We start from the raw sequence: 71674 nt of genomic DNA on the forward strand, positions 1-71674 counted from the left end.
TGAGATATTTTTCTTAAGAAAATTAAATAAGAGAGACAGAGAGTGAGGAAAATTGTAAAATTAATTAGAGTGGTTTGAGAAAAAAATTGAGTGAGTGAAATGAAGATGACAGAGTCCTATAAAAATCAATGCAAATCCTTCAGCTAGGTGTTATTACCCTCGGTCTTAATTATAAAACCTCGTTTATAAACTATAAATAGAGTCTTATAATTAGAATCAGAAGTAGTATTAGAATTGGAATGGTGAACATCAGCTGTATGAGTATTGATAAATTATAAACAATAAAACGCAGATGGAGCTTCATGCAAATGTCAATAGATATCAAATGGGGAGAGAAAAAACCCAAACTCACTTTTAATGGATGGGAATGATTCCATGAATCAAATGCTGATGCCAATCAAATTTGGTCAACCAAACAAAATAGTTTATAATATATACAGATGGATGGTTACTGAGTTTTAATGGTTGATATGCAGTTTAAGGTATCTGATCTTAAATATAAGAGTTAATTTACTAATTTATATAGATTAAAAAAATTAAATAAGTTCTTTATTCATAGAAAATATGTGGGTTTCTTCTAATCTACTCTCATTTAAATAATTTATATTGAAGCATTATAACATAGTTTATATAATCACAAGAATTTAACTATAAGATAGTTTGGAGAAAATAATTTAAAAAAAAAGAGATGAAGAAGATTAAGATCTTATTTTTAGGACTAATATAAACTTCCACACTAACTCTTGCATTTAGGGAAGGAGCATTGAGTATTTATTTAACAATTTTTCCATATTTATTATCCTATAATGTTAGGATAAGGGAAAAAAAATATAGTCTGTTTGGTTTCATTTATTTTATCCTAAGTATAAAATTTCAATCTATTTTGTTTATCATATTTATATATTTTTTTAAAAGTAATTCTTGTAATAGTTGCATATATTAAAAGTTCTATCAAATATTAGTTAAGAGTATCTTAAAAAAGACAATATCTATTTATTAGAAACAACTAACTTAACAAATTTTTTTAATCTACTAAAATTAGTCAACTAGTTTTTATATTAAAGATCATAAGTAGTAGTAATTTTTTTAATAATGCTCAGATAAAATAACCTGGTCCTCTATTTGGGGAAAAAAAATCAACAAACATAAAATTAGTAATAATTTTTGACTGATGGTCAGATAAAATAACCTGTTCCTCTAATTTTTTTTTTTTTGGGGGGGGGGCGCACGAAACGAAAACATAAAATTCTCAAAACTATTACTATCAGAAATATACAGAGTCTTGTCAAGTCACCAGGTCACTGAATTTTACTGAAAGGCCTTCTACAAATATCACTATAGAGAAGCCAGCAGAGATTAAAGACTGCAGCCCTGCTTTGCTGTACCAAAGTTCCACTTGAATAATTACACCATGCTTAAACTTACGTGGTGCTTAACACGGTCTAACTAAACATTGCATCCCTATTCTTCTCTAACAAGCTCAACAGGACTCCATTACACATTTCTTACGCTATATATATACACAACTAAAACCTGCAGAAATAAACTCACATTTACATTGGCTTGTGCGTCTCTATATATATATATATAGTTGTATTCACTCTTTGTGGTTAGAGGAGCGATCCTTTCTGGGTCCACCAAGAATACGAGAAATCTGTAAACCTCTACTGAATGCCTGGTTGAAGAGCATCCTTGTTTGGAACTCTGAAACAAAAGGAAACCATGCAAGGAAAGCCACCGGCGTAAACAGAAGCAGCCCCATTATTATCTCGTACCCGCGAGCAAGTTCCCTAACCGATCCCCAGATCTGAGTCTTTACAATCAGAGGCTTCAAGGCTTGTGCAATCTTTTGGAACAACAAAGCAAACAACATTAGGAGCTATAATTCAAGTCAAAACGTAAGTCTGAGGTAAAAAAAAAAAAAAAGCAGCACGGAATGCTCGAGATATTTAGGTGGGTTGGTTTTTCCACTACAACAACTAGTTTTTGGAGCAGGGTTTCCTATCCTACTTAGATACCCATCAGTCTCTTCATTAAGTCTATCAAATTCCACATGTTGGACAACTTGATGAAAGATTCAACTAATAGGATCGTGTCACCTATTTTTAATTCTAAAACACACGTGTCATTTTTCATTCAATATACCAAACAACCCCAGTATTATACTTAGAAACGAACGTTGACTTACCAGTAGCAACCCCCAGCCAGTAGGTGAGAGCGCGAGAATGCAGACCAGAATGTCCTTGAGTGTCATATGAGCAAGTGCTAATAATGTGATGAAAATGGCAAGGAATGTAATGAAAATAGAGGCCTCAATCAGTCTAAATAAAAGCTGGAAGTCTGCGCTAAGGCGTCGCCTGCCAACTGACACAGTCTGCGAGTAAAAGGCAACATAATCTTTAGAAAACAAAGCTTTCTCTATCTCTCTATTTTGTTTTCACTTGCAACCTTAACAGTAGTTCATAAATTTGGGTTTGCAAGAAAACTGAAATTATCATGAGAAGTTCATCTTTGATACTTCTTTCATGCAAGATTCAAATACACCAAATATAAGAAACATGAGACAATGCATATGCAGGTTGTAAAATGCAGGGACAACAGAAATCTCCTACATGCTGAAATCTGGTTTCTGATGTATTATTTATTGCTCATTTACTCTTTTTGGTAAGCACCTAGTGGAAAAATTCGATGCTTAAAATTCATTGAGCCAAGAGCTCCAACAATATTCATAATATGAAATAAAAAGTACAATGGAATTAATGCATGGAATTAATGCTTACCTTCATTAAGCCCAATATTAGAAAGATAACAATCCAGGAAACACCATAAACCTGAAAGCCAAAGGCAGTTAAATTCAATTGCTACCAAGTAACACACACCGTTAGTAAAATGAATTCTCCCAAGGACAACTATATGAAGGACACATTTACCAGAAAATTTTGATTCGCCTTATCAGTGAATGAGAGGCGATATACAAGGCCATATTGATATACGAAGAAGCGAAGAGCCATTATTATCTCCACTGCAAGACCGCGCCTTCCAGAGTCGCGAAGATGCTCTTGCTCTTTTTCCCACCAGGATTCCCAACTTTTTTCAGGAGGTACGCCTATACCTCCACGGTTGTGTATCCATTTGTTCCAATCTGTCCAGTCATCAAGGATCTTTTGCCACTCAAAGCCTGATGGATTGAAAAGGAAGGGAGCAAAAAGCCATGTTCCTACCATGAACCATATTGACATGGTAATCAAAACATAGACAACCACATTCGTATATGAATGGCCATATATGTGGTAGACTATAAGCAGAATCATCAATTCAATTCCTTTAACAAAATGGCTGCGCGAATAGAGCCTATAGTTATCAGCAAACTTGGCATGGAACACCACAAAACCACGACCTGTGCCTCTGTACTGTGCACCCCCATGAAGCAATGTCCTTCCATAATAGTGGGTCTTTGTTCCAAGAGAGAATGTGAAAAATACAGGAGCCAGCTGAAGTTGCATTAACACAAATTCACTGAATGCCTCACGAAAGCCTTTCTCTAAACCAATTTCCATAATCATAGGCAAAGCCAACAGAAGTCCAATTTGCACCACAGACTGAGAAGCAAGGGCAATTTGAAGAGGCTTGTTGTCTCGAATAGCACGTTGTTTGTTCAGACTTTCTTCAAGCCCACTGAGGACAAGATAGAGACGGCCATAAAGGAATCCATAAACTGTGAGGACAGTCAGCTGTCAAGAGCTGAATCAGTACTTGTAGTGGATCACATATAACATAACAAAAAATAAATTAGGTTTCAAGCATACCAAGGTACTGAAATAGAAGCCAATGGTGGTGTAATAACATGATAACATTCGGAAGAAATCAAAGCGGTGCCCCAGTCTATATATGTCCCTGCTCATCGTCTGCTCACCATTCCCATTAGCGATCTTTGCCTCAAACATTGAGATTTGATTAAGACCCACATCTCTTCCTTTACCAACTTGTATGTATTCATGATGAGTGACATTTCCATCACGTAATGTAGAATTAAAACCTGGAAACCGAAGAGATGCATAAGCATAAATAGTGGAGACAAGCCATCCTACTGATGTCACTAAAAGGAAGAAAGACTATCTGAAAGAAATCGACATTAGTTATCCTAATGGGCAACATTATTCACAACGTTCATACCTGCAAAAATATCCTCACTTAAGTTGATGATTTTAGAAGCCTTGCTTACTCCCCCTCTTGTCAGGTGGAACAGTCTGTCAAATACATCTGGATGGCCATAATGGAACCGCACTCTGAATGAAAAGCAAAAAAATACTCAAGCAATAAGAACAATGCCAATTGAGAATACAGATTAATAGAAACATTAACAAAAAAGAAACATATAAACCATGGCATAGACTATTCACTAACCTTAGATAATGAGAGAAATAAAATATGAAAAATAAAGGCAGACACTGGTCCATTATCAATTTGAAATATTTTAATCATGATTATGATTAATGGGCATAGAATTTCTAGCGCTTAAAAAAGGAGTTACGTTTCTCAAGTCTCAGTTTTTGTATGATCAGAATACTAAAAATATTGAGAAAATGCTTGAAGGAATTATGGGCCTTTTTCCCTTTTGACTGAAAGGTCTGCAGATGCCTAAATTTGAGCAATGTGTTCCAAACAATATCTTGTTTTCCTCTTACCAGACATTATATAACAAATCATCAATAAAAATCTCCGCATTTGTTCTTATTACAAGCTGAGGCAGATGATGACAAAAACTTGCCAGAAATAGTTTTCACTGAGAAATTGATTACTGTAAGAGTTCAAGTGCAAATCCTATTCTAAGAGTTCAGATAAACATTCTGCAGTGAAAGCTGAAAAAGCTGATAGCTCCATTTCCATTTGGTTTCATAAAGAACAATCTGCCCACATTTAATGGGAAAGAAAAATTATAAATTTCACCTCAAGGGGTCCGCCAACACTCTTTGTCCAATTGTCACAAAACTAGTCTCCTGATTTGACATAAACCATGCAAGGGATGAAACACTGCAACAGACATGTGACACAAAAGGTTAAATGATAAGCAACTATGAATTTTAGTATATCAAAATAATTTTATCAAAACTCCGGAGAAATTGATGGCACCAGTTAATACCTGCCAGTAAATATGTGCTCCCTGACTCCAAGTATTGAAGGATATCTTACACCATCATGTTTTTTGAGAAATTCTTGCAGCAAATTCCTCATTTTGAAAGCTTCCTCCATATAATTATCCTGTAATATAAATACTTGAGATATTTGAAATTTTAAATGCATCTCTTCTCTTTATTATAAAACAATGATGTGAGACCTGATTCATATCGATTGTTTGTAAGCCTTCACCACGTGTAAAAATGATGGCATGATTTTGATTTTCTGGCTTACCCTCACCCAGTATTGGAGGTCCTGGAAGCTTTATCCTGTAAATTACCTACAACAAAAAAATTAAACAGTAAGTTTGAAAAAATTGTGACTACTGTAAAGATACATCATGGTACCTGGAGATTCCATCTTTATGCGGTGTCACAGAACATACAAAACAAAAATTTGTTCACCTAATCTTTTTCACTACTTGTGTAGCATCTTATTTCAGAACAAGAAGAAAGACAATTTTACTCTTCCAATTCTCCAGAGAGCTGCCTATATTATCCAACGTGGAATTAGCCACACCATAATATCTTGGCCTCCACTAGTTTGTTATTCAGTTTGAGTTTCAATAACAAAATTAAGAATTTAGTATATAATCTTGGGCAGAATAAATATCAAGGTCACTTATTGATGAAGTTATCATAAACCCAAGATGGTCAAAGAATAGTACCTGGTCTAAATTAGGAGCAGTTTCATTTGAATCGATTGATTTTCCTGGTAAGGCAGCCTTTGCAAGGGCAGAATAATAAACCTTTTCAGTTGTTTTTCTGTTTTTGTCTTTGCTAGTCTCTTCAACCTCATCAACATAAGCTACTCGAAGAGAGGGGTATCTGCAATAAGACCATCAGGAAGTGTAACAGAAGAATGCTTGCAGAAGCTGTAACAACCCAAAAGCTTAATTTGAGAGGCATACTTGGTCATGAGCCTTAGAATGTCTTTGGCCCTAGCATCACCAGATCGCTTGTGAATGCCATATTTCTGACATGAAACAACATATGTGAACTTCAAATCAGCTACTGCTTGACATTGTGTCCACAATGACCGCTCACTCTTTGGATTTTTCATGCTTTCCATTTCAGCAGCCCTGTAACCTTTGTTTAGTTCTGTTCAAGGAATTGAAATTACAAGGTTAAGTAGTATCGTAGAATATAAAAGAAAGTGACTCGTTTTTCTCCTTTTATTTTCGTGCTATGAATTCTTCCAAAGTACCTTCATCCTTTGCCATATCAAGAAAAGCTTGCAGTTCCAGTGCTTGTCGGTAATACATCATTCCTCGTACTTCACTCAATATGAGAGGATTAGAAATAAGCAAAGGACAGCCATAATTATGTAAGCGCAAGATAGAATGTTAAATCACATATCTAACAAAAACACACGCTTACAGACACCTATATTGGGAAAGGAGGGAAGAGAAGCAATTTGTACCAGTTCTGGTCAATGTCTGGCCTCTGTATGATGCCCATAAACGGAGTTCTTCTTCCAATTTTTCATCTCCTCTGAGTCTTTCTTCACTGGGATAATTAACTCGTTGAAGAAAGTTTTTCCAGTCATCTGTTGAGAAATGTAACTCGATGTGAGAGAGTATCACTCCACTGAGTAGTATGAAGGGAGAAGAAAACAGTATGTCATTTGAGTAATAAAATTCTCTGACCCTGGGTCTAGAATTCAATCTATGCCACCATCAAATTCACTTATAATTTAGCTTTAAGGTAGTTTATGATAGGATCCCGAATATGTTAAGAGAAATAAAGAAGAAAAAAGGTCTATATTAAAATATGAAGTCAGAATCAAACAACATAAATCAATAAAAGGGTGGAGGAAAAATCTCCATTAGAATATGAGCTAGAATCTCTAACTCATATCACTAATAAAACCAAACTCTAATAAGGAAAAGAGAGCAAGTATCTCGCTCAACCCTTCTTTACTAGCCAAATATTTTAGGAGAATCTCCAAAGGTCCAAAAGAAATAACTAATATATTATTCATTCCCTGACTAGCTTTAAAGAGGCTAGCCTATTTATAAACAGAGGTTACATCAAAATAAAACAATAAAATCCAGAAACAATCCCTAAAATCTATTGGAACCTATCAACAACAATATGTATCCTTATTTGACTCCTAAAATCTCTCATCAAATAGTTAAAATAAACTATTTAAATGAAGTTGATACTAACCAACATTGACTCAATAAACAAATCCTAAGTGAGATATTTACAAATAATATATCTTTGTTATTTGTAACATAAAATAAACTAAAAAGTATTAAAATATGCTAACAAACTGATCCATTAACTTCATCCACAATTCCGTGATATCTGGTACTCTATCAGTTTATTATCTCAATTCAATTCTAGTGAACTTTCACACAAGGGGAAACACTAGAGTAGCAATCATTCTGGTGTCTAGCTTAATATTGCATCATAGGAAACATTCGGGATACAATTGTCCAAGATAATTTTAGGCGGGATCTCACACCAGTCAATTACTACATGTACCTCGCATCTCACCCTTTATAGCCTCACTGATTTTCACAAAACACCACTTGCGTGTTTCTATGATAAGCTACAACTGTCACACCAAACATGGGCCTTCTACTTTGGTAGCATATATTTTGGCATCCAAAGGATCAGAGGATATGTGATAAAAGTGTACCAAACCCATCCTTAAGCTTTTTGTTCTAGAAATTCTTTGACGTTGATATTTAGATGAGAAAGGATTGACCTGGAAATATCTTTTGCAAGTAAAAAAGGATAGAAACTCCATCTTCATTCTCCTCTTCAAGATGGTCTCCAGAGAAAAGAACAGGTTCTTCATAGTATGGTGTCAGGACCCTACAGAACAAAGTTGTATATTTTGTCAAATGACATATAACGGACTGATTATACTCAGTACTTTTATGTCTTATTTGCTACTTCTACTAAACGCTGCTTATTACAATTCACTATCATAAATACCTCTCACCCCTCTAAATTTAAGAGTTCATAAGTCATAACATATTTCTGCAATATGTGAAGCAAGTTCAAGATGAATTGAGCTTACGAAAAGGAAAGCATATTTCGAACTTTGGGAGCAGCTGGCATATCCATAAACAATGAATTGGAGAAGAAAGATATGCGCCTTCTAGCATCCAAGTTGGAAGGCACGTCCATAGCAGACTCCTTGACTGTAAGCAATAAATGAAGTCTCTTTATCTGCACACAACAACATAGCAATCAAATAAAATAATATGTTGGAGCAGCAGATAAGAAGATGGTAATAAACTAATAATAGAGCGACACTTAAGACAAGAGCAGGCTAGGGCTAGTCCATTGAACAGAGAGAATCGATTTTCAAGCAAATTGATTGGTACGGAAAACTCATTATTTGACATACCAACAAACAATAGCTTAAAACTTACTTTCTCCTTCCAAGCTTCAGTATCTGTTGTGACAGGGAAGTTAAGTGAACCAAAAAACTGATGTTGTTGATCAAGGGGAGTTAACCTCTCATCTTTTCCATAAGAACCACCATGGCTTGACTCTTGTAAGCTATATGTGAAAGATAATGAATCCACAATAATCACAACTAGGCAAATTATTTAGGTATATGGATGATCTGAAATTACTTACTTCTCAGCCTCTCCTTCCATTATGTCTCTGGTCACAACCTCTAGCATGTCAAGCAAGAGAATTACAATCTGGTCCTTGTCCTCTTTTTCATTTTTCATCTGTAGATATAAAATCAAATATGGTTAAATATTACATTCGAAACAGTAGAAAAAGAGAAAAGTAAAATCTTCAAAACAGTTACCAGATATTCAATTAGCTTAACAAATTGATTATATAAACTAGGGAGGGCACTCATATTAAGTTCAGACAGCATTTCTCCCTTTTCTATGTGGCCGTCAACTTTTGCAAAAAGACCATTGATGTACCTGCAGTAGTAAATCATCGAGTACCAATGTCATGAGATGAAATTATGCAATATTTTCTTTTAAATGTAAATTTCAGACATCACGTGCTTACCTTTTCTCATGCTCTCCCAAAACCAAGAAGTTAATAATATTTCTAAACGAAGCATAGCATTCGAGAACAGCAGAACGCATATAGTCGTCCTTAGACAACCTCTTTTCCAGCTCAAGGCCTTTTCCAATACTGTCTTTGGCCATAGACACAGCTATAGGAATCTGTTAACAGGTACTAAGTTACAAGTAAATTAAAGAAGGATAATGACTATGAAACCTAAAAGAATTGAACAAAGGCGTGTATGGACCTTGCTAGCAAGCAAAAAAGGAGGCCACTGGATAAGGTTCAAGTCGGGGTCAGCCCCATATGGTACAAGCAAGAGATCCATTTCCCTATAAAATTGATTATTGTCAGCAATGTTAGTGAGATCACACAAAAACATTAATACTTAATTTTCACCATGGACAAGGAGTTAAGTTTAACAGTGCAGTTATTTAATTACCTGTTATCAATCACGTCCTCCTCCCTCAAACTAGTGATTATTTTGTTCCATAGCTGTGAAAACCTCGCAGCCTCCTTCTCTTTATTACTAGGGACCTAAAACATTCAGATTTGTCAGGTTTATGTTCTAATGATCCATACATACTAATTGATTTTCAGAATGAGTCACGATTAACAACGGTATCAGTTGGAAAGACCTTATCAAATTTCCGTGAAAAAGTGGCTTTCAGTCCCTTCTTCTTAGTTGTCTCAGCCTTATCCAATGGAATCAAGCGAGCATTAAAAGCACCCGGAAGTGAATCAAATCGAGACCTCAGTAATTCCAGGGTACGAATCTGAAATTATAACGAAACAGTAATTAAGTATGAGGATCCATATGTTCTCAATCAATGCAGCTTGAAGGGGAAGGGTTGATGACCAGAGTGTGGTGTTAAGGGGAGAAATTAAACTATTGAGAGGGGATAGAGGTCAGTAAACAAGTATTGCCTCCATTCCTTTCTTCATTTCACGTGTGTTTCTAGGTTAAGTTTTGACGGGTGATTAACACATGCCTCTTATACAAAGTACACATTACTTGGCAAAAGTACAAAAACAAAATAGGAGAATAACAAATGACCATTTAAAAGTAAATAATGAGAGACAAACCTCTCCCAACCGACGAAAGGCACCATATATACCCCCTACAAGTGTGTAGTAGATAGCATACCAAATCTGTGTATCCATAAAGTAAACCTGCAAAGGACAAACCCTATTGATTATTAATAGCGTAGAATAGACGTTTGAAAAAAAATGTATCACATTATACGGCTAGATAGACATACAAGAATGACAGGAGCCCATAGAACGATGACTACACCAATATTGTTTTTCGCTGCATCAAAAAAGAGGATGAGATTACAAGCAGTCCTGGTAGGAACTAATCAGTTAATTTCATTTAATCATGCAATTACCTTGAGGGAAAAATTCATGCCACCTATAAACTGATACATGAACACGCATGATGGCTTTTGTTGGGCCTACCAGAGGCTTAATCTGCAACGCGAAGTGATAAGATATAGAGTTGAGAGAAAAATTGAATTGCTTTCATTCATATAATTATGCCTATTTATATACATTGTAAGCCTCTAGCATTAACTACGGGATAATACTGCCATTATGACTAATTTCTAGAATCAACAAACTTCGAACATTCTCTAACATTTCCCCTCAAGTTAGAGCATAAATGTTACTTATGCCCAACTTGTAACTAATATAATCAGCTCAAAGCCCACGCAATGCTTCATTCAAAATTTCCCCTGGTTGATCTCCAGTCTTGGCATATCCAATGGAGATGATTTTTTCTTGAATTTTTCCCCAAACAAAATGACAATCAATTTCAATATGCTTGCTTATTCATGGAACAGGGATTGGAGGCAATGTGAAGAGAAGCTTGGATGGCACACCATAACTTTGCAAGCAGTGAGGTTTTAGGACGAACCTCACTTAACAACTGATATATCCGCATAACCTTGCAAACTAAATGTGCCTAAGCTCTATATTTTAATCCTACGCTTAATTAGGACACTACATTCTGCTTCCTAGTTTTAAATAATACAAGGTTCCATCCCGCAAAAACACAATATCCCAAAGTAGACCTCCTGTCAACCTTGGATCCTGCCCAATTTGCATCAGAAAAGCATTCAATATTAGTGTGCCCATGGTTTCCATGCATCGAAGATCCTCTTAGATAACAAAGGATTTGTTCCAAGCTGACCAGTGAGTGACTGTTGGAGAAGGCATGAATTAACTAGCCTCACTAACGAAGCATGCAATTTCAAACGAGTTATAGTATGATATTTTAGTTTCCCTCCTAGTCGTCTATACTGCTCAGGATCTTCAAATGGTTCGCAACATCCTTGGTAAATTGTAAATTAGGAGTCATTTGGGACCAACACGGTTTAGCCCCCAACTTTCCTATTTTTGTCAGTAAGTCAATAACATATTTTCTCTGAGTTATAAAAATACCTTTCTTACTCCTTGCAACCTCGACTCCCAAAATGAATTTCAATGGCCCCAAATCTTTTATTTGAAACTGAGAATGAAGAAAGCTTTAAAGATATGAAATTTCAAACGTGTCGCTTGCACTAATCACTATATGATCAACATACATGACAAGTAGAATTATGTTCGTAGCTGTTCGTTTCTAGAACACTAACTTATCACACTAGGCCTAGGGTAGGCACTTTCAGCCACTGATAACCTCGTATTGATGACCTAACTCCACCAATTAAACCACAGAGTAACGGGTAGAAAAATGGACAGAAAAAGTGGGAGGAAAATTGAACTTTTTTCACTCACATAAATATGCCTATTTATATACATTGGGGGTCCTCTAGCATTAACTACAGTATAATTCTATCATTATAACCAATTCCTAAAATCAAGCTAATGCCACATACAAGATATTTAAATTAAATTAAACATAGAATATTCTCAGGCATAAAGAAATAAACCAGATTAATTAAATCAAGACGAGAACGGAGGATGCCATGGCAAAATGATTTGGCACCTTTGCAGATGCTGAACTATAATTACAATAATTCATAGATCATTTAGAGATTCATAGATATGGGAATGGATCAATATTTCTTATACATGGAAGAAAGGGAAAAATATGAAATTAATGAAATAATATGCATATATCTTGGCAGTAGACAGTCAATTAAAATCTTCCTCTGCATGAGTGAATTATGGACCCAAACTACAACAACACACTCCTCTATCTCATAAACTAGGATCTGGAACAGCCAATTAAACTATCATAAGCATTAGAAAATAACATACGTTATTTGAAATCATTCTAAGTGCCAGTATAAAAAAAATGACATCGTTCTGAAGTATTGTGACCTTACCTCCACATAGTAACTGAATGCTAATTTTGAGAGCATTAAGAGAACCCAGAATACAGTGTACCTAGAAATTAAAAACAGTCGCAATCAGATCAGCCAGAGCTGTGAAGCAGTTCGTCACAACTCAATAAAAGAAACCCATTATCTTACTTTAAAAGTGAAATTGCGCTCTCATGCATTCCTCTTCCAACAAAGAGTCGAGGCTGAGAAAAATATTTTAACAAAATTAAAGAAGGAAAAATAGAAATGATACTGACAAAAGAAGCCAAACATATAGCATTTTCCAGCAAGGTTATGGAAAGAACATATTCCAAAATGCACAAATAAGAGACACACATAACAGATGCATCTGCATACCTGGGACCACCACATCATGAGCTTCGCAATGCTAGTGTTAGAGCTTTCAAGAATCCGCCGTATGAAAGGGAACAGAAATAACAGTGCAGACAGCATATTTGGAGCTAAGTAGATGAAAATAGCCAAAATGAACATAGAAGGCGAACTTGCACTATTGCCAAACCAATTCTTGATGGTTTGTGCCAAACCAGATGGATTCTGCCAGCTATATGCATAAGTGATGGGTAAAATTATGACCCATGCTGCAGCCGAAAGGGCTTTGAATATGTATCGCAGCTTGACATGAATTGACATGCACCTCCTTGCCTTCCAGCTGAGGATTATATCTAGGATGGCTGGAAAATAAAAATAAGACATCAATTAGCCAACAGCTTCATAAACAAGAACAATTTAGTTTCATAATTCAATGAAGGTTCATGTACACAGTCACTAGTCTTTTTTTTTTCCCACCAACACATTCAGTAGTCACTAAAAAAAATATCATAATGAACATTTTGGACAAAATGCTGGTCATCACAATCAACAGTAAGCCATACTTTGTCATGTCAGGATAGACATTTAGGTGGATATATTTTGATTGGATTCCGACAATATGGTTAGCAGTTAAATTTGCTATCACTTTCTGGATATGTGCAATTCAGATATCTTCAAAACACTGACTTCCAGATCGTTCATGATTTTTTGTTAAAAAAACACACAGGATGCATCACCATGTCATGTTATTCAAATGAAATATTCAACATAAAAAATTTCAATAAACAGTTTTTCAGAAAATCTTCTTAATCTAACATATGGTGGGTTATTGATTATATGTGGAGATCAACATAAAATTGGAATGTCTATCTGTCACCATGGCTTCAGTTTCAACATGTGGTCTAGCTTTTGCATGATCACTGAACTGTCCTAAACAGGAGGTTACATATTACAGCTAAAAATATTTATTTTAAAAAAATGTAAAACAACACTGTGAAATCTGTATTGACATCCCAAAAGGTCAGTGTTGTTTTCCCTGTACTTTTGTTTTATAATTTTGAGAAAGAATAAACCGCTGTAAATAGGATATTAGCTCTGGAAAATTAGAAAATGATTGTGACTAGAAATACATGTGAAAGAATAAGGAAATTATATTTTGCCTCTACCTTGTGCCAGCTTCAATATTGCAGCAGTTATAAAGATGCTCAAAACTTTCTTGAAAACATCACCATCAAATATGGAGCTTAGATGGCCTGAACCGTTCCAAGCTACGATGATCATTGCCTTAAGCAGACAGATCAATCAGCATATTACGTAAGAATGAATGGAGCTAGAGTCAAATGAGTAAAGTAAATGCCATATCTGACATATTTACCTGTAAACATAGTATATAGAAGCTCCACATTCTATCAAAACTTCTAAATACATGCCAAAATGTTCGTATCTCAACAAAATTAACTTTTCCCATCCATGGAGCTCTCTTTCCCTGTTTTCAAAAATGAACAACACCAATTGAGAACAAAACTAGAGAGAATGACATTTTTGCCAATATAGAATGGCATCATTGGGTTGTTCAAAATTCAAAATAAATTCAGGGAGAAATAATTTGAAATATAATGATGAAATTAGAAGTTTTTGCCAGCTCTTTCAATATAGATTAATAGTGGGCTGGATCTCTGACCCAATTTGTCTACCAAAAAATAATTAATAAATCTAGGATAATATCCCAAAATACATAGAAAGTACATCTTTCTGCTGTCCAGGTCCTAAAAACAAGTGGTTTCATTGGAGATTTATATGCTGAATCCTTTTCTCTTTTCAAGATTAAGCTTCTAAATTATGGCAATACCAGGTTACACTGGCGGCTTCCTGCAAGTAAGGAAATCAACAATGGAAACAGATTTTGACATCTAAGTCAGATACTGGTTTTGTCATGAACCACTCTTCCTAGAAGCTCAACTGCTAGGAGAAGGTCTATGAATCCTTTTGACTTAAATGTCTAACATGTCCTTCATAATAAAAGCCTCTAATGCCATGTCACTAATCAAATAATCCAAAAGCTTAAGCCACTAAGAAAAGGGCCAAGAATTGTTTTTCAATGAAATTCATTTATACCAGAACCTACAAGAATTAGATCTATGAACTTTGTGCAATGTTGAAGATAGATTGACGGAAACTACTCTAGAATTCTTATTGATTCAATATTAATCTCACTAAAGTCTTAGGGGGTGTTTGGTTTCAGGTTTTAAAGGCCAAAAGTCCATTTTCAAGACCAGCTTTTGCTAAAAGTTTGTGTTGGTTTTACAAGCTTGTCCCAAAAGTCCATTTCCTCAACCGGTGAAAGTTAGTTTGCTAAAAGTTACTTGGCCTTCCTTTTGGCTTTTGGCTTATGAAAAATCTCTAACTAACATTTTTCCCATTTTACTCATTCTTCTACATGAAAAATGTATCCAAATAAATTTTAGTTTATTGAACTGACTTCTCCAAAACTGTATCCAAACATCAATTCTACAAAAACTAACTTTTACCAAACTTTCAATTTGACAAATGAACTTTTGTAAATGGATTTTTGGAAAACTAAAAACCAAACACGCACTTAGTCAAATGATAGAGAAGCTGCAGTTATGGAAATTGAAAGGAAACACACAAACTCATCGGTTTCTATGCTATTCAGAAGGTATAAACTCTCCCTAACAAAAGCAGAAACACACAAATTCATTGGTTTCTATGCTACTCAAGAGGTACTCCTTAGCAAACGCAGAATCTTCTTTACCTTCTATCTGACTCTCTCTGACATTGACTATTTAGGCAAACACTCTCTCACCCCTAATAGCCAGAGGTGCTGAATTCCCTTATATCTGGTTTACTATGCTTTGGGGTTCTTTCCTGAATACGTAAGCAAAGGCCCATGGTTTGCTCCCTTACTCTTCCTCTTGTACACTAACACCAGAGGCCCCATGTCTATCATAAATATAAAAATATCCTTTTAAATAAGCGAAAGGACAAAATTGCAAGTACATAAGATTTACTACAGCATTATTTAACTAATACCACTACAGATCATGCCAGCTTGACATGCGGAAGGCAGCACTGCAAATTATGCATAATTATACACACAAATAAGAAGCATGACCTGGAGCAAAACACACTCACAAGCTCCAAAATCAGACCATTCAGTCTAGAAAGGTGATCTTAAATCCCCCACAAACAATAACAATGTAATGAACAGCACCCCTTTTCATTTAATCTTCTTTTGAAGAAATAAGTAAATAATACTACATTTTCAACCCAATTGGTGATTTATAAGGGGAATAAATAACACATGAAATATTTGGCACCTCATCGTTATTATTTGGAGACTGTTCACGAGGCACCGAGAAGAACTCACAAATGTTACGCATAGGCCAGCCCAGGTGGAAACAATCAACTGACCTACAATTTGAGAATGGTAATCCCTTATAACATAACTCATCATACTAAAGAATTTCATTAAAAGAGAAGCATGATACCAAAAATATTCATTTAAATCATCATAGTTTCTCCACTGAGAATGCTTTGATTTTCCATTCTTACTCCTCTTGGCTTCCTGTAATGCAGAAAAAGCAATATTAAGTGATACAGGGTAATCAATATAGCAAGTGACCAAAAGAAGTTCTTTAGCACGGGAAAAAAAAAAAAAAAGGAGAAGCAAACCTTGGCTATGGTGTCATAAATTGGTTTTACTACTTTAGTCAAAAAAACCTCATTATCGCCTCCATAAGCTGGCTTTACAGGCTCACCTGTCAGTGGACTAACATTGCCGGCCAACATCCCATACAACTCAAATGCCATCTAAGCAGATCAACAAGGTAAAATGATCAAAATTGTCAATGAAGTTTTATTGGCAACTACTCCATATTCAAATTACATACTTTCTAGGAAAATAATAATATATTTCTACCCTTTCTCTAAGTAATCATAAAACTTAAAATGAAGTAGAACCCAAAACCAACAAGCATATGGCAACTTAACTTTTCTGGACTGCTAATTTTCCCATTACTCTCACTTTCTCCATAATAAAGATGTCAATGAACCAATCAAACAATAAACACTTATTTCAAAGCTTAAATTGTTATGTCACGAGCAAGCTCATGAACGTTTACACTTATATCTTGAGATTCTAGCACCACAATGACGTCTGGACCAACCGGAATATAAACTTCTTTCCTTTTTTTGGGGTCTGAAAATAGGATTGTGCATTTGCTTAAACAAGTGATGCATGGCGGGAACCAAATCCAGAAATTCCAAACCAACCATCATATCTCATCAATCTCGCATTATAAAAACAACAGTTATTATAATGTTTATTTATTAGAAAAGATATGAATTATTGAAAAAAGTTTCATATTAAGAAATTTATTGTTTTAAATTAATGTCAACATATCCAAACTAGAAGACACTAAATTCGTCTTTCTCCATATAATGCAAACAGAAAATTCCAAAAATATGAGGTTGGAAATAATTTTCTTTCTTCTTATCAGGAATGTCCATAAAGCTCACGAGGATTCCTTCAAGAACTTCTAGCCATTTGTTAACTAATGAAAGGCAACAGGAGATCTTTAACATACACACTGAGGTTAGTAAGGCAAATCAATCCCCTGGTTACGTGGGGGCACTGTGGATTCTCCTATATGGAAAAGGAATAAGAAAAAAATAGATGCAGCACTCCATTAGTAAGTGTTCGATAGATTTACAAGGGAATCATTCCACCAGAAAGGCAATGAAAATTTCAGTTCCTTTCCATTATCAAAAAAAGATTTCGAAATCTTCTATCCTGAATTATACTTACATGGTGATATATATAACAAAGACATTCTGGCATGAATCTTAAATTCGCAGCTTCTCCCCATATAAGAAGATATAGACCCATGTACAATAACTTGCGCTGTTGAACTTCCTGCTGGATAGTTGGCAACCTGACAATCAATAAGGTCAAGATACTTAAAAATAGTACAAATCAATACCAGACCTAAAACAAGTGGTTTGAAGATCAGTGATGAGTACAGTGTAATAGGTTTTCAGCTAACTCCCATTGTACCAAAAATAGAATAAAAATCTTAACAGGAATTTTACCCAGATAATGTTGTACAGTATCGTCAGACTACACAAGAGAGAAGCATGAAGGTACCAACAAATAAGGTTGTACTTCAGCTAAGCCAAAACCAAGCCAATCCCATCCTTCGCAGGCTTCTGGAATAACTTTGTAGGCACACACATAACTATAGTTTTTGCTATAAATCAAAATCTAAAATTATTTTTTTACTCTAATATTACTTTATTCCTCTAAACAGACATATGTATGCATATAACTATGCCAAGACAAAATTAACTCGCTCTACAGCTGTTCAGTTCGTAGAGGCCAACAGTTTAGCCAAGCTGACTTACAGTGAGTTTTCTAATGGTCTAACTTTAGCCATGACTAGGTACATATAAGACCAAATTAAACTTGCTAATTAACATCCCATGACGTTTGAAATAATTACTAGCTTAAGATTTGGGAAACTCACCAAAGGCTACTTTTGCGACCCAAATACTTGCACCACCTTTTGTAGTTTTTAAAGAGCTTCTTCATCACTGCTGTTAGAGCTTGATCATCCAACTAAATAAAAAGAAAAAATCATAGCATGGTAAGAAGAAAAATAAAGTCTAAATAAAGCATAAGCCAGAACATATACGATAATTAAGAAGAAACCTTGGCGTGCTGATCAAGCTTTGAATTTTGTCGTATATGCACATTCGCAAGCAAAAGAATCAGGTGTTCCCTTTGATTTTCCACGTTGTCCTTCTGCACAATAATATAAGAAGCATAACCTGTGTATTAAATACGAAAAACCAGATAATGAACACCAATCCATTAGACCACTACCTGGAAACCAAACATGATATGAAGCCAATCCAGAATGTCAATGTTTACTTTCTTTTGGTAACCATTTGGCCAGGGCAGCCCCCTGATATTACGAAGAGCAGAGGCAGCAGCTTGAATCTGTAAGTAGCAAATAAGTTCATCACTGCTTCTAAGAAGATTCTAAGAAAAGAAATTTCTCAGATAAAGGAACATTGCTTCGAGGAGCAAGTTCTTGGATGTGCAAAAGGGATTAGAAAATTGTTAACCATCTAAGGCATTATTTTCCTGTTAATGCTGCCTTGCAGCACCTTAGCTTTTGGATATTTGGCGATAACAAGTTATGGATATTAAGAAATAATGCATGGGAACAAACCTCAGGATATCTCATTATAGCCTCCTTCCCACTCTCTGGGTCAAGGGGCAGAATATTATAAGGGGCATATAGTTGCTTCTTTTCCTCAACCTGTTTTTGAGTTTCCAAGATCTACAATTAAAACAAAAGAAAAAGATAATTAGTAAAAAAATTAAACAGTGAGGTTACTTTACTCTCTTGCAGATTTAAAGTCAATGACCAAGAAACTAATACAACCCAGAAAATCTCAGGCAAGAAAACAATAATTTTACCTCATCGGAGACCTCAACACCCTGTGTTTGATTAACTGCTTTCAAAACCTCAAACAAAACAGCAGCAGTATGATATGCTTTTGTGAGCTGGGCACTGGAAAAAGATATGAAGTTAATTTCAACATTGTTTTTTAATGGAAGGAAGAATGTTGTATTTAGAGAGTTGAGGAGAATTTTTGCTATCTATCAAATGTAAGGCAGCTAAAATCAAGTTGATGATCAAATGATTGAATTTTACAATGTAAACGTACCGGTCTTTATCAGCAGCATTATGCAGCGCATGTATATATTTTTGGTAGTAATGCCGATAAAAACTTTGTATTTCACGAGCATCACTCTTTGCCCTTCCAGCCAATGTTGTTTCATTTTCCTGAAAAGAATAAAACTTTAGCTCCATAATCGCGGAGTTCTAAAGAAGTACCCTACAAATTAACCACTGACATCCAGAAATGTCCATTGAATATGTAGGAGGCTCTTTTTCTTTCTTTTCAGCTAGTTTGGCCTATCTAATCTAATGTGTAGATATGGGAATTGCACTGTTTCCCATCTATATGTGCTTCTTCATTTTTTTCTTGGCCTGAACTCTTACACAGATTTTTAATGTATGGCATGGGTTCTAATGCAACTTCAAAGGAACTACTACCAATTGTTTTATTTGAATCATCAATAACAGCCACTAAAGCTTCCTCCTCTATCCCTTACTCCTCAAATGCAAAATTTACTCCCTAGAGCCTAGAGGTTGTGGAAGGAAGGAATCATAAAATGATTATCTTTGCATATAATATTAAGACTTACCCTTTCTAGACGCTGAAGAAGGGCAGTTTTGAATTGGCGAACACCACGTCCATTGGATGAGGGATCTAGTCTGTGAGCTTTTTCAAAAGCATAAAACCGACCTAATCACACAAAGTACATTTATGAGCTCTCAAAATTTAGTAAAACTTACAAATCATCTATAGCAAAGTCATAATCAAAGATAGATAACAACATCCCATATAGAAAAACAAAAAGCATCAGCAATTTCCCAAATATGTAACAGTAACAAGAAAAAAATGAAGAGGACTTCGGGCAATGGGTTCTCTTTTCAAATGAAATTAAACATACAAACATAGAATACAACTAACAGAATATGAAATTTATAGAAACGAGTAGTTTAACGAATAAACAAAAATGTGAAGAAAAATTAGTGAAACTTAGGAAAACACATTGTTTTACTTAGAGAGTTTAAATGAACTATAAACGAATGCCAGTTTAGCTATTAAAGGCAACAAATCAAGAGAAACACAAAGCACTCATAACTATTGTCATCTTTGTTGCTAAGAATAAGAACCAAAATTGTTTTCAGGCAATTGTCCTTAACAAGTCAAGATTTTGTGATAAGGATAGTTGAAATTATATAAAGTCACTGTGAACAAGTGCTTAGGAGTTTGATTTATGCTCATTAGTCTTACAAGGATCAGTTATAGAATCTGTCCAACGAAAAGTTATAATTATCAAATGGAAACAGTAAAAATGTTAGACCCACAAGAAAATCCAGCATGGTTGCATTTAGACACATCAATACAATAGTAACTCACATAGATATGCAACTCTTGGGTTGCTGCTCTCTATTTCATTAGCCACACGGAGGATGGGAGCTATTTCAACCAATGATGAAGGCACCACTTCACTGTCCAATATTGGGTCTAGTCCTAAATTTCCAGCCGTCTGAGTCCGTAGTATCCGTCTAGGCTGCTGATTATCAGAGCCCCTTCTATAAGACATCTTGAGACTCCAATAGATCAATTCACATAACTTCTTTCAGCTGTTGTCATTATTATAACAGTAACATGGAGAGTATCAGTGACCAGATATACTCATGCGTAGCTGATGACAAATTATATCAGAATATCTGATTATGGCAGATCAGTAAACTGAATCTTCACCATTTAATGAAAAAAGTAACACTTTTGCTTGGTTATTTGGCTGTTCAGCACACTGCCTTTTTCATCCTATTTTTCTTTCTATTGCCAAGACATTAAACTGTGAACAATCAGGGGGGCTAAAGGGGAACCTTGCATGTTCTGACGCTGTCCCAGTGATACGCTTGAAAGATAATTCTCAATAACAGGACATGAAAAACCGTATATTCCAGAGACCCCTTATAAACTATGAATCAATAAAATAATAAAACTGGACCATCAATACTGGTATGGAAAGAATTCCTCAAACACCCAAGCAGTGGAGTTAGTATACAGAGTAGCAAAAACAAGCTTTAAAATTAAAACGAATAGAAAAATGAAATCTAATTTAAAAATCGAAAGGAACCCCCGGCAATGACACCTCAAAATCCATTCAACAACTCTGCAAGCAGAGGCTGTGGTAATTACGTTTTGGTAAACACCAACAAGGCATAAAATCAATCAAGAACTTTCTCCTCAGCTCCCACAATCTCTGAGTAACCCAGGAAGCAAAAGGATCACTTATCTCATGAATCAGACGAGTGATATGGAAACCAGAGTAGAGAAAAGGGTGATCAAGTTAAACTCTTAATCAGTTGATTGAAAGTAGATGAGGCTCTTAGAATTCAAGCTACGATTAAAAGATGATAACTTTTTATGAAATAGTGAAAGAACAGAGTGAAGAAACTTACATGGAGCATCAGATAGTGTAAGAGAGAGGATGGAAGAAAGAGAAGTGTTTGTTGCTGTTGTTGTTATTGAGGACTGCAAGATGATGAGACTGGGAAAGAAGTAACATCAAAGAGAAGAAGAAAGATGGCAATAATAAACCGGGAACGCGCTCACTCACATACTAGGCCGTTTCAAGTCAATGTTGTTTTGTTCATTAGCGGGCAAAAGGCCTATCCAACGACATGATGCCACGTCGTGACTTGAAGGTTCGGTTTTGTACTTTAGTTTTCTATGGGAGGATGGTGTCTCATAAATAAATAAATGTTTTAATACGGTATTTTTAGATTAAATTTTTTTTTGAGAAAATTATGTCTAAAGATTTTAATTTGACCAAAATTATCTTCTGAAATATTTAAAAATTATAATTATTCTTAAGGTCCATAACTTCTGAAAATTAAATAGAGTAGGTGATTATAATTACATAGTTACTTGTGGTTTTTGCAGGTAATTACTTTTTTAAAGTTTTCTTTCTAACTTCTTTAACATAATTTTTGTTACGTTTAAAGTCTCAGATGTAATTTTTATTTATTTTTTTTACTTTTTAGTGTTATAATTTATTGATATTAATTACTTTACTTTATTAGACCCGGTGATGATCTAACTACCGTGTCACAGTGGGAATATTAATGTCATAATTGCATTGACTAATTAATCATAAGGTTGTCCTATTGTACCATACAGAACATTTAATGCTCAACTAAAAACAAATGCCACTATGAGTCTGACACCAAACTGACTGTGGGAATTAATAGTATTTACTAAATAAAAAACAATGCAATTAATTATAAATTAAATTAATTTTTTCTATCTAAAAATAATCAGGTAAAAGTGTCTTCTTATTTAAAATAATTATATTGTATATACTATCAAACACTAAATGCAGACGTGTCTTTCAGTAAAAATTTAAACTTTGATTCGCTTATCCATTAGTAATTAGAAAATATTTTTCATCTTGAAAACAATGACTTGAATTTAGGGAAAGTGAGCGTGAGATATTATTGCCTCTTTGTTTTGTTTCATGACTTTTTTCAAGTAAAACCAAAAGAAAGAGGAAGTAATTAATCAGGAAAAAAGACACGTTAGGTGTTAATAATAGGGTTAAGCAACTCAGCTATTATTAATTTTTAGAAATGATTAACCCTTTTAATAAAGAAGTTTTTTTTTTTCAATTTTTTGAAGTTATTTTTCTTGTATGACTTTTTGTATTTTGAGCGTATTAGTTTGGCTTCATAGTAAAGGTTGCAATTGGAGCCAATCCTTTCCGCGCAAGCATCAGCTCAAAGTGGTTGAAAGTTGCTTTTTTTTTAATAATTAGTATATATATTTTTTCTTTTTTAGGGTCATTAGCTTTTTATTAATGTGTAGACTCTCGACTTTCCGCCTCTTTTCGAGACTTTTTTGTTTCTTTTATCAGCGATCATCCTTTTCAATTTTGATTTCCCTTGTTTGATCAGTCGCCTCTGCTATTTGAAATTTTTTTAATATTCCTCCGCTCCTTAATATAAGACTTAATTATTAAATTGATTTTGATCCTAAATATAATACATATTTCTCATATGTATTAAATTTTTCTAAATTACCCCTATCGATCTCTCTCAACCATAATCAAGTAGAAAAGGAAGAGAAGATATTAAGGAAGATGATTATGGTGTTTTAGGAAAAACATGTCATATTTCTTATAATTAATTAACTTACTTAACTTCTTTAATCTAATCAAATCGGTTAAATAGGTCTCATATTAAGGACCGGAGGAGTAATATATAAACAAATTTAATTTAAAGTCACTGTCTCAGAACTTCAACAAGTTAAAATTTGATTATAACTAGCACATGAAATGTTAGAATCAACGTCATATGCTATATATATGAAATTAGCAAACTCAAATGGTAATAATGTAATATTTTATGTACACACTCTATGTCAAAATATTATCATAATTGTTTATATATTTCTTATTGACTTGTTTTTTTTTTTTAATTGTTGGAAGTCTCTTTACAGGTAGTGATTAATGAGAATGATACCCAAAAACAAAGATTAATTAGTTAAATTGCAGCTTCGAAGAAAGATCCAGATCGAGATCCCAATAGTCTAAACTATTATCAATTTGTTATCTCTACCTACCCAATATATTAAATTCTATTGCCATGACTTAGAGTCAATAACTTGATGCCATGAATTACCTATATTTAGACTTAATAATGCTCAAATTTAAATAACTTAATAGTGGTAAATAGAGAAAAGTTACATGAAAGAAAAGAATAATGCACATATAATTTTGTTTGGGTCAATTTAGTATGATAATGAGATGAGTTTAAATTTCGTGGAGAGAACTATTTATATTTAAGCCTAATAATATTAGAATTTATATTAATAGCTTTATGAAAAAATCACATGATTATAAGGATTTAAAAAAAAAAACTTGTAACACACGCATATATTATGAAAGATTGACTGTGTAGACTTTATATATGTTAGGAAGATTCCAAGAAAGTGAGTAGCTTCTTTCTTGAAACTTCCTTTTCAATTCCCTGCTTTTTCCTCTTACTTTGTTGCAAAATTAAATAGTATAGTAATATATATTGTATTGTTATTATTATCAAATCATTTAAATAAGGGATGAATAAACAGACATATATATAATTTACCAAATTATTTACCAAAGCACTTGTTAAATTTTGATTTAGAAATCGATAGCAGATATATTGATAAAGCCAGCTTGAGAAGATGCACTGAAATTACTCAAACTTTAGATTCAACAAACTCCTCTAATTACCCACCACATGGTGTGTTGATTGGTAGTTAAGTATGAATTATCTCTCGGGTAATATGATTAGACATGTTTCATTTAAAAGCCTAATGAATTAACTCAATTTAGACAGAGGAGATTAATTCCTATCTTTGATATGGTTAAAATACTGGGGGGAAAATGTCTTTAGGAGGATTACCCATATTTAAGAATCACAATTTTCAAATTTAATCTACTAGTACTACAAAATACCAGATATTATATCCAAAATAGTACTCCTACTCTTGCTCATAGTTTTAAAACTCAACCCAGGTCATATTGGTGAATCGCTGAACCAATTCCTTAACGAGTCGATTATAAGTTTTGGATGAATTCATCTAGATCGATTTTATATTTTTTCCCTCCCTCTTAATTGATCTTGAAGCCACGTTGTTTTGAGTTTAAAAAATTAGTAGTCTTTCATATTTGTATTTTAGTAATTCGGTTTTGTTTAACAATATGTGACTTTACTCACACATATATTTTAATTTATTCACTTGTCAATTACTACCTCCGGTCCTAAATATAAGAACTAGTTGACTAATCTGAGTAAATTAAGAAAAAAAGTTACTATTTGTAATAAATAAGTATTATTTTTCCTAAAATATTCTTGCTAATCAAGTGTATTGGCTAGAACCATCTTTATTAGAATGACTGTCTTGAAAAAAAATTCATAAATATGAAGACAAAGTGGATTAGGGTCTTATATTTAAAACCAAAATAAAAGTCAAACGAAATCTTATATTAAGGACCGGAGGTAGTAATATATTTTATTTGAATATTATTTTTTTAAGTGTACTACTTCCGGTCCTAACTATGAGACCTTGTTTAAAGACTGTAAATAAAGTCTTATAATTAGTACCAGAGGTAGTATTATATTATTTTAGTTATAATCAATCTCCTCCAAGTTAAACCAACCACTGAATCATTATCTCAGCAACCCAGCAAATGAGAAATCCTTCAGTACCGACATTGCTCTTACTTGAAAAACACTTAATGGGCCAGGTTACATTAAAGTGATGGATAAAGGCAAAATAAATGAAAAGTGGCAAGATTAGGAGTTAAGGAAAGAAGAAAAATGGAGAGAGACAGGAAACAGAAAACGAAGGTCAATAAAAGGCAGCTGAAAAGAGTTGGCCATGGTGAGATAAAGAGTGAAAGCGACATCTGTGGGATGATATGCATCAATTCAAGAGGATGTCCACTTGCAAGCCCCCTATTGTCTTTCATCTTTCTATCCTATTCGATTGCCTTGTAACGACAAAAACCATCCGCACAAAGATGATAAGCACGTCCCTTTCTATCAAACTACTATTATTATTTCAAATCTTTCATTATTGCTTTTCCACGTTCATCACTTGTGTGACGCAACGTCATCCCAGGTTTCCATGTTTTTTATAGCCATACAATGGTTAGTACTCCTTCCTCCTCCACTCCTTAATACGTACTACTTAGGGATTGAAGTTGATTTTAAATACTACCTCCTGATTAATTCTTAATATAAGAGTTGATTACCTTTTAATTTGATTTTAAATATAAGATTCTAGTATACTCTATCTTTTATATTTATTTATTATTTTAAGGTATGTAGTACTTATAATAATTACACATGTTAAATGTTTAATCAAATAACACTTTGATTAGTAAGGATATTTTAGGAAAAACAACATTTATTTATTACAAATAACTAACATAGTTAATTTTTTTAATCTGCTCAAATTAATCAATTGGTTCTTATATTAAGAACCGGAGGTAGTATAAGAACTAGATCTATTCCATTTCTTATATTTATCATTTTTTAAAAATTAATTTACATAATTTATAAACTAATATATTACTTGATGTTGCACATGATTATGTTAGGGAGATCAAATCACACTTACCATAATCAATTAGTTTATTTAACTTTTTTAAGTTACTCAAATTAGTAAAGGGTTAAAATGCAAATTTGTCCAAAGATTTTCATGTCATAGCAATTTTGTCCTGAAGTTCAGTTTGAGTGTAGTTGACTAAATATACTGAGTTGATATGTTCACATGTCATTCACTTTTTTTTTTTCCACATTAAGATATAAATGTATATCCTAAAAGTTTTCACTCAATAACGTTGTGTTTGCAAATTGTTTTGAACTCAATATTATCCTGAAAGGTTTCAAATTTAGAAGTTAAAGTTTAGGTGAGTTTTTATCATGCTCATTGCATGTTTGATTGTTTGGTAACACGTCAATGTTATGACTCTCCAGTCTCTAGTAAAGTAATAGCCCCTATTTTTGACACCTCAAAAAGACAAGGTAAGATTTTCTAGCGCGTTGCGCTTTATTCAACTCCACTTTTCGGCCCAAATGAGAAATACCTCATTCCGCTCTTGGGCTGTGCCATCGTTGGGGTCCAATTCACTTATCTGATTACTCGGACATAACATTGGAACCCAATTTAAATTTAATTGAATTGTAGTTAAAGATATCTTTATGTAAAATATATTAGTTAATTAATTTGAATAAATTAAATAATTAAATAAATTAGGTTATGATAATATATGTGACATGATTTTTTTTTTAAATATTAGTATTACTTGATTATATATCAATTTATAGGTTTATAAATTAAGTAAAACAGTTTTAAAATAATGAATACAAGAGATAAAATGGATTGATGTCATAGAATCAAATTCAATTCTTTAACTCACTTCTATTTTAAGAATTTGTCTTATTCAAGTGAAACTTTCACCACATTAAAAAAAATTCCGATACAATGGGTTGGTTTTTAAGTATAAGCTTTGAGATTGGTTTCTCTCTATTAGGGCTGTTCACAGGACAGAATCCTGTCCCAATAAATAGGAACGAGACAAAAAATCTATCCTATATCCCCTCTTGTCCCGATGTTGTCTCAGTTCCAATAGGGACGGGATTAGGACATCCCTTTAAAAAAAAAAAAAGAAATGTTTTTGTTTGTGGTTGGACCTATTACCGTGGATTTTGGTTGTTTTTCTCCTTCTATTTTAAGTTCTTTGGACTTGGTTCCTTTGAAAGCATCTTTTTTTTTTTTTAATTATTTCTTTGGACTTAACTCTCTTAAAGAAAAGTCCAAATAAATAATAATCAGTAACATAATAACTCTAAAAGTTATTTTCACCATTCCAAAAATCATCAGCAATTATAAAAACTCTAAATAAATAATAACCATTCAACTATATATGTCTTGAAAGTTACAACTATAAACATTTTGTATTACACATATGTTAAACATTTTGTATTTTTAATATTTAATAATTATAATATGATTAAAAAATAAAAAATATTACTACCGGGACGGGACGGGACGACCCAGCCTTGTGTCTCGTCCCGTTCCGATCTCATTTTATGTCCCATCCCGTCACAATATGGTTTAGACTGAGACGGGCCAATTAAGACGGACCTATTTAAACACCCTTGTTCTCTTCCGCCCTCCACTGCCATGATACGGCGTTCGTTTGAAACATTGAGAAGGGAGAGACGGAAAACGCAGCCGAGTATATTTAGCAAATGGACAAGAAAGCCCAGGGAGAAGAGGGAATGCTACTTGCTCATGCCTAATTGTGGGACCCATGCACCTTGAAAATAATTTTTTTTAATTGTTTTCGCTTTTCATCATCACAGCCACTTTCAAATTAGCATTTTATAAACCAGAAATGATTTGTTCATCCTTTTCCAATAAAAATAATTTATTTCAAAAGAACTAGTTTTGTGGAAAAATGCAAGAGATTCTTAAAAGTAATTAATACAAGATTTTTTATTTTTATGAATTAAAAAATTTATTAAAATAAATGCCAATTGTTCTCTTTTTCTAATATCTTTGTTCAATTAATGGAAAAAATGGTATTTAATTATTTTTTTATCAATACTGTTTCGGTCCTTAATATAAAACCTAATTTAGGAGTTAACATTAGTTCAATATGTAAGTCTTGTTTTATATATCTATCAATTTTTTCTCAAATTAACCCTATTGATATTTTCTTAATAATAATCAAGTAAGACAGGGAGAGAAAATTAAGAAAGATATTTAAGATATTTAAAAAAAATCATATTAACTAATTTAACTAACATTTTTAATCTATTTAAATTAGTTAGTTATATTTTAAGAAATATTACTTTGAAAGGGGATGGGTCCCACAAATTGGTATGACCAAGTAGCATCCCCTCTCCTCCCCGGCATTTAACTGTCCATTTGCCAAACCCGCTCGATTGTATTTTCTTTTTCTCCCTTCTCAATGCTGCAAACGGCGCCATAGACGGTGCCACCACACTGTACAAGATCCCCTGTTTACAATTTTCTCAGATACAAATTTTCTTTATCGACATGGTAGCGAGAGGGAGAGCGGATGGAATTGGACCGGAGGGGCAGTGGAGTATAAGGCAGCGGAGAGAAGCCGCTTCCCTAAACTCTGTCACTCTTCATGTCCATTTCATAGCCCACATGTGTTAAATTACCCAAGACCTTTATCAAAGAGACTTGCAGATTTAACTCAGTTAGCCTGAAAGACTCCATCTCCCTAACCAAGTTTTCAGTCACAAATTTTATCTAAGGATGACTGATCTCTATTTAGGGACTGGAGAGTGGCTATAGTTTTGTTTGTCCTTGACCAAATTATAATTAATCCCTATAGTTAATAGATACAGCATGACTTTAACGAATATCCCTATACTTTTAACAAATTTTGGTTTTGATTTGTATGTTTAAATTTAGACAAGTTCTTAAGAAATTATTGGGATCAAAACCAATGATTTGAAATTATAAGAATTAAAATCAAAGTTCAATCAAATTGTAAAGACTAACAATGATATTAATCTAGTGATAGCACTACCTGTCATGTTTGGATGAGATTCAAACTCAAACCTGATATTGATATATTTGTGTGCATGTTGTTTAATTGTATAAAATAAAAAACCAATAATATTAATCCTAAAATAAATTAAGAATGCCTTGGGTGTGTTGAGTGGATTAGAAAAACAAAGCCCTCTATGATTTTAGAAATACTCAAACACCCATTAAGCCTATAAGTTATCCTGATGCTTAAAACTATAGTTTAGTTTTAAAAGTAAATATGTGAAAGGAATTTTATTTCAATTTGCATGAAAGTATTTTTTTTTAAAGTGATTATGAGGGTTTTAAACTCCTCCCCAAACTACAAAATTACTTCTCAAAATTAATTCAAATGCCTTCCTAATCCAGCTTTTACTCATATGATGAGAGTACCTAGCTACGCTTGTTCAATGCGCACCCTTGTGTTCTTTCTTTGTACCATTTTAATTATTACATTAACTTATATCCATTTTAATAATTAATAATTTATTCTCATAAAAATCAAAATCTATTTATTTTTAAATTTTTTAAATATATTTTCCAAAAGTTAATCTCACATCGGCTCTCATGCGTAGATATGAAAACATAGGTCTGGGTTAACGGTTTGACACCGTTTGGACGTGTAACGTGTTCGTGTTAAACAGTTTGACACCGTTACGCATCCCCTGGGAGTCCTCCCCTCCGTTACCCCAACCGAAGCAAGCCGAGAAGGCGGGACGTGAAACCACGCGCTTCCCTCCGAATAAAGATCTCCCAATTCCCTTCCGTTCCATATTCCGAATCTAAATCCATGGCAGAAGAAGGCAAACCCGATGCCCAACTCTTTCAGCTTCTTTCCACTCTTGTTCAGCAGGTATGATGTTCCCATCTTTTGATTCACTGTGCGCCAAATATGATTCCGTATTGGCTTAGATTTACTGGCTTATACTTGTGGTATGCTAATGGATTTCGATTCCTGGGTATGAGAAAAAGCAATTATTTTCGTCTTCGTCTTGGTGATGAAACCATTCCGTTTCACGGGATATCAAACTCGCATCCTTTATAAAACACCCGCAGAGGAATAGTTTCGTAATCGCAGCGAAAGATTTTATTTTTATAATTTATTATTTTATGCGTCTATTTTGTAGGGTGTTTTAGGGATACAAGTGAATTGCCAGAATTGTGTTTACATTGCCATTATGTTTCCTTTATGGTGAAATTCAACTTCCTTATGTGCGGATTAAGATTTATCTTCTGAGCATGGGTAAGCAGAATTGATCTATTATGCATCTGACGTTGCTCACAGTCATTGTCGATGCTTGTGTAATTTCTTGGAATGTGGTGCCTGAGCCATACTATTGTGAAATCTTCAACTCCTTTCCTTGTAGCCGACAACTGTGAATTAATTGAGGAGAAACACATGTATAGTAATAATGGATGTAGTAATATGTATCGGTTTTGCAGGATAGATACAAGTGATAACATACATGGTTGGACAAATAAAAACGGGTGACTATCCTTAATGCCATGAACAAGGGTATTGTATGGAGCCAATGTTGGATAATCTGCATGTTCTTTTGTTCACCAGCCATTGATGTTTTCAAATCTCACAAATTTATGATATAGGACAGAAAGTAGATGAGCTTTAAAGTTGGCATGTCTGCTTAAAATTGGCAATTGGCAAATGTTTTGAAATAAGCAGTTGATTTATGTTAATCTTGTTTGGTTTGAACAAGTGAATTGAAGAGCAGTACTGTGGATGCTGTACAAAAGACAACAAAAATAGAAATCTAAAATTTTTACTGTAACTATGAAATACTGAACATCTTTTAACATCATAACGATGAACTGCATGTAATCTTTTGCAGTATGTGCTACTAATCTTCCTTAGCGGTAATACTGCATGAAAATGATTGAATAACATTTTGTGGTGCATTTCAAGTAAATATTTTTCCGGCATTCCCTGCTTTCTTTTCTGAATTTGACTTCGTCCCCCTCGTTAGTATTAAAAAGATACTTTTTTAAGACAATATAAATTGTAGCTTATGTTTCAGGTTAGCTTATGGTTCAGGTTTAGTGGTTTATATTTTGAATCAAGTTTGCATATGAATATAATACATCTTCAGCATCTCTTGATTGGTTCACCTTCACGATATGATCCCTTGCGTCCATGCTGCATAAAGTTGGATGTCAAACTTCTGCAGAGATATTGTGGAGTCATGAAGGGTAATTAAGCATTTCATGGTAATCTGTATAGGTGGAAGCATTAACGAACGAAGAAGAGGTTGAACTCCGCTCAAAAATTGAAGCTCTTGGATTAGAGGTCACAAAAGTTCCCTCAAAGTCAAACCAGCCGCTTGATGAGGTAATTTTGACTCTACCATAATTACTTGAAATTCTATAACTGTTTATGTGAATTTGACAGCAAACAAATGTACAGAGAACCTTTACAAGGCTTTTCTGGTCTTGATTTGATTAATATAATTTCTCCTTTTGAATTAACTAACATTTTTAGGTTTCTATTTTCAATTCTTGTCTATATGTAGTTGGCAATAGCTGAACAGTTGGATAAATTGTCAGCAAAAATAGATGATGTGGATGAGATGATATCATCAGCCATGGCTGCAGATCCACAAGTGCAATCACTTTTGAGCGGTACAGCTGATGTGTGGATGCCAGTTATAACTGCTACCTCCGAGGAAAGACGTAATTTTACAACTTCTTTAGGAGACAAGACACCAACCGATGCTGAAACTTCTAAGTAGTTTTTTTTTTAAAAATAAATTATATATATAAATAATTTCTTTAATGTATGCCATTTTAGTGAAAGAATAATGCTTTTATGGTTATGGTCTCATGGCGCTGTTTATTATTCAGTTCTATATTTTGATTCAGGGATGATTCTAGTATAAATTGAATATCCCTGACTTTTGTATCATTTAACACTCAGGATGCAAGTTTTCATCTTGGAGAGAATGTTTATTTTATTTTATGTTTTGAATGGATGAAGTTGAAACAAAATTACACGAACAATCGAGGGCAGACGCTTTGATATGGAATCAATTTGGGAAGACCAAGATTGAAATTTCATGTTAAAAACTTAACAGCATACGAATTATATGTACTTATGTGATTTTTCGGTTTTAAATATAGGATTAGTTTAAGGATTTGTTTTGTCTCCTTCATTAGTATTTTTTTTCTTCCTGATTACACTTCTTTATTTCTTAATTTTTGTTACTCCGTATCTTCCACATTTAATATTCTCTTTTCGAAGATTTTTTTTAGGGCAAATGAAACATTTTTATATAATAATAATAATAATAATAATAATAATAATAATAATAATAAAAAATGGCTAATTTGAATGATAAGTGTATAATTATTTGATTAGAGTATATATTTGTCATGGATGTTGCTCTACAAACATACATTTCTTTTCAATTTATTTGGGCGAGCCTATACTTTTTCAATTAAAGTATATATTTGTCATTTATTATCAAAAAGTCATGCATTTATAGTATCTCATTTAAAATATTAATATCGAGCTTCTTTTTCAAATAAAAAATAAAAAGAGGCTACCCCTTTTGCATTATATTTTACTATATGGCAGCGTTGACTCATGCTGTGCTTTTTCATAAGCATTAAGGAGGTTCCACAGTTCTAAGTCGAACACTACTGTGATGTGATGGTGTAATTTACAGAGGAAGGTCCAGTTCTCTCCCTGCTAGAATTCCTCGGAAGTTCAAATTAAAATTTTTAATTACCAGAACAATATCCTATTATTATATGGAGTGGAAACGTTTTAGTTTATACTCCGTCACTTATTATAAAATCCAAATAATCATGTCGCTAACAAAAAAAAAAACATATTGGTTGGTTTAAAAAAACTACTAAAATTAATTAAAAGTAATAAATGGATAAGAAATATATTTTTCTTTTGAAATATGCCCGTATTTATAAGTGGTGGGTGTGAGTGAAAAAAAAAAAGTTGAAAGAGAAGGTGAGAAAAAAAGATAATGACAGAAAGTATATTAATTAAGGGCAAAGTGGGAAAAAAAAAAAAAACACAATTATTATTTAGACAAACCTAAAAAAAAAATCTTATAAAAAAAGGCAAACCAATTAAAAAATTGAATCTTATGAAAGAAGGACGGATATAGTATCTTTGTAGTACTATAATCTTCCATCATGAGTTACGCACAATATAGAGCGAATTTTATAGTACGCGTTAAACACGTATTGGATCAAAAACGTTTCATGCCATGTCCAACAATTTTAACGAAACTGATAATTACAAAGAAAGCTTGATACACACGAAACCTATTTGGGTGAAGCTACACTCACAATCAGACCGATGAGCCACATTACAGTGGATCCGATAAGCCAACAAAAGAAGAGAAATGCCAAGGCTCCAGCCAGAATTGTAAGCAATGGGGGTCCCTCCGAACTGTTACTTGTCTTTTCACCTTCTTCATTAGGTGTTTTTCCATTGCCAGAACCAGATGCAGAGTTCGCTGCAGAAACTCTCACATGTCTCTGACTTATTTGTGATCTTGTGAGACCATCAAACCTAGGAAAAAACAAGGCCCAAATGAATACAAGTAAAACTAAATTTTTGAGGGGGGTTGGTGTATGTTTTGAGAATGGAGGAAGATTTAATGTAATTTCAACAAAACTTCAAGTGGAATTCTGCATAATTTACACTTTGTTTTCAAAGGAAGGTCATGTAAACTTTTAAAGAAAAGAGAGGTCTGTGTGATTTTGGTGATATTCTGAGGAGGGTTATATTAGTCTTGAAGTGTAGTCAAACATCGCCATTACAAAACTACTAAGCTCTGAACACTGGATTTGCTTGGTTAACTTCTAAAATCTAAAATCTTCAGAGTTATCAACTAATGGAGGCATAAGACTAATCCAATATTCTGAGCTCAATTTTCAGCAGAACCGCGATGCAAAATTCCTCATAGAAACAAACAGCTCCCTTGTGTAACATGTACCAACATCGCACTCACTAAAGAATCTTGTTTTGAACACAAGGGCGAAGATCATTTTTCTTTTTTCTCAACTCATTCCAAAACCATGTACTGCAAGCTTGTTAAGATCATACTTGAACAGAACAAACACCTGATTTTGCTCTTCCTCAAACACAAGATAGCGTATTGCAGCCATCAATCATAAAGCAAAACAAGTGCTATAAATCCCATAGCCTCTCACAAGTGCTTAGCATCGACAGATATGTATATATATAGTCCGCAGCTTGAACACTTAGGCATAGTGTTCCTTAAAAGTTCTTGGTCATAAGCTCAAGTTCCAATCTGGCTAGGCCAGTGAGGTAATGACCTCAAGCTTCAATCCCAGTAAATCAAAGATAGTGAGTTTTCTCATTATAATTAAGAGAAATGGCACTGTCCAATTTTTAATACCTCCATCTCTTGATCTTCAATTAATAACAACAACTCCCAAGCTCCCATAATACATGTTCTGCGACCTTCTTGTTCATATTTTCTCTCCTTCTATTCTTCACTTACATGAAGATCTTTGAAAATGTTATAGAAACGGTTTTAAACTTTTATTATGGAAACGTAAGTGTCTGGTATTTTCCTGATATTTATGGATAAGCAATTAGCCCAAATTTCCTGTACATGCAACTGCTTCTCATTTTCTCTTTGATTCCAAGAAGTATGATGGACCAAGTGACTATATCCATGGATAATGGGGTAAACCGCAAAAGTATTACAGTCTCCTAATTACTATATCCTCACATATCTTAGCATGAAGAACAACGATGGCAGTTACGATAGTCATAATTAAGATTGCAAATTTAAACTGACAAGTGATAACTCTTGGTCTACAAAATGTAGCTGTGACATGCATTAGCGGATGAACTGAAGAATTAAAGTCCAAGAACGAGGATGGAGAAATCAGAAGACAGATCTACCCGAGCAAGCAAGAGAGGCAAAACAGAAAGAGAACTAAGAAATGCATGAACCTGAGCCTGGAAGATACTGAAGAAGCCCTGGTACAGAGTTTAATGGCGTCAATCGTGGGAATTAAAGCTCTTGGAGGAAACCCTAACATTACATTAGCTGGTCTTGCAGCCGATAGCGAGGCCATTTCCGTTTCACTCGAAGTGTTTGTTTTCAGTTTTCACTTCAAGATTCTTTTTTTTTTTTGGCCAAACCTTCATTTCGAGATTCTGAAGTCCGATCAAAGCCTCACATGTCATTCATCGAAATTTGTGCATAAAGCCCTCTTAACTGCCATGTTTGTTTGTGTGTGATAATTGGTAAATTATGGGCATATTCTTCCATTTCTGCGCGACATGAAAGTGATTCCCTATGTTTCAGATACATCATGAGTATACGACGACGTCCATATATTGGCAAATTTTATCTTTTTATTTATACGCAGCCCCGCATTCTCACAAATACTAGTTTTATATATAAATAACTTTCAACATATTTCACACAGATAAAAGATTTTTTAAACCTTATTAATTTTCGTTTAAAATTCAACAACTTTTTAATTTTATCCCTATTTAATACGTATTATACCTCATAAATAAATACAACATAATAATAAATAAAAAGTAAAATTATACATCCAAATAAAAAATTTCTCTCAGTTTCTTATAAATAGGATAAAAAAATATATTCTTTCTCTGTCTTGTAAACATGATCAGAAGAGTATGCATTTATTTTTTATTATATAATTAACAAGAAAGTGATAAATTATAATTATACCCAGGCCATTCATTCTATCATTTAGGTTCTACGTAACTGATGCAGATCAAATTATCATATTAAATCTAATTACTTGTGTTATTATATTTTTTTAAAAAATATTTTTCTCCATATATATGCTATCCAGTTGTTACGGATATGGAAAGATTTGAATCACCTATACCCTCTAGTTTGTAAATAGTACAACTCCTTGTTTTTTTATATTATATTATTTATATGTGTGTGTATGTACATTGGTAGTATTTATTCTACATTTTTCAGAATAAAACGCAGTATGACCCAGTAAAATCAATTGAACTGAAATAGGGCACAAAAGACTAACATGATGAACCACTATTCATTTCCTCATTGAAAGAGAGGTAACTTTGTGCTCAAGGCCTCGAACAGATTTTTTTTTTTGGGGGTAATCAAGTGAGAATAATTTATTTATATGTTTTTTTTATAATCTATTATTAACTTCCATTTTCCGTATTTTGCATCTATTATGTACAGATAAAATAGGCCACTTAATAGTAAGCTACAAATGAAATCTGGCGATTAATCATTTACACAAGTGAATAAACCAAGAACAGGAATATTTCCTTTATTTGATGTTACCTCGAAGTTAAATCTGTTGGGGGGGGAGAAAATCCCCTTTTCACCTAAATCCAAAACCTTTTGGATACCTCAACTGAACAGAGAAAAAAACAAAAAATCCCTCAATGAATTTGCACCAAATTTTCAATTTTACACCAACCTCCATCTTCTCTGAGAAATTCCATCTTCAGAAAAAATGTTTAATATTTCAGGATGATGAAGCTTTCGCAGATAATTCCTCAAGTTTCTCCAATGTAACACTTTTGGGCCTTTCAAGTGGCATCCCAAGGGCGCGGTCCCATATCAGCTGAAATAGACAGAAACAGCATTTTTTTTTTTTTGTTTCAGAAACTTCAAGACACCAATAAAGAATAAATTGATAATCAGGTCCCTAAGTTGTTATATTTCTTCAGTTTTGCTAAAAAATTAATCAGTGCATGATTAAATATCTAAAAATAGCAAAATCATCACATGCTAACCCTTTTGGTATCTCTGACATTTGACATGTGTTCATGTAATATACTAGTAGAGATTAACTAGTGCAATCACCAATCTTTGGAAGTTATTTAAGGGCTAAAACAATCTGGGAACAAGAATAGTTGACAAAATAGTATGACGAACCTGAGGACCAATTCCAAAACTCCTTGAGACACCAAAGAGAACAGTGTAATAGCTGTCCAAAATGATTAAAGGGCATTATAATCATCCTTAATTGCATCATAACAAATATCTCAAGCTGAACATCTTGTATCAGTGACACCATACCTCTCCTCAGTTAAGCCAAAGTAGTTCAATAGTACACCACTGTGAGCATCAACATTAGGCCATGGATTCTTAACCTGCACGATTGGAAAACATGAAGTCAACAATCAGAAGAATATCCTGTGCTTGGTAGCCAGGCACTACTCAGTAGAATTTCGATATCTAATGACAAAATGGAGAACAGAAAATAAAAATGAAAATCGAAGCAGCATGCGCCACATAACTGAAGTTTTTTAAGGGTCAAAGGAACCACAAGGACCAAATATAAAGTGATTTTGCGTTGATGGGACAGTGCTAACAATTCTAAACAGCTCAATAAAGGCCTGAAGTCCCATAATATAATATGCAATAAAAGCTCAGATTAAATTAGGAGTCTTTTCTTCCCTCAGGCGTTGTCCAAAGCCTGTTCTGTTTTCGGCTAACCTTACAAACAAGTATTATTCTGTCAACGTTGAGCAGCCAAGCATGTATTCAATTCATAAATTTATCATAACTGGGAGTAGATGGCTAGATGCAAAATATGCACAAATGATTTCGCATTTAATGAAAAATAAGATGATATCTTCCATAGGATTTTGTTTAGTTTTTTAACTTTACCTTGCCTAACTGAGTGAGAATGGGAGGCACAACCTCTTTCAGCTTGGATACCTGCAGCGATCACAAAGCGAAGTTAAATCAAGCAGATTTTTTGCAAATAAGCCTCAGTTTTGCATTTAGAAGGCACCCCCTAATTAACACAATCAAATTAGGGAAGAAGTGGTATAACCAGCAGGAACAGTGGATCATCAGGCAGATGCTTCAAGGCAAATTCCCTCTGGCATGTGTATCTTGGGTCTGTTTTGCGCAGGACTCCATGTCCATATCCAGGTATAACCTGCAAATTCAAAAAGCAAGAGTCAACCCTATCAAGTAGCCAAGCGTTTCTAAAGAAAAATTTAAATACGAGACAGTAAATCTGAGTTTAGCAAAAATCTTTGAGTGCAAGCAGATACATATTAATATTTGAGAAATTCTTATTGGCGGGGATAGACAAAATCTATAGCTCCAGATGCATATGACAAAGAGCCTTACTGCCCATCAGCTAACAAATCCTTTAATGTAGACAGGTCAAAGTGTTGAATGAAATTCCTTTTTAATTTGTTTTGTGCGCAGCCATGAACAGTGTATGTTCACACAGAAAAGCATGCATCCTAGATTCATTTGAAGAATAATAAAAAGACTTAAAAACTCTTCGTTGAATGCGACTCACTACATTACCTGACCACTATTCAATGTTTTGTGAACATAGTCTTTCAATTGTTCTGTACTTATGTGCGGAGTTCCAAACTCCTGAACAACATGTCTGATCCAACGCAAAACCTCCTGAAACCCCAAAATAGTGAAGAATAAGGTAACCAAAATCAATAACATATAAGCAGAGGCAGAGACGAGCCATGATCATAATAATTTTTCAACTTGATATGATTTGGGGGGAAAAAAAAAAAAATCAAGACATCGGAGCAAGCACTAGTTTACTTCTATAGTTGGGAAAGCAAAGATTATGAAGTTCAAGCATCGTGCTTCTACTAAAATAGATGTAAGGATCTAGATGCATTTAAAAAAAAAAAAAAAAATTAAATTCATATCCCAGAATACTTTGATAATTAATGGCCCATTGTGAAAAATTTTGTCAGGCTTGAAGCATGGATAAAGCATGATTGGCTCATGCTTATAGAATTTTTAAGTCTCATTAAACAGGAAATAATAGTCTTTTGTAGAAATAGAAGTTACTGACTAGAAAGGCCAAAAGGAAAAAAAAAAAAAAACCAAAAGAAAAAAGAAGAACAAAACAAAACAAAAAAATTGAGGACAAGTAATCCACTGAAAATCTAGAACATGAGAGTAAAGAGTCACTAGATCAGGAGCTTTCTAACTTTGTAATTCGACCAGGCACAACCCCTTACAAAAGGACCACTGACTGACGCCTAATTTTTAAGTTTCTGGGGGAAGCAAACTAAGTGGAGACACACGATTTTGCACTTTTAAAAAATTAGTCAAGAATGTGAGATATGCATGACTGTTCACATTCTTAACCAATTATAGTACTGCAATAGCTAGCAAAAGAAAGCCAATACTGCAGAAAACTGGGGCTAGAAAATAACAGTACAGAGACTTTCCAGCAGAAAAAAATAAATTTAAAAAAAAAAAAAACTAACTGGGTTTTTGGTATGCTGCAATGGACATAAGGAAATCGGAATGGAAATATGAATGGGAGAGGGAGTGGGAATGCAAGAGTATTTTTGCTATGCATGGGAAAAAAAAAACAGAAAAGAAAAGAAGGAAAGGGTACACTTTTCCAAATAATAATTGGTATCGCAGAAATAAAGAAATAGAATTAATAATGATATTAAAAAATAACCCTATACATAAAAAGTACGAAACTTATGGGATGCATGGGTTAAGGACAAGACGGCCTTTTTCAACTTCATTCCCCCATGTTCAGTGCAATTCCTTAGATGTAATGATGTAATAAATTTTGGCTCAAAAGCATTCCATGGAGTAACTCTGGGAATTCCATTCCCATGTACCAAACCAAGGATTGCTCCAATGTTTCTCCTTTTCCCTTTCCTTCCTTATCTTTTCATGTAAGCCAAGCACAGGAACAGGACATTTCAAAACAGCAGAAGATGAAAAACATTCAAAAGAAAAAGGCATGCACACAAGTGCACCCGCACATGTGTGAAAGAGAGAGAGTAGAAGATATATAAATAAATAGAGCAACCTGATTGGCTAAGCCATGAAGTGGGCCAGCTAAACCATTCAGAGCAGCTGCAAATGCAAGGTAAGGATCTGAAAGTGGACTACCAACCTGGATTGAACATTAAGGTTAATTAAATAAAAGAAAGAAACAGATGCTTCAACAAAAAAGGTCTTCATTAATTATTAAAAGTTTATATCATCGCACAAGCTTCAGAATTAGAATAGAATGAGAACATAAATAACAAAGATGACTTACTAGGTGGGCGGCATGAGCACTAACATTCCCTCCTTCATGGTCACTGCAATCCGGTTTCAACCAAAGTGTTAAGCAGTAAAACATTTGGTGGTAATTTGAACAAAACTTTATAATACATCATAACCACAGTATATCCCAATGGAGAAACAAACCTATGGATGGTGATATACAGCCTCATAAACTCGAGCATTTTTGGATCATCAAATCCCAACATGTGGGAGTAGTTTCCACCATAATCCAAAGAATCATCCATTGGTATGAATTTTCCATCCTTATATTTCCTTTAAGAAATACAAGAACACATTAATTAATCCAATCACAAGAAAGGTAGAAGAAGTTCTGTAAACACATTGATCAATATCACCTCATAACTTGCCCAAAGCAATTTGATTAAGTAGCAATGATGAGGATTATACGATTTACATACCTTCTATAAACATAAGCAGCAACTGCTGGGACACGAGCAATCAAATTCATGCAATCCTCATAAGCTGGCTCCCAATACCTATATCAACATATCTGCTACTGTAACTTTTAAGAGGTATCACAAGTTTTGAAGAAAAAAGAAATTCAGAAGCTCACTTTGATTTGGCAATCCCACTCTCATATGCCTTCTGAAATTCACTCTGAACCTGGAAGATGGAATGAATGAATGCAAGTCATTTCTCTGCCCTTACAGAAATAATTATTGGCATCTCACGCATATCAGTTTCCCGATATATGTAGTCCTGTCTGATCCAAGTTTACCTTTTATAGCTCATCACTATTATAAACATATTAGGATACAAAGTACAACATAAAGCATACACCATTTTCCTGAATAGAAACATCATAAAATTCAATACTCAAAAGGTCTATTGTTCACACAGACAGACTATTTACTAGCATATTGCAAATGTCCCATCCAGCAGGTCATATTACAATACAAGTGCATAACAACACATGTATTAGCTCAGAAAGAAAAAGCAATTCAGTTTTCACATAACTCAAAATGAAATACGCCATTCAACCTGAAGAGCCATGACACCAGTAGCAAACTGAGTCATTGCATGAGCTTCAACAGGCAGGGCATCAATAGCCTTAAAAGCATAATCTGCAAGGCAAAATACAGATCCACGTTAAATGCCTTTTTGTCACGTCAAGGCTTAAGTCAAAGTATTATTAACACTCTTATCAATAAACTGGCAGAAAAATGTTATAGTAACCCAAGACCATAGGGGGAAAAATTAGACACGTGAGAAGGATACAAGTGACACATAAGTGAAGAGCAGACCTCAACAGCAGACATGATACATTAAAGAATGTGGAGATCAATATATTAATCAGGAGAGATTTGCCTTTATTTATTTCCTTTTATTTCACAGCCTTCATTATGTACATAGTCAGACCAACGATTTTATTCCTCCCCCCCCCCCACCCACCCCCAAAAAAAAAAAAAAATCCCCCTTAGATTGCGTCTCTGTGATTAACACGTACCAGGTAAATATTGTGATTTCATCCCATCAATAATATACAAGCATTTTCAGATCTTCATGCTAGCAAAACATGAATACCATAATATTTAAGTTTACATGTGCAGTTACATTGTAAATGAGATTGTTTTAAGGCCATACATTTGTGCAATAGTGCGGAAAACAGGGAAAAGTATCATTTGGCTAAAAAAAAAACAAAGAGAGCAGTGAGTGAAGCACGTTCTAAAGCATACGAGGAGTTTTATAAGGAGTTAGGAACAAGGGTGGGGAAAAGGAATATTTACAAGATTGCGAAGCAAAAAGAGAGGAAAAAGAGAGATTTGGACCAACTGAGGTGTATAAAGCATGAAGAAGGTAAAGTTCTAGTTATTAATAGAAGTATTAAAGACAGATAGGAGGCTTACTTTTACAAGTTGTTTAATGAGGGAAGCGAATGTTCGACTCGGAACTTGGAGGACTTACTAATTAGCAAAGATGATCGGATTTTGGATTTTTACTGCAAGACTCGCATCGGAGAAGTTAAGGCAACTCTCAAGAAAATGGACAATGGTAAAGCCATTAGACCTGATGGTATTCCTATTAAAATTTGGATATGTTTAGGCGAGGAGAGTGAATTGTGGCCCACCAAGCTTTTTCATGAAATTTTACGCTCCAAAAATATAATGAATGCATGGAGGAAAAGGTCTTTAGTTCCTATTTACAAGAATAAAAAAAATATTCAGAACTGTGCAAGCTATAAAAGGATAAAACTTATGAGCCATCTGATGAAGTTATGGGAAAAGTAATTGAACGTAGGTTGAGGTTGAAGACTTTTATTTCAGAGAACCAATTTGGATTTATGCAAGGGAGATCCACAGCTGAACCAATTTATTTACTAAGGGGGTTAATAAAAAGATAAAAGAATAAAGGAAGGGATTTACATATGGTTTTTATTGACTTCGAACAAGCTTATAATCCCGTGCCAAGAGAAATACTTTGGAAGGTTTAGGAAAAGAAAAGTGTACGGGTTGCTTATATCAAAGCCATACAAGATATATATGAGGATGTAACTACGAGTATTAAGATTGGCCTATATCAGGGATTTTCTTTGAGTCCTTATTTGTTTAATATTGTTTTGGACGTTCTAACTGAGTTTATTCAAGAAAAAATCAATAAATGCATGTTTTGCGTGGATGACAATCCTTATGGTTGAATCAAGTGAAGAGATTAACTTTAGACTGGAGTTATGGAGAAGGACTTTGGAGTCAAAAGGTTTTCACTTGTGCAGAAACAAAACAGATTATACGTATTGCAATATTGGGGAGAGGCAAGGCAATAGTGATTTGGACATGAAGTTGGAGATCAAATCATTCCTCAACTATCAAAGTCCAAACATCTAGGATTCATTATACATGAGGATGATGAAATTGATGAAACGTTTTTCATAGAACACAAGTTGGTTGGTTAAAGTGGAGGAAGGCTACCAGAGTTATTAGCGATAAGAAGGTACCTGAGAAACTTAAGGTTAAATTTAATTGGACTGCTATAAAACCACCTATATTGGATGGTAGTAAATATTGGGTGGTGAAGGGAAAACAAGAGCATAAAGGTGGGGTAGCAGAAATGAGAATGTTGAGATGGATGTGTAATCATACAATAAAAGATAAAGTTCGAAATGAAAATCTGAGACCAAGAGTAGGTATGGTGCCTATTGAAAAGAAAATGGTTGAACATCGCTTGAAGTGGTTTGGGCATATGCAGAGAAGGGATAGATCAGACAGTGTGGAGTCTCATAGAAAGGGTCAGAGGAAGATCAAGAAGAACGCCTAATAAGGTTATTGAACAAGACTTCCTGATCAACAACATAAGGACTTGGTTGTTAAAAGAACATAATGACGTCGTGCAATTCATGTAACCAATCCTACTTGGTGAGATAACCCTAGTTGTTGTTGTGCATGTTACGTTGTACTTAGAAAGATGTGCATTTCCTCAAACAAGAACTATACATATTATTTTAAAACAAAAAAAAAAAATGGAGGCAGAATACAACAACAACAGAAATGAGACCCCAACACAAGATACCCCAGCTCAAACCATAAAAGCATGCCAATGCATCGTTATACCTAAATGTTCAAAATTTATTCTGGTTAATCTAATAGAAAATTGAACAAGGGGAAAGCAGATACATATTCTTTAAGAACTGCATATTCTGCATCCATGACAATGTGCTTTGGATCAATTTGTTTGCTCTTATATCTATATTAAGAAACTGGATGAAAAATCAATTAAAAGATCTAGAAAGCAACTAAAGCAATGCATTTAAGTCTAAAGGTTGAACTGATAAACAACTTGCAATCACTAAGTACTGTTTCAAGGGGGAAGGGAACCTGGGACAGCTGCACGACTTCGCAATTCCTGGGATAATGAATCTACTTGTGCTTTGCTTGGTATCTGGCACATAATGAAGAAATAAAGACCATTGTCAAGTTCCAACTCAAGCCCAAATATGATATGAAAACCCTATACAAGGGCATGGTATTTTATGTAAGACAATCTGAACTAATCACCCCAATTAGCTTAAGTAGAACTGTTGAATACCTTTCCTGTCAGTAGAAGCCAGAGAACAGCCTCAGGCAATGGCTCCCCACCAGGAACAGCAGCTGGAAGTGCTTTCTGACACTCAGGGATTGACATGCCTCTGAAGCGAATTCCCTAGAAAACAGAAGCAACCTGACCTCAAAGGTCCATTTAATAAAAAAATAGCAAGTCCAGAAGTTTATCAACTAGTCATTAGGAAGTTAAATAATTCATCAAAGCTGGATATTATTAGACGCATACCTCCTCCGGATCAACAGATGAGCCTAGCCACAACAAAGCTGTCATTCCTCTCATTCCACCAATAACCTTTCAATGGTGACAATGGACACAAACAGATTAGATCTTTTTCTCCAAACAATCTACTTGTTGACAAACAGAGACGAGTAAGGTGGAATAATAAAATATTGTTATCAATTTGGAACTTCATATCTGTAAGGGGGAAAAACCAAAATTTACCATATCAACGGTGGTCTTGCCCAATTCAACCTGTCCATAGTCTTTTTTCAGCTTCTTAACACGTTCCTGAAACCAGAACGTAAATATAAATACATATGGACAGAGATCAGAATGGAGTTCCGCCACATTCGAAAGTCAAGATGTCAACTAAAGTTCAACAAACTAAGCACGAAAAGTCAAAGCACATATGCACATCTTACTCTTCTCAACAATTAATCATCACAGGGGATTACAAGCTAGGTATAATACTGAACAACTAACTTAGAATAGAATGCAAATTGCAGAAATAGCAACATGTTCGTAAGAGCACAAGCAAGAATATAATATACCAGTACCTAGTACATGTTTTCAATTAAATAATAACTCAACCAAACAAAATATAAAGATCCCCTGCTTGATATATATAGGCATCATAAGTCAGAAAGATAGATCACACTTAAAAGGCACACAAAAATCAGGCCTAAAAGTAAGCAGAAAGGAAAGAAGCAAGAAGCATAAGTTATGCATCAAGCTGTCCAACACAAAATCAAAGATACGAAATGCCACAAACCTGTTGCTCGGGAATTAGCTCCTTCAACTCAGAATACAGATCCTACATGATAGAAAATAACTAGTATGAGCAGAAGCGGATGTAGACATAGTTCCAGAGAACAACTTCATCCAGCATTGTATGTCAAACTAAGAAAATTTCTTAATTCTTACACCAGGAATATTGAACTAACAACACTCGCTAGATAATGCAACATATAAACACGTTTAACAGAAAACAAGAATATCCTTCGAGTGTTTCAGAAGTCAATAACAAATAGCTGTGGCTCAAAGGCTCAATGTCAAGCGATAACTCTCAGAGCCCCATAATTGCCATACATGAAAATATCAACAAAGTCAGAAAATAGTATTTAAATAGTCTAGAGCCAATTCCGCAAGATTTCGAAATATCGCTCCTAGAATATGCATGATGTTCCCAATAAATCAATCCCAGTACATGTCGTCAACTTCAAGCACCGAAGACACCACAGAGAGAGAGAGAGAGAGAGAGAGAGAGAGAGAGAGATTACAAGTTTACTAGAGCTCTGAGTTTGAAGCAATCGAATTGAATTGGCGATGCTAGATTGTTGGCCCTGAAATGACAAGAATGTTTTTTCGACAGAAATTAGTCTCATATGCAATCATACAGCAAATGAACCCAGACAAAAGCATGAAAAAATTAATAAATTTCAACTCAGTCGAATTTTAAGGCTCCGCCGTTTCACACTCACCACGCGAGAGCGAAGCTTCGAAAGTGCAGAAACACTTCTGAAGAAAGCCATCTATAACCGCGACAACCTACAACAACTCTTCGAGCATTAACAAAGCATAGGGAATCAATATAGAAAAGCACATAACAAGAAGTTCAGCTCAACCATAAAAAATGAGAACAGATCATGAATGTAACAAAAACTTGATATTTCTTTAGAAGCGAAACTTCAATAAGCATGAGATCAGATCAAATACCGAAACCCAAAGAAAAGGAGATAACTAGAAAAGAGAGAAATGATCGAAGACTGATAAATGAGAATAAAAGATGAAATCAGAGCGAAAAATAAGCATCACATACCAGGATTCTGGGAATGGAAAATAAGGGGTTTGAACGAAAAATAGAAAAGAAGAACGCAGAGAGTAAAAGTCAGAGAAGTAACTAGTGCGAGAGATGTGGGATCAGCTACGACTACTCAGAATGAAGAGTACAATAAGAGCGTGTGATGCGAATGCGACCGTGACTGCGATTATTTGTCGCTGAGGCTGTGGTTTGTGAAGAAAAAACTACGATTATTTTCATTTTGACATTTTAATTTCTTTTTTGGGGCCCGGAGGAAAAGTAATGAACCTTTTCTAAGAACATGCTATTCACCTGTTTACGACGCAAGAGTTCAACTGCTAAAATGTTAAAATGTACTGCCTCCGGTACTAATTATAAGAACTAGTTAATTAATTTGAAGAAATTAAAAAAAGAAATTAAGTTAGTTATTTGTAATAAATAGATATTATCTTTCCTAAAATATCCTTACTAATCAAGTGTATTAGCTAAAATTACCATTATTAAAAAGACTATATTAGGAAAAAAATGTATAAATATAAAAGACAAACTGGATTGGGGTTTTATATTTAGGACTAAAATAAAAGTTAAAAAAATCTTATATTAAGAATCGGAGATAGTATGTAGAGGTAAAGCCGTAAAGGGTTCGAATTTTCACTGTACAAAGAAAAAGAAATTAATAATGAAACTATTTTTGGTCAACTAGAAGCAATGAAAATTTTTAATTAAAGAAAATAAGACAATTAAGTTATAATAATCAGTTATATTTTATAATAAAATAATGATAATAATACGAAAGAATATTGCCATCGATCCTTAAAAATTATTCTATTAAAATTAACTAAAAAGATAATGTAAAGAATTTAAAGTATATAAAAAATATTGTTTAAAGTTGTTTATAAATATTTTTACATAAATTAAGATAAAACTTTCCACACGTTTTTTGAATTTTCTAAATTATAATTGAAAAGTCATTTTTAAAATTCCGATTATCATTCCAAACAAGTCCACTTCTAATTATGTGAGGGTTAGATAGAAATGCCTTCTAATAAGAATGAGAGAGGAATATACGACATTATATATGTTTCGCCAACTTAAATTATCCTACCCCAGTTCTTAATATAAAAAAATTAGTTAAGTTAATTATTTATAACAAATAAGTGTTGTATCCTATAAAATATATTTTCTAATCATATGTATTAATTAGAACTATCATTTGATAAAACATTTAATATGTGTATAACTACTGTAAGGACTGTCTAAAAAATAATGAATAAATAAAATAAAATAGATTGAGATCATATATTTATAACCAAATAGAACGTTAAATTAATTTTTATATTAAAGAGAGGAGATAGTATATTTCTAACCTTTGAGTCTTTTTAATGTTATAAGGCTAAGAATACATTTCAAAAGCAAAATCAAAAAGTAAGAGAGGAAGAGAGGGGTTTAAAGTTGACCCCTAAGCATCTTTGTGGTCTTCTTTAGCAATTGACTTTCTAAAATGTCTGCAATAACAAAAAGGACGGTTAGGTTGAGGCCCGGCGCACCTAAACATGGCATGGCATGGCATCCAATTCCTGACCTGCCGCATGATCGGTGGGTCAAATCAAATGTTCCAAATTATACAACCACACGTGGGTCGCGGATGCAATGGAGTAGTAACAAGCGTTTTTTTTAATCAATATACGTAAATTAAAATAAAACTCTTTTCACACATATTTATTTTATATTTTATAAATTATAATTAAAAAAAATTTAAGTCATTCTAAGCAAGTTTATATAATTATATTAGGGATAATTAATCTGAAAGTCCTTATAGTTTCAATCAATTTTGAATCAGGTCCCTATAATTTTTTTTCTTTTTATCATGTCCTTATATTTTTACCTGTTTTTAATTAAATCCTTGCATTTATTTTTCTTTTTATCAAGTCCTTATAAGTTCATCTTATTTTTAATTAAGTCCCTAAATTTTTTATTCTTTATTTTATAAATTCTAATAGTACTACTCTATAAACATAAAATAATATTTATTATTTAATATTAGTTTATAAACAATAATATTCTAAAAATAATAAATCATTATAATAATTTTTTTGCAAAAAAATTAATTGTTGTAAAAATTTTTCCTGAATTAATTAATTATATTACTTATCTTTTATTATATAATTATTAATATTTTATATTTCAGTATTAATTTATTTAATTAATTTATATTTAATTAATAAATAAAAATTAAAACTAGATGGACCTGATTAAAAATTTAGTGAAATTATAAGGACTTAATAAAAAGAAAAATAAATGCAAGGACTTAATTAAAAACAAATGAAAGTATAAGAACCTGATAAAAAGAAAAAAAACTATAAAGACCTAATTCAAAATTGGTTGAAACTACAAGGACTTGCGGATTAATTAACCCATTATATTATGGACAATACTTACATCAAATTACTTATATTTATTATATCAACCATATGTTACATTTAATTATAAATCTATATAAAACAAAAAAAGACACATGATTATATGTGATCGGAGGTTTGATATACTAGATACAAGCATCCTGACCTAAATTTTTCTCTTATATTATTGCATTGAAAATTTTTGAAAAATTATAATTACAAATTATAATTAATTTTATAGATTAAATTTATCATTAAGGCATCGCAAGAAGAAACCTTGCTCTCCCGTGCAAAGATACGTCCTCGTGGTTTTGAAAAATGAAATCCATCGTATAATTAAATTTGTTTCATGCATGGCTTTCCTTAACGGGTGAGAAGGTAAAAGTGGTTAAAATATGGGGTAAAATTTTTTTTTTGAAAAAGCCACTTTTGTTACTTATAAATATTTAATTTTTCTGGATTTGAAAATAAAGGAATGGGAAAGGGAAAAGGCAAAAGGTAGCTGCTCGCATCTGATGCCTTCTTTGTTGATTGATAATATTTCTTTGTAAATTGAATTTGCAATTTGCGTTTTCCTCCAACATGTACACACACATATAATTACATTAAAACAAATACTCGTATAATTTATCATCAAATTAAAGAATAAAAGTGCATTACTTTTTTATGATGAAAATAAAAGTGCATTACTATTTTGAAGTGATATCATCTGCTCGCTCAAGTATTTTAATTTAATAGAATCTACAATAATCTTGTCGACAATGAAATTGAAATTAAATTCTTTGCGACTTGCACGTTAATGTACACGGCTAAATAACTAGTTGCATTATATTTTTTACAAAAAATATTATAACTTACAATTTAAAGTCACAAGTGGCCATGATGGCATTGGCTCTCCTATGTTTTCAAATTGTATATTTTACAACTTCAGCTGAAAACCTGTCTACCCCGGTTTTTACTTTCCAATACTTAAATGAGTATCCATGAGTTAGGAATGTGTAGGGACTGGGTCAGGATATAATATTAAGTTTAATTGGGTTACAAATAGGATTAAATTTACTAAGAATCAAACAAAGCAGTATAGGTCTAGCTATACTGTTAGTGAAGGAATTTGCAAATTCCATTGTAGAAAAAACTGTAACTAATTAATAATCCTCTGGTCCTAAATATATGGCCTATTTTGTAGTATAAATTGCTGTAATTTGTACCAATTTACACTACAAAATGAGTCCTATGTTTAGGATCAGAGGAATAGTAATTAGTAACGAAATTTTGTCGCTAAACTTCTTAGTAATGAAAATTCTGTAGCTAAATCTCATCACCAATCGCTATATAAATAGGTTCAGAACTTGCCCAAAATTGTTTGCATATTCTAGGTCTTGTTTTAGGGCATCGCATTCCTAAGGTTGTAATTATTGAAATCTGAAATATGCCTACATCATTAACAATATGTCGAGTTTGACTAAATATAAAACATCGACTATACATTCTTTTCATTAAAAGAAATATAAAACAAGTTAAAATAATGACTAATAATGCCAAGTAACCTGGTTCTATATCTCCTGTTTTAGAATAATTTGCTCTTTCTTCAAAAGATAGAAAATTAGATGACATGGGAATGGAATATTATTATCATATTGCGTGTGTGTGTGTCTGTGCGTTAGGGATGATGTCTTTTTCTGGGCTGAGATTAGAGATTTCGGGGTAAATACGCCGTTATGATGTGAATGTTTTTATTATATATTGCTTTAAGAAATACTCCTCCGGTCCTTATTATAAGACCCCATTTGACTTTTTATTTGGTCCTAATTATAAGACCCAAATCCATTTTGTCTCTTATATTTATGCATTTTTTTCCAAGATAATCCTTCTAATAATGATAGTTTTAGCCAATATACTTAATTAGCAAGGATATTTTATGAATGACAACACTTATTTATTATAAATAACCAACTTAACTTACTTCCTTAATCTCCTCAAATAAGTCAATTGGGTCTTATAATTAGGACCGGAGGAGGATTACATTTATATTCAATAGTTTAATTTGTTGATACATGCGTGATGCGATTGAATAATTAAATTTATAGGGTGATCAATTTATGCAAGCTTTTGATGGGACCGATCGCTGCTGGAAAATGAGCCCCAGGCCTCTTATGTTCAAGCATGATTTTGGCCGAATGCTTTAAAAAGACATCATATGAGACATCAATATACGAAGTATATATGGTCGAGAATAGGTTTTATACCTACAAGATCATGTTTCATAAGTTTAATTTGTTTTGTGTGTGTGTATAGTTATAACAAATCCACTGGATCATTAAAAGGATCCAATTATATGTTAAAGTCAAAACAAAACAAACTTGATTCAAAATAAAGAAAGCTAAGAGTCGTATCTGAAGTGGATCGAAGAAGCACAGGTTCTTATTTACATATATTTACAAACCAAGGAGATGAGATAAATTAAAGAGATGAGAATTGATAATAATACAGCGTAAAAGAAGGCCTTAATTATTAGTTCATAGCACTTAACTGTTCCATAAAGCCATCCACTTCAGAGAACCCAGCATGATGACGACGATGATCAAAGAAACCACCCAACCTGATCTCCTTGTTTGACTTTGACCTCCTCGATATCTCATTATCATCATCTTCTTCTTCTTCTTCTTCATTCTTGATCCTCTTGCCATTTCGCAGACCCAGAAAGTCCTCTCCTTCTTCTTGTTTTTCCACAGTCCTCCGGTTATATCCAGGCTTGCCGGTCAATCTCTGAACAAGGTCTCTGAAATTCGCAGCATCAGTTTGTATTATTTTAGGTGCATCCACGTGAATTACTCTGATCTTTGGCTTCAGTTTTGCGATCACCTGAGACTGCCGTGAGCCTCCTCTCTGATCGATTCCGAACTTAGATGATGAACTTGGAAAAAGCGCGCCCGGCTTTGTCATCGATGATCTGTAATATTTTCTGTGGAAGCTCTGGCTAGCTAGATAGGAGAAGAAAGACGTGCTTTAATTTACAAGTTGTTGATTTTTGTATTCCTATATATGAAAAAAGGCAAGTTTTAATAGGAATATTATAATATATATAGCTTTATATGCTGAAGAAGAGAACGAGAAGTTAACCACCAAGCTTATGCAATCAAGCTTTGAAAACTAGGGTTGGATATGTAAAATATATCTCAAAAAGCTTCACTCTCAAGGAAGTGATTATGAAATGGTAACTTCGTGGTACGTACATACGAAACAGAAGAAAATAAGAGGTTGTTTTTTCATATAAGATTTTTCTTTTGTCCTTTAGCTATAAATAATTAAAAAATAATTAATTATTAATAATTTACCCTCTCCCTCCCCTTTTTATAAGAAACGTCCTCTCTCATCGTAGTGTCTCAATATAACGATATAAGAAACAATTTCTCTTATCTAAAATTTTAGACTTGTCTTTTAACTTATTATCTCTTTATAATAAATTTCTATTTCATTATCTTTCACGTATTCTTTTTACAAATAAAGATATAATTAGAAAAATATATATGTAAACATCTTACACATTAATTTTTATTGCTTTTAACTAAATTTAACTAGTATTTTAAGTCACGTGATTTTGATAATTGTTTCTTATAATAAGAAACTGAAGAAGTATTATATATATCTTAATTAGAAATCTCAATTTTTGTATGGTAAGAATAAATGAACATTCCATGATGCCGTTACACTACAACCAAATTCCATGCTCTCCATGAAGATGAACATGCCGCGTGAGATTACATTCATAAAATCCCTTATAAATAGGCCTATCTCTTGGCATATATAGATGAAATGAAAAAGAATGTTTTTATGAATGGTTTAATATAGACATGATTTAATAAAAATTGGAATCCATATTTATCTCATTTTTTCCATGCTTTTCTCTTAAAGAAATGGTGAACATCATTTTGCTATGTATCCCTATTGATGAAGAAGCCGAAGTCAGCTAGTTCCATTTTATTAAATAAGAAAACAAAGGGCCGGTTTTTGATATATGGTAGGCACGGCAAATATTTTCTATAATATCTGCAGCTAGCGTGAATAGTCTTCCATTGTTATTAAATTAATTTTCATATACATAGATCATCATTGACCAAGAAGAATACTACATGGTAATTCAGAGTATTCAAACTCATGAACCTAATTAAGTATGGCGGCTTTTAAAAAGAAAACAAAAGTTAAGATAGAATATAACAACATGTCCTAATTTGCTAGGCCATTTTTAGACCGCTAAACAACGTTTCTCTACTGTCACACCAACCAATATTAAGATATCATCTATATAATATTAATATATTAATATGTTATTATCAATCTAAAGGGGCCAATATCTAGTTTTGTGAACAGAAAAAACAAAGAATGCACCAAGAAACTATAGTCCTTATTAATAATCCGGTTTTTAATTTAAGAGCTAGTTGACTAATTTGAATAGATTAAGAAAATTAGTTAAATTAATTGTTTGTAATAAACAGATGCTATCTTCCATAAAATACTTTTGCTAATCAAGTCTTATTTGATAAAATATTTAATGTGTGCAACTACTACAATGACTATCTTAAATAAATAAATAAATATGAGAAATAACATATATTGAGGTTTTATATTTAGGACCAAATTGAAAATCAAACAAACTTTTATATGAAGAACAGAAAGTATTACTTCCAGTTCTAATTATAAAACCTCATTTGTAGGTTACCAATAAAGTCTTATAATTAGGATTGGAAGCAGTAGTATGTTTCATGAGGTGAAACGTAAGATTTGATATTATACCCAAGACCCTATCTTGTTCATAAAGCTAGAGTTAACTACGAGAAAGGCAATAAAGTAAGCATTAACGTTTTGAGAAGGGAAATGATTTTTTTATTCTTGTTAAATTTAATAAAAGACACATGTTAATAAATTAATAGATGTTATAAAAAAGTCAAACTTTTAATATTGACATTTTTAATATCTTCGTGCTGCAGAAAGCGGGTGAGAAGGATAAGAACATACAGTTTAATTAATTTTTTCACAAGACAGTTTGATTTATTATTGATTATGGCCAAATCAAAGGACTTATTGCCTTTGCATTCCTATGATGTGATCATTTTGTAGACACTAAATTATAATATGTTTTACAGTAACGTGTTTTACAGTATCAAGAAAAATTTTGAATTTCATTAACTATGTATCTTAAAATTTAATACTTTTTAAATTTTATTCCTAGTTAATATTTTATCTGTTTCTTATGAGAAATATTTGACCAAAGTTAGTTAAACTTGATTAGAGGAAAAAATATGTAAAAACTATAACTTCTTTTTCAAAAACACCTTTATTTATGAAAGGGAGAGTATATATAAGAAAGAATAAGAAAATTATTAGAATAAAAAATATTGTGGAAGAGAAAGAATGTGTGGTGGAAAGAGAAATACTGAAATGGTATCATGTTAAAATGAGTAATTAAATTCCTAAAAAAAAAAAGAGTGACTACATAGGGGCAAAATGAAAAATTAATAAAAAATCTGAGACATCATCTAAATATCTGTCTTATAAATAGGAGCAAGCCATATGTGGTAATTATTTCTTATAAATAAGAACAAAAGGAGTATATACTTTATCTATATATTTAATGGCTTGTTTCTATAATAATGAATTAATGGTATTCAAATAAAGAATTATATGATATGACTTATAAATAGAACTGCTTTTTACTCTGCCTTATAAAACCCTATAAATAATACGACGAGATCAAAAGAATATTTAACATTTTTTACCAATGCCACGCTAATGAGAAGATACATCAAGGGGTTTTCTCTTGACGGGTCTGTAAAGCAATTGGATTCCATATTCTTTAAGGTAAAATTGTTTTGGACATCATAAATAGAAATACTAATCATGTTGAGAGAACAACTGCTTCACAATGCTTGAATGTATGGACCAAATGGACTAACCTTCTTTTATCAACTGATCTAATTTTTTTAATATGATAAATTAAAGCCCTTAGTCATCGTTTGCACGTCTCTATCAGCAATATTATTGCCCACAAGTTGATTAATTAACTTTTTGTTGTAATCCTAATTGTGAAGTATTAACCACCAAACTAAACAAATATGCCAAAATCTATAGTAAAATATATTAGTTATAAGATTATAAATACTGCAGCTTATTTTTTGTATTATGTGTAATGCATGAGACAATTACATAATTCATATGACCCTCCTTTTATTTGATGTATTCAATATGGCATTTCTTGTTTCCTAGTGATATCCCTACCAGCATGATAAGGGTTGAGACACGAAAATTATAATTTATAAATTAGTATGCACATTAATATTGCAACTTTTGAAAGTCAAGCCACTGAACAAGTTCAAAATGATTTATATTTATAAAAAAACCTAGTAACTCAGTGTTATATTTTTTAAGTAAATGATTTAATTAGATATGTATAAAAAAATCAATCACAAATTACATAATAAAAATTTAATCAAATGCAACTCAAAAAAGGGCTTGTTCAACTAAATTTAAGCTGAGACTAATAAAAAATTAGTTAAAGTATATGTTTAGTCCTTTTAATTTGCATCAAATTTTAATTTAGTCTCTTAAATTTAAAAAGTGTATTTTTAGTTTCTTAAATTTAACATTATTAACCTTACTAATGGGAAAGTGTGATTAAAGAACTTGACTTAAAAAATATAATAGACTTTACCTAAGTTTTGTCCTTATATAAAATACTAAGTATAAATTGTTAAAATTATAATCAAAGGCAAAAAAATATTGTTAAAGTTATAATCAATGATGACAAGCTGAACACAATGATGATGAGAAGGGGAAATGAGCGAAAAAGGAGGAGAACAATCTCCAAAACAGGCCAGTATTTTGCCAATTCTTTTGGTGACCTGGAGGCCCAATAGCCAACCCATATTACTCGATCTCGGGTTTTTGGGCCAACAACCCATATCACTCTACGTAACCCATGTTACTCTATCTTGAAGCAATTTTTATATTTTTTAAAATAAAAGGCAAATGACCCGTTTTTTTTGGAAAAATTGTAAAAAAAGACCTTGGAATTGTGAAAATACAGATAGGGCTCTTGACAACTTTACTTTAGGTTTTGACAATAATAATATGTCATAAAGTTGTCAAAACGCAAGTGAAGTTGTCAATAGTCCCTATCTGCATTTTTGCAATTCCAAGGTAATTTTTTTGCAATTTTCCCTTCTCTTTTTCGTTTTTCTTTTTTGGCGGTTCGGAAGAATTTCTTTGGATATTCTTTGATTTTCCAAGATGATGTTTGCCCACCAAAGGACAAATGGCAGAAGCAAGAGGAGGAACCAAAGTGAGAAAACACGAGAAGAGTATTAATAGAAGTCCAAAGTAGCCGTTGCAGAATAGTGCCGATGCTGTGATGCAGCTTATGAATTCGGAAGAACTTCTTTTGTTCCCCCCCCCCGGGGGGGATCGGAAGAATTTCATTCAATCCATCAATTTTGGGCTGAAGAATGAGCATACAATTAATTCAAATGATGAATGGTTTGCATTTTTTTTTATAAAAAAAATCATTAAAAAATAACAAGAACTATAAATTTTACGCGGTCATAGTAGATGTAGGTTTCTGATCTGGAGAACCAAAACATGCTAAATATTTGTGTTATTTTTTTTTTATTTAGTGTCTTTGGCATTATTATGCCTACTGATATATATACACACACTATTTTTTTTCTTAATATAAGGGTCAAATAACTAATTTATAAATATTAAAAAAATAGTTAAATTAATTATTTGTAATAAATAGATGTTTACTTTATGATAATCTCTATTATTTATAAGCTATTCATAGTTCAAATTTACATATCTATTTTTTAGTAAAATTATAATAATATTTTTTTTATGAAATGTTAAATATGGGCTATCAAAATCTAATTTAACAGTAATAAAGGGGCATGGGAAAGGAAGAGTTGAGGAGAGAAGATGCTTCCGTTTCCCTTTGTGGATCCAATTCTGGATAAATATTAGGAACTACTTCTGGCTAGCCGTGGATATGATGAACAACCACAATCGAAAATCGTGATCAAACTTGACATATATTTTGTTGGCAAAGCATCCAAAGAATCAAAGAATCTTAGAATTTCATGATTCATATATTAGAACATCAATCAATGAGGCAATAAAGAGATGAGACAAAAATAAAAAAAGAATGAACAAATGAATCCCATATTATATGTTGCTGCTGGGATATCAAATACTGAAACACATTCATTCATTCATGTAGACAACTTCAAGTGCTGCACTTGGCAGACCTCGGAGAGGATTCTCCGTCCCACGGCAACTCAGCGATCACGGCGAGAATCCGGCAAACACTCGCACTCCGGACAACCTTGAAGCCGTTGGATCTCTTCTTCTGCTTGCTGGTGTTGGAGAAGATGCCAGAAGAACTGGAAAGGATGAGATACACCAAAGCTTGGACAACCACGAACACCACCACCTTCACCAACATATCATCGAAGCTGCTCGTTACAATCCTGATAATTTCTTTGTTTTGTGCGATTGAACTAATAGAAGATCAGATACTTTTTGAGTTTTTCTGATACCAAGCAATGACATAAATTTATATGCTAATTAGCGTAACCTTTTATGGTGTCTGAGATTGTATGTGACAAAGGAGATTGTGTTTGACCAGCCGTTGAACAAAAAACGGAACTAACAATTACTAAAGAAAAGCAACAACGTAACTTTGACCAATTATTCTTTGTTCACATTGAAGGAAGGAAACTGAGTTGGGCATTTAATTAATAAAAAGTGAAAAACTAAGGGTTGTAGTGGGGGATTAAATAGCATTTTCCGACAGAGTATAAACAAACGTGCGAAAGGGGTTGAACATTTAGGGTACAGCGGAGGGACAGTGGGATTTGGTGAATTATATTTGAACCTAGCCATCATCTACATATATTGATGACCTAATTGGTGGCCTAATAATTAATTAATTAATTGTAATATATTAATTTGTCTCTCTGTTTTTTTTGGACACCAATATACTATCTCCAGTCCTTAATATAAAACCCCGTTTGATTTTTATTTTGGTCCTAAATATAAGACCCTAATTCACTTTCTCTCATATTTATACATTTTTATCCAAAGTAGTCCTTCTAATAATAAGAGTTCTAGTCAATAGACTTGATTAGTAAGGATATTTTAAGAAAGACAACACTTATTTAGGACAAATAACTAACTCAACTTATTTTCTTAATCTCCTCAAATTAGTCAACTGGCTCTTATAATTAGGACCGGAGGTGGTATTAATTGGTCTCTGAGGCAACGAAGTTCCTTTAGTTTGCTTTGGCCACATGAAGACAAAAATTAATGGGTGCATGCATCGTTTATGCTAGCTATAGTTTTTTAAATTAATTTTCATCTCAAACAGTAATTATCCGATTAAGAGAGGAATCGATATTGAAACTCACACTTTAATTTTCTATTTTAATCCTTTTCTGTATCCCGCAAAAGCCAAAAATAATATGGACGATCATCAGCTCCTTCACGCTTCAGTTTTAATCAACCATCAATCCCTGTTTTAGTTTTATTTAAAATCCATTTTTTATTTATCATTATCATTATTTAAAAAAATTTGATGATAAATTTATTAGAAATTATTTAAAATGAGAGTTATAATAATTTTTAATGTATTTTATTTTTAATATATACTTTTGTTTTGAAGAAATTAACCATTTTGGACGATTCTCTTAAAAATGGAAGAAAAAAGCTTTAAGTAAGAAAGTGAAAAGTCCTATGTCACAAACAGTCGCTTTGGCCGAGTGGTTAAGGCGTGTGCCTGCTAAGTACATGGGCTCTGCCCGCGAGAGTTCGAATCTCTCAGGCGACGTTGGTTTCTTTTTCCCCGGCTATTATTCTGTTAATTATTATTATTAATCTGGATATTGAAAAATCTGTTCAAACTTAAATGCCTTGTTTCGTGGGACCCACAAAATAACATAACATGAGATCTTAGTTTTTCCCCTCCATCGAAAGCTTCATTTTTCTTTTCTTCATTGTTTGTCAGTTGAACCCCATTAATCTGACTGACATTTGAATGAGTCTTTCACGTAATCATTAGTTTTATGCGCTGCTCCTTTGCCTATGTTTTTCTTGGTGGGGGCGTCGGGGAAGATTGCCTCGTTTAGTCTAGAAATTTGAAGAGACAAAAGCAGAGTGCTTCTTGTTTCCAAGATGTTTATTTAACTGCTCGCTTCTAGATATACAGAAGAAATAGAAACAAAGGAACCATGAAATGATAAAATAGAAATGCGTATTCAACTGCTTGCTTCAACAATGAGCATTATTTCACTCTCAGTACAATTCAGCTAAATAAAACTAATGCTCAGGTGGGTTCTAGTTTTGATTGAGTTTGGAAAGATTGTCTCTAACAATTTTTAATTTTGTAGCAGCATCTTTCATCTTAAGACGTTCATCTGGAGAATCTGCAGTGCAGGATAACCCAACTCCCAGAATTCCATTCACACAATCAAGTTGTAGACTTGGACCTCTATCAGCAAGGCCATTGTGAAAAATGTGGGACAAAAGCTGAGGATCTATGACTTGCAGAGTCTTGTCAGGGAATGCTGATTGCACCCATCTTGTTAAGCTCAGGCCACCTGCGAAGTGATCATCTGTTGGACTTCTCCCAGAAAAGAGTTGCAACAATATAATTCCAAAACTGTATGTATCTCCTGCTGCCGATGGTTTTTCTCCCCATCCATACTCTGCATTCATGTCAGTAAAGCATGAGACCAATAACTACAAAATACTAAATGATTACTTTATTAGTCTCTAGAGTTTCCCTTAACTTTTGGTTTGATTTTCATTCAAGATACGCAGATAAAATTATGAAGTTGCCATACCTGGAGGTATGTAACCGATTGAACCTCTTAGAACATGAGTGGAGCTTATCGAGACCTGATTAGTTGGTCTCTCAATCATAAGCCTAGCCAATCCAAAATCACCCACCTTAGCAATCATATCTTCACACAAAAGAATATTGCTTGGCTTTAGATCACAATGCACAATAGGAGTTTCACTGTCATCATGCAGATATTCCATTGCACAAGCAACATCAATAGCAATGTTCAGTCTCTCCAGAAGATTCAACCCATTCCCATTTGCATGCTTTATCTTTCCCTTGATCCAATCTTCCAAGTTGCCGTTAGACATGAACTCGTAAACCAAAGCCAGAAATTCTTTGTTCTTGAAGTCTATACTAGAACATGATGTGATTAGCTTAACCAGATTTCGATGCCTTACATTCCTTAAAGCCTCACATTCTGCATAGAAACTCTTCAAGGAGCCTGATCTCGAAGTATCTAGGACTTTTACTGCTACAGCATTCTCTTCACTGAGATAGCCTCTATAGACCGAACCAAAGCTTCCAATTCCCAATAAATTTTCTTGGCTGAAGTTTCTAGTTGCTCGTCGAAGCTCATCATAAGAGACCATTGGATGATATGGCTTTGCCATTTCAAGTGGTGTTATTGCCTTTGTTCTACGGCTTCTCACATATAATAGCAAGCCCAAAATGAAACATAGTGTGAATGTTACCACAACAGGTATGGTGATATAAATTATGAGCATCTTTCTTCCACGCCCTTGAGTAACACATGATGAGAGCAAACAGAGTTTTTCATTTCCTTCAAAATGGAAAGAAGAGATATTCTTGAAAACTCCAGCACTGGGAATGACTCCTTCTAAGTCGTTATAAGAAAGGTTCAATAACCGAAGGGCATTTAGATTTTGAAGTTCAACTGGAACAGATCCAGAGATTTGATTGGAGGAAAGGTCTAGAATTTCCAAGCCTCTGATGCTTCCAAGAGCTTTGGGAATAAAACCAGAAAACATATTTCGTGCCAAAAATAGATTTTCTAGGCTTAGACAATTGCTGATTGAGCTGGGGATTTCACCAACTAAAAGATTGTCTGAGAAGTCTAAGGTTGAGACTTTGATCAAACTCCCTACTTCTTGAGGCAAAGAGCCACTTAGAAGGTTCTTAGACATGTTTAAAATTGTGCTAAGAGATGAGAGACTGAGTACTTCTCTAGGTATGCTTCCATTGAGCTTGTTGTGAGATAAGTCCATGAAGACAATATTCTGAAAATCCCCAAAACTTGAAGGTATTTCACCCCCAAGCTGATTGCCAGACAAATAAAGCCTGTTCAACATTTGGAGACGTCCAAGGGAGTTTGGAATGCTTCCAGATATCTGATTCCCTGCTAGGCTAAGCTCCTGTAGTTTCTCCAGTTGGCTTAACTCGAAAGGAATTTCTCCTGAGATTGCATTGTAACTCAAGTTTAGTAAACTCAAGCCTCTAAGATTCCCAATTGAGGGGGGTATGTTTCCATGGAAACGATTCCCTCCCATGTATAATTTGGAGAGGACCTTGGAGAAATTTCCAATAGTCTCTGGAATTACACCTTCCAACCTATTGCCATCAATTGCGAGAAAGCTCAAGAGGGTGCAGTTTGCCAATGAAGCAATGAACTCCAGGCCTCCATCTTTTGAGCTTACTATCCTGTTATACCCTATATTGTACATACGAAGGAAGGGGAGATTTCCAAGACCTGGTGGCACCGTTCCTTCCAAAAGGTTGGATGCCATGCGAATAACTTGAATGTTGGTGAGATTATGCAAAGACCAAGGAATTCTACCTGTGAATCTATTAAAGCAGATATTGAACACTAGAAGTTTTGGAAGTCTGTGACCAATATCCTGAGGAATAACACCCCAGAAATCATTGTCAGCTACAGCCAAGTTAACAAGGGAAGATAAGTTATATATAGAAGAAGGAATAGCCCCAGTGAGATTGTTAATAGTGAGATCAAGCTCAATTAAGTTCTTGAGCCAACCTAATTCACTGGGAATCCCACCACTTAGAGTGTTTGTGCCAAAACTGATATTTGTAAGAGATGAAATGTTCCCTAGAGTTGGTGGAACTACACCGTATAGTCTATTGCTTCCCATTCTCAAGACTTGAAGCTTTGTTAAGCTGTCAATATCCTGAGGAATTTGACTGACTATATAGTTGGAGGATAAGTTGAGTGTAACGAGGTTGGCCAAGCGAGTGATGTTTGAAGGAAGCATGCCCTCTATTCTGTTAGAGCTCAAGTCTAGAGATCTTAACCGAATGAGATGGCCAATTTGGTCTGGAATCACTCCTGTGAATTGGTTTCCCCGCAACTGGAGGGACTCAAGAAAAGAGAGATTACCTATACTTGGGCTCAACTGACCTGAGAGCCTTAAGCCCGAAAGATTCAAGTCTATAACTCTTTGACGAAGCCTGTTGCAGGTTACACCATACCAGTTGCAGGGGGATGATGAACTCTGGTTCCAAGAAGATAAAGGGTGAGGAGGATCAATATTACTCAACTGAGACTTAAACGAGATCAAAGCTTCTGTATCTGTGGCAATGTCTAGAGCGGTTGATGATGATATACAGAGAAAAAGGACGTGGCTAGCTAAAGGAAAAATACATAATCCAAAATGAAGCGACATATGAGAAAAGAAGCCCATACTTAGTCTTTTGGCTTCCATGGATAGCATGGAGGTTTTTTATATCCACTAACCCAGATGCGTATTTGTAGAGTTAGTTAATGCGATCTCCATGTGGACTGAACTTCTCAACTTGTCCATATGCCTATTCCACTCTGACAGCGCAATGAGCCCCGGAAGTCTTCGCTTTAATCAATTCACCTTTACATGGCAAGAAGAAATTTCAACGACGTGAGTGTTCAAGAATCAATATGTCGAACAATCTCTATCTAATTCAAGTTACTGTTCAAAAGTTTCCCACGAGACCGGATTTATTGCGTGTACATATGTGCATCCACTAAGACTAGGCGAAATAGTCCCTTATATTGCTGCCCAAGATGGACTTGGCAATCTCCTCCAACTTTATTTTTTTTTTTTTTTACAAAAAAGTTTAGGTGAGTTGGGTTCCGGAGGTTCACTAGGACTAGGACATGCCTCTAAGCTCAGAGAGCGCTTGCAAAGCTCACCAGGATCAGGACATGTTTCTAGGCTCAGAGAGTGCTTACAAATCGCCCACCAACAAAGTCTTCACATCGGCTGCAGTAGGATTTGAATTCACGACCTTGTAGATTATAAACTGACTCCTTACCAACTGGATCAACTCTTGTTGGTCCTCCAACTTGATGTTAGAGAAAAATCTCCCTCAAAAGGTTGATATATATATATATAGAGAGAGAGAGAGACGGAATCCCTTTCACATAATTTTCAAAGGTGTACGAAAACAAATCCATGGAAGCTGTTGAAGAGGATGGGGTTGAAAATAGTACCTCTTAGTGAATTCAATGCCCATAATTGTAGGTTGATGATCAGATGTGGGTCATCTAAATTTAGGTTATAAAATCCATTGACTGGGCAATTATTCAAGTCTGTGAGGTACTGGAGAGCAACATGTATCGCTCCAAGTGGATTTTCCCTTTCACGGCAATCACTTAATAAATTTAAATGTTACTTAATAATTATCATTTAATCACATGACTTGCTTTTTGTCCAAAATTAAAAGACCATTTTAATACAATTTTGATTTTTTATACTATTAAATCGATTGCCATATTACAAATTTAATTAATTTCATAAATATAATGTTTTAATAAATTGAAATGTTTCATTTTATTTATTTATTAAAACTTACCTATGATGTAATCTTTTAAATATATATGTGGGCTGAAAGTGTTTTGCAATCATATATATGTGTGTGTGTGTGCGCGCGTTTCTAATGAAATTATAAAGTTATAAAATGATATAATTTTCAGATTCATGTATTAATATTATAATTTAAAATTTTTAAATATATTTCATAAAACGTATCTTTCTTAAAAAAAGTTACTCAACTTTTTGATCAAGTTTTTTTTAATATTTTAAGTTACTTAAATTTTGTCTATATTTAGTAAAAATATGAAATAGAATATTAATAAATATTAATGTTAAAAGATAAATTATATATTTAGTATAATTATGGGTAATTTAGTAAACAATATTTATTCTAATATGGGTTTTAATTAAAAATAATATATTTTAAGAATATTTTTAATATATTATTCTTTAACGTTATTAATGGTTTAAACTAAAATGTATGCTTTTAAAATAAAAGAGAGGTTTGTGTACTTAAAATAAAATAAAAAGATGGTTAGAATATTTTATTTCTATTTGTTAAATACCTCTGTGAACATCTGATAAAATTGGAACAGATGAAGATATACTTAAATTCAACGGTACGAAAATTTGTTTTAAAAATTATTTTTAATGTTTTTTCCCCTTAAATTTTATTTTATGGAACGAAGAGCCCATTAATGCACTGCATCATTTATATAACATATATAATGCATGATGGGATTATAAAACGGAAAACTACAATTAGGTCCCAAATAAAAAAAAATTACTAAATAGTCCTAATAATAATTTAAACAGCATGTAATAACAATTTTTAAAGTAAAAGATATAACCTTTACAATTTGTTTTATAATTATTTTTCTTTCATGAGACCTCATTATAATTATCCCATTATTAAATGAACTCAACAATATGTTTCGTGATACCATGATAATAAATCTCACATCATTACAATGGAAATGCTATGTGATATTTATATTACGTTGTTTTTTGTAATATCATTACTTGAATAAAATATTGTGTAAGATTTAATTATATGATTTCTATGATATTGAAGAATATGACGAGAATGTGATAGACTTTAAGAGTTGAAAATTCTTTTAGCTGCACAGGGACAGAGAGCGTCTAAGATTGTATTCTTATGCAGATCCATTATGCCATTTATTGGTATTATAGTATATTCAAAAATATGAGCTGCACAACCAAATATATACTTTTGCTAGTTTCTAATATGTTTATTCAACTGCTTGCTCGTGGGTTCCAGAGGAAACAGAAGCAAAGGAAGCATGTAATAGAAATGCATATTCAACTGTGTACTTCACTACAACAACAACATAAGCTTTATCTCACTAAGTGGGCTCAGTCACATACTAAGTGGGGGATATCATTAGGCTCTATCAACAACAACTGTGTGCTTCAACAATGAGCATTATTTCACTCTTGATACAAATCAGCTAAACAAAATCAATGTGCTGAAGGGCCCTTGTTTTGATTGAGTTTTGAGAGATTATCTCTCACAACTTTTAATTTTGCAGTAGCATCTTTCATCTTAAGGCGTTCATCTGGAGAATCTGTAGTGCAAGATAACCCAACTCCCAAAATTGCAATCACACAATCGAGTTGTAGATTTGGACCTCTATCACCAAGGTCATTGTGAAAAATGTGTGACAGAAGTTGAGGGTCTATGACTTGCACCGTCTTGTCTGGGAACGCTGATTGAACCCATCTTGTTAAGCTTGAGCCCCCTATGAAGATATCATCTGTTGGGTTCCTCCCGGAAAAGAGCTCTAGCAACACAATCCCAAAACTGTATGTATCTCCTGCTACTGATGGCTTTTCTCCCCATCCATATTCTGCATTTATGTCGGTTAAGCATAGGAGCAACAACAACATTAGGTTAAACAATCATAAACAACAGCTTCTATTAGCTTTATGAAGGGAAAAAAGTAAAGAGAAAACATGTTTGCTTGATTTGATTCAAAGATATATACGCTTAATAAAATACAAAGTACCTGGAGGTATGTAACCTACTGAACCTTTGAGAACATGAGTAGAGCTTATTGAGACTTGATTAGTTGGTCTTTCAATCAACAATCTAGCCAATCCAAAATCACCCACCTTTGCTGTCATATCTTCGCATAAGAGAATATTGCTAGGCTTCAAATCACAATGCACAATTGGAGTTTCAGTGTCATTGTGCAGATAATCCAGTGCACAAGCAACATCAATGGCAATGTTCAGCCTCTCCATAAGATTCAACCCATTTCCATTTTCATGCATTCTCTTTCCTTTAATCCAATCATCCAAGCTGCCATTACATATGAACTCATAAACCAAAGCCAGAAATTCATTGTTCTTGAAGTCCACACTGGAACATGATGTGATTAGCTTAACTAGATTTCGATGCCTTACATTCTTCAAAGCCTCACATTCTGCAAAGAAACTCTTCAAGGAGCCTGTCCTTAAAGTATCTAGCACTTTTACTGCAACACTAGCACTTATACTCCCTTCACCAAGATAGCCTCTATAGACCCTACCAAAGCTTCCAATCCCAAGTAAACTTTCTTGGCTGAAGCTCCCAGTGGCCCGTCGAAGCTCATCAAAAGAGACCATTGGATGATTTGATTTTGCCATTTCAAATGGTGCATTTACCTTCGATTTTCTGCTCTTCATATAGAACAACAAGCCAATTGTGAAACAAAGTATCAATGTTGCAACAATAGCTATGGTGATATAAATTATGAGCATCTTTCTCCCATGCCTTTGATTAACACATGAAGATAGTAAACATAGTTTCATATTGCCTTCAAAATGGAAAGAAGAGAGATTTGTGAAAACTCCACCACTGGGGATGACTCCTTCTAGGTCATTATATGAAAGGTTCAATAACTGAAGGGCATTTAGATGTTGAAGTTCAACCGGAATGGGTCCAGAGAGTTGGTTGGTGGAGAGGTCTAGAATTTCCAAGCCTCTAATGCCTCCAAGAGCTTTTGGAATACGACCTGAAAACATATTTCGTGCCAAAAATAGCTTTTCTAGGCTTAGACAACGGCTTATCGAGCTAGGGATTTCACCAACTAAAATGTTGTCAGAGAAGTCTAAGGTGGAAACTGTGATCAAGCTCCCTACTTCTTGAGGCAAAGATCCACTTAAATGGTTCTTGGACACATTTAAACCAGTGCTCAGAGATGAGAGACTTAGAACTGCTCTAGGTATGCTTCCATTGAGCCTGTTGTGAGATAAGTCCATGAAGTCAATGCTCTGAAAATTCCCAAAACTTGTTGGTATTTCACCCACAAGTTGATTGCTTGACAAATCAAGACTGTTCAGCTTTTGGAGACGGCCAAGGGAGTTTGGAATACTTCCAGATATCTGATTCCCTGCCAGACTAAGCTCCTGTAGTTTTCCAGTTGGGTTAACTCAAAAGGAATTTCTCCTGAGATTGTATTGTGACTCAAGTTTAATAAACTCAAGCCTCTAAGATTCCCAATTGAGGGGGGTATGTTTCCATGGAAACGATTGCCTCCCATGTATAATTTTGAGAGGACTTTGGAGAGATTTCCAATGGTCTCTGGAATTACACCTTCCAACCTATTGCCGTCAATTGCGAGAAAGTTCAAGTGGGTGCTGTTTGCCAATGAAGAGATGAAGTCTAGGCCTCCTTCTTCTGAGCTTACAATCCTATTATACCCTATATTGTACATACGAAGGAAGGGGAGATTTCCAAGACCTTGTGGCACTGTTCCTTCTAAAAGGTTGGAAGCCATGCGAATAACTTGAATGTTGGTGAGATTATGCAAAGACCAAGGAATTCTACCTGTGAATCTATTAAAGCAGAAATTGAATACTAGGAGTTTTGGAAGTCTGTGACCAACATCTTGAGGAATATCACCCCAAAAATCGTTGGCAGCGACAGCCAAGTTAACAAGGGAAGATAAGTTGTATATAGAAGAAGGAATACTGCCAGTGAGATTGTTAATAGTGAGATCAAGCTCAATTAAGTTCTTAAGCCTACATAATTCACTGGGAATCCCACCACTTAATCTGTTTGTGCCGAAACTGATGTTTGTAAGAGATGAAATGTTCCCTAGAGTTGGCGGAACTACACCATACAATTTATTGCTTCCCAGTTTCAAGACCCGAAGCCTTTTCAAGCTGTCAATATCTTGAGGAATTCGGCTGACTATATTGTTCGAGGATAAGTTGAGTGTAACGAGGTTGGCCAAGCGAGTGATGTTTGGAGGAAGCACACCTTCTATTCTGTTAGAGCTTAAATCTAGAGCTCTTAACCGAATAAGATGGCCAATTTGCTCTGGAATCACTCCTGTGAACTGGTTATCCTGCAACTGAAGGGATTCAAGAAAAGAGAGGTTACCTATATGAGGGCTTAACTGACCTGAGAGTCTTAAGCTTGACAAGGTTAAGCTTGTCACTCTTTGGCGAAACCTGTTACAGGTTACACCATACCAGTTGCATGGTGATGGTGAACTCTGGTTCCAAGAAGATAGAGGATGAGGAGCATCGATATGACTCAACTGAGACTTAAATGAGATCAAAGCTTCAGTATCTGTGGCGATATCTAGAGCGGTCGAAGAGGGTATGCTGAGAAAAAGGCAATTGATAGCTACAGGAATAATATATAATGCAAAATAATGCGATGGTTGAGAAAAGAAACCCATGCTTAGTTTTTATGTTTGTATAGATAACATCCAGGCTTTTGGTGTTGTTCACTTCCCTGCCCGTATGTGTGTATTTGTAGTGCTAATGCAATTTTCTGTGTGGGGTATTCAACTTCTCAAAATGTCATCAATTTTACATTTAGAGGTCTTTGATTATTGAAAGGGCGACTAAAGCGTAGAAAAGGATGCCATCTCTATGCCCAATATCCACTTCTCTTTAGACGTGTTGACTGGGCAATCATCTCTCGACTGTCTTCTTCGCCTTGATCAATTCGACTCTGTGGTGAGAAGAATTTTCGTCGACGTGTTTAATTAGTGTTCATGAAATGGAAAAATCTCAATTTTAGGCAAGTATTGACTTTTCAGAAGTTTCTGGCGAAAAAGGGACTATTGTGTATGTATATGAGTGTACGACGTGCAATTAAGCAGCTAATATTGTGCACTTGGGTGGATTTGTAAAAATACAAGAGACAATGACAATTGAAGACTGACTATGTATGAGAAGATTGATGTAAAATAAGGAATTTTATACTGTAAATATGAAAGTTTGATTTGTAAATCTGACAATTACAACATACACAAGTCCCCTCATTTTATTTTGATCTTGTTAGCTCGTCAATTCTCATTCTCCTAAAAATGGATATGAAATTACACTAAAAAATTACTCATAAATGATTTACTTTTAAAATTAGTGAACTAAATATTGGAACGTATGCATAATTTAGGAATCAAATGTTACTCTTGTACCCTCGTGGTATCATATTTCATAACATGCGATCGTATTGTGGATGAGATTTTAATAACCTACGAGGGAGAATGATTCCCAATAATTATGTTCGACTTGCTTTTAATTAGGTATAACTTGACATTCATTTTGTCCCTAAACTTGGAATAATTTAGTCTTTGTGATGACTTAATACATTATAGGGATTATTTATTCCGAGTAAAAAAAAAAATAGTCAAGAAACTATAGAAAACTGAGATTTTTTTAGACCTATACACTGTTTTCTTGACGTATTTCTTTGCCTGGATATTATTTGTAATAAATAAATATTTACTTTCACAGTGATTGGAGTTTGTTATATCGTGTTTATCAATTAAAGATGTGGATGAGATCTATGGGAGGGGTTGAATAGGACCAAGTTGGGAAAAAAGATTTAGTTATAAAAATAAGGGAAAATGACAATAAAATACCACCTGAATTCTAAAAAGACAAATAAGGGACCTGAATAAGCAAAATGACATATAGGGGACTGGGTACCAATCTGGAATTCAGATTTTTGGCCAAAAGACCAAAATGCCCTGTCTGAAAGTGAGAGAAAGGAGAGAGGAAGAAAGCGACGCAGTGAGAGAAAGGAGAGAGGAAGACCGACGGTGATGAAATGCGGGAAGAAGGAAAGAAGAATGTTGGAAATGCTATTATCTTACTCCTTCGCATCACCATTCTGTAGAGATTGTTGATTTGGTGGGTTTTGGTTGTGAGAAAGAGGATTTGTAGTGAGAGAGGGAGTGAACCTGCGGGGAAGATGAAGTGGAAATCAGAAAACAATGACAAGCAATTACGTTACGTAACTGCTGTCATATGCCTGCTGGTTTTTGGTAAATCCCACTACGTGAATGGTAAATCCCACTATGTGAATGGTAAATTTTACTATACATGTAGTTAATTATGAATTTTACAAAATACATATTGTGATTTACAACTTTTGTAGTGAAAGTGACTACTTTGTTAATGGGTTTTGCAACCTGTTTTCAGGAGATAAACAACTTGTTTGTAAAAACTAATAAAATTTTACGCTAAATTTGACAAAACGTATAGTGGGATTTACAACTTCCGTAGTAAAAATGACCACTTATTCAATGGGTTTTGTAACTTGTTTTCAGGAGATGGGCAGCTTGTTTCTAAAAACTAATAAAATTTCATATTAAATTTGACAAAACACATAGTGAGATTTACAACTTTCGTAGTGAAAATGATCACTTCTTCAATGGGTTTTGTAACATGTTTTCAAGGGATTGGCAACTTGTTTCTAAAAACCAATAAAATTCTATGCTGAATTTTACAAAACATAGAGTAATATTTACAACTTTTGTAGTGAAAATTACCACTTCTTAAATGAATTTTGCAACTTCTTTTCAGGGGATGAGCAACTTGTTTCTAAAAATCAATAAAATTTCACGCTGAATTTGACAAAACACATAGTGAGATTTACAACTTTCATAATGAAAATGATCACTTCTTTAATGGGTTTTGCAACATGTTTTCAAGGGATTGGCAACTTGTTTATAAAAACCAATAAAATTATATGCTGAATTTTACAAAACATGTAGTGAGATTTACAACTTTCTTAGTGAAAATGATCACTTCTTAAATGGGTTTTGCAACCTCTTTTCAGGGGATGAGTAACTTACTTTTCACCACCAATAAAATTTCACGCTGAATTTTACAAAACACATAATGGGATTTACAACTTTTATAGTGAAAGTGACCACTTCTTCAATGGGTTTTGTAAACCTGTTTTCACCGGAAGAGCAACTTGTAAGCATAAATAAATCATTCAATGAACGTGCACCTGAAGTACATCACAATAAACATTGAACTATTAAGTTTCATAATTAACTACATGTATATTAAAATTTACCATTCACGGAATGGGATTTACCATTCACGGAATGGGATTTACCAAAAACCAGCAAACATATGACAGCAATTACATTACGTAATTGCTTGCGACTATTTTCTGATTTCTGCTTCATCATTCACCAAATACTGAATATGAACCCTCAAATGCAATAATCCTGTTCCTATTTCACCATGAAACAGCCACAAAAATGAATAATCCAAATCCCGCCATCAACTTCTACTCACTCATGAATAATTCAAATACTTCAGCGACCTCTTCGACGACAACAATTTCAGGGGGTACAAGTTATTTCAGACAGGGCAATGTATTTCAGCGATGGTAACCAAATTCAGCGATGGCAATCTACTCCTACGACGACGGCAACGTGATTTCGAAAAATCCTTTTTGGTGACTGCAGGAACTTGGATTTAGTTTCGTAGAAGGAAATCAGTTTCTCCCTTTCTCTATCGCATGAATACACTGCTCAATGTTTAGAGACAATCAGGGCAATTCAGTCTT

At 33.7% G+C, this 71674-nt stretch overlaps 6 protein-coding genes, 1 non-coding gene and 1 pseudogene across 8 annotated transcripts; 2 read left to right on the forward strand and 6 right to left on the reverse strand.

The window, feature by feature from the left end:
* Positions 1–1597: 1597 nt before the first annotated feature.
* On the reverse strand, positions 1598–22117 carry LOC114731358 (callose synthase 1). Its single transcript, XM_028918500.1, has 43 exons — positions 21976–22117; positions 20921–21147; positions 20139–20239; positions 19595–19713; positions 19344–19437; positions 19093–19203; positions 18741–18857; positions 18567–18659; positions 18382–18473; positions 17664–17790; positions 16529–16666; positions 16345–16421; positions 16174–16267; positions 14211–14321; positions 14002–14119; positions 12863–13197; positions 12656–12708; positions 12509–12569; positions 10568–10649; positions 10439–10488; positions 10263–10349; positions 9815–9952; positions 9619–9713; positions 9424–9508; positions 9177–9337; positions 8962–9085; positions 8781–8878; positions 8570–8699; positions 8212–8363; positions 7894–8003; positions 6598–6723; positions 6382–6450; positions 6086–6275; positions 5843–6002; positions 5336–5455; positions 5141–5259; positions 4948–5031; positions 4174–4286; positions 3807–4036; positions 2931–3731; positions 2781–2831; positions 2189–2374; positions 1598–1846 (listed from the first exon to the last, which is right to left on the reverse strand). Exons 2-43 carry the CDS (start codon positions 21105–21107, stop codon positions 1598–1600), a joined length of 5838 nt encoding a protein of 1945 aa, XP_028774333.1. The 5' UTR covers positions 21108–21147; positions 21976–22117.
* An 8211-nt stretch (positions 22118–30328) lies between these two features.
* LOC114731378 (uncharacterized) lies at positions 30329–32604 on the forward strand. The gene is made up of 3 exons (XM_028918532.1): positions 30329–30491; positions 31875–31982; positions 32164–32604. The coding sequence occupies exons 1-3, from the start codon at positions 30429–30431 to the stop codon at positions 32380–32382; spliced, it is 390 nt and encodes a 129-aa protein (XP_028774365.1). The 5' UTR covers positions 30329–30428; the 3' UTR covers positions 32383–32604.
* Positions 32605–33741: 1137 nt separating this feature from the next.
* LOC114731362 (uncharacterized) lies at positions 33742–35895 on the reverse strand. Its single transcript, XM_028918507.1, has 2 exons — positions 35607–35895; positions 33742–34187 (listed from the first exon to the last, which is right to left on the reverse strand). Exons 1-2 carry the CDS (start codon positions 35729–35731, stop codon positions 33938–33940), a joined length of 375 nt encoding a protein of 124 aa, XP_028774340.1. The 5' UTR covers positions 35732–35895; the 3' UTR covers positions 33742–33937.
* Positions 35896–36996: 1101 nt separating this feature from the next.
* LOC114731361 (citrate synthase, mitochondrial-like) lies at positions 36997–46944 on the reverse strand. Of its 2 annotated transcripts, none has more exons than XM_028918506.1 (20): positions 46851–46944; positions 46458–46524; positions 46257–46319; positions 45749–45790; positions 45199–45264; positions 44983–45048; positions 44743–44856; positions 44532–44595; positions 41704–41786; positions 41276–41325; positions 41121–41198; positions 40846–40974; positions 40694–40736; positions 40460–40546; positions 38956–39060; positions 38465–38572; positions 38296–38346; positions 37702–37775; positions 37558–37609; positions 36997–37243 (listed from the first exon to the last, which is right to left on the reverse strand). In XM_028918506.1, the coding sequence occupies exons 2-20, from the start codon at positions 46506–46508 to the stop codon at positions 37145–37147; spliced, it is 1425 nt and encodes a 474-aa protein (XP_028774339.1). In that variant the 5' UTR covers positions 46509–46524; positions 46851–46944; the 3' UTR covers positions 36997–37144. The 2 variants fall into 2 exon arrangements, with proteins under 2 accessions (XP_028774339.1, XP_028774338.1); XM_028918505.1 differs by having other exon boundaries at positions 46796–46896.
* A 4530-nt stretch (positions 46945–51474) lies between these two features.
* LOC114731355 (VQ motif-containing protein 17-like) lies at positions 51475–52154 on the reverse strand. Its single transcript, XM_028918497.1, has one exon. The coding sequence runs from the start codon at positions 52117–52119 to the stop codon at positions 51688–51690; it is 432 nt and encodes a 143-aa protein (XP_028774330.1). The 5' UTR covers positions 52120–52154; the 3' UTR covers positions 51475–51687.
* A 6817-nt stretch (positions 52155–58971) lies between these two features.
* Positions 58972–59053, forward strand: TRNAS-GCU (transfer RNA serine (anticodon GCU)). The gene has a single exon. It is a non-coding gene; the product is annotated as a tRNA-Ser (tRNA).
* Positions 59054–59559: 506 nt separating this feature from the next.
* LOC114731344 (probable LRR receptor-like serine/threonine-protein kinase At3g47570) lies at positions 59560–62727 on the reverse strand. Its single transcript, XM_028918486.1, has 3 exons — positions 62109–62727; positions 60069–62063; positions 59560–59930 (listed from the first exon to the last, which is right to left on the reverse strand). Exons 1-3 carry the CDS (start codon positions 62725–62727, stop codon positions 59560–59562), a joined length of 2985 nt encoding a protein of 994 aa, XP_028774319.1.
* A 2405-nt stretch (positions 62728–65132) lies between these two features.
* On the reverse strand, positions 65133–68531 carry LOC114731345 (putative receptor-like protein kinase At3g47110; annotated as a pseudogene).
* Between the last annotated feature and the right edge of the window lie 3143 nt (positions 68532–71674).

The sequence above is a fragment of the Neltuma alba genome, unplaced genomic scaffold (genome assembly GCF_004799145.2).
Source record: "Neltuma alba isolate B1F8T4 unplaced genomic scaffold, ASM479914v2 tig00012824_pilon, whole genome shotgun sequence".
Taxonomy (NCBI): domain Eukaryota; kingdom Viridiplantae; phylum Streptophyta; class Magnoliopsida; order Fabales; family Fabaceae; genus Neltuma; species Neltuma alba.

Bases quoted from the DNA above. Each gene is read 5' to 3' on its own strand.
- LOC114731344 (XM_028918486.1), bottom strand. From the start codon at position 62,727: ATGGGCTTCTTTTCTCATATGTCGCTTCATTTTGGATTATGTATTTTT. The intron at 62,064-62,108 runs GTTTTGGCACAA...CCAGTGAATTAG, and splicing joins TTCATCTCTTACAAATATCA to GTTGGCTCAAGAACTTAATT. The intron at 59,931-60,068 runs GTATGGCAACTT...ACATGAATGCAG, and splicing joins AATCGGTTACATACCTCCAG to AGTATGGATGGGGAGAAAAA.
- LOC114731378 (XM_028918532.1), top strand. From the start codon at position 30,429: ATGGCAGAAGAAGGCAAACCCGATGCCCAACTCTTTCAGCTTCTTTCC. The intron at 30,492-31,874 runs GTATGATGTTCC...TAATCTGTATAG, and splicing joins TTTCCACTCTTGTTCAGCAG to GTGGAAGCATTAACGAACGA. The intron at 31,983-32,163 runs GTAATTTTGACT...GTCTATATGTAG, and splicing joins CAAACCAGCCGCTTGATGAG to TTGGCAATAGCTGAACAGTT.
- LOC114731362 (XM_028918507.1), bottom strand. From the start codon at position 35,731: ATGGCCTCGCTATCGGCTGCAAGACCAGCTAATGTAATGTTAGGGTTT. The intron at 34,188-35,606 runs GTTCATGCATTT...GTTTTTTCCTAG, and splicing joins TCAGTATCTTCCAGGCTCAG to GTTTGATGGTCTCACAAGAT.
- LOC114731355 (XM_028918497.1), bottom strand. From the start codon at position 52,119: ATGACAAAGCCGGGCGCGCTTTTTCCAAGTTCATCATCTAAGTTCGGA.
- LOC114731361 (XM_028918506.1), bottom strand. From the start codon at position 46,508: ATGGCTTTCTTCAGAAGTGTTTCTGCACTTTCGAAGCTTCGCTCTCGC. The intron at 44,596-44,742 runs GTATTCAACAGT...ATTATGTGCCAG, and splicing joins GGCTTCTACTGACAGGAAAG to ATACCAAGCAAAGCACAAGT. The intron at 39,061-40,459 runs GTTGCTCTATTT...TTGGGGTTTCAG, and splicing joins TTCATGGCTTAGCCAATCAG to GAGGTTTTGCGTTGGATCAG.
- LOC114731358 (XM_028918500.1), bottom strand. From the start codon at position 21,107: ATGTCTTATAGAAGGGGCTCTGATAATCAGCAGCCTAGACGGATACTA. The intron at 18,474-18,566 runs GTTTCTTCTTAA...CTTTTTATTTAG, and splicing joins AGCTTGATCAGCACGCCAAG to TTGGATGATCAAGCTCTAAC. The intron at 9,338-9,423 runs GTCCATACACGC...ACCTGTTAACAG, and splicing joins CTTTTTTGCTTGCTAGCAAG to ATTCCTATAGCTGTGTCTAT.